The sequence below is a fragment of the Polyodon spathula genome, chromosome 5, assembly GCF_017654505.1.
Source record: "Polyodon spathula isolate WHYD16114869_AA chromosome 5, ASM1765450v1, whole genome shotgun sequence".
Lineage (NCBI taxonomy): Eukaryota > Metazoa > Chordata > Actinopteri > Acipenseriformes > Polyodontidae > Polyodon > Polyodon spathula.
This window is the reverse complement of record NC_054538.1, coordinates 874,181-946,269: the sequence shown is the minus strand read 5'-3', so window position 1 is coordinate 946,269 and position 72,089 is coordinate 874,181. Positions and strand designations below refer to the sequence as shown.

At 43.5% G+C, this 72,089-nt stretch overlaps 3 protein-coding genes across 3 annotated transcripts in view; 1 reads left to right on the top strand and 2 right to left on the bottom strand.

The window, feature by feature from the left end:
* Window positions 1-1,621, top strand: part of LOC121315381 (claudin-20-like) — a 2,807-nt gene extending 1,186 nt beyond the window's left edge. Inside the window, exon 1 of the mRNA XM_041249425.1 lies at window positions 1-1,621. This exon is cut by the window's left edge and continues 1,186 nt beyond it. The gene's annotated coding sequence lies outside the window, so the exon portion shown is untranslated.
* Window positions 1-9,952, bottom strand: part of tfb1m (transcription factor B1, mitochondrial) — a 15,482-nt gene extending 5,530 nt beyond the window's left edge. Inside the window, exons 1-7 of the mRNA XM_041249424.1 lie at window positions 9,900-9,952; window positions 9,207-9,212; window positions 7,756-7,893; window positions 7,027-7,178; window positions 6,297-6,405; window positions 5,790-5,941; window positions 2,257-2,376 (exon numbers count right to left, since the gene is read on the bottom strand). Of these exons, the coding sequence (XP_041105358.1) occupies window positions 2,257-2,376; window positions 5,790-5,941; window positions 6,297-6,405; window positions 7,027-7,178; window positions 7,756-7,888 (666 nt within the window). The 5' untranslated portion in view covers window positions 7,889-7,893; window positions 9,207-9,212; window positions 9,900-9,952. The remainder of the gene's footprint in view (window positions 1-2,256; window positions 2,377-5,789; window positions 5,942-6,296; window positions 6,406-7,026; window positions 7,179-7,755; window positions 7,894-9,206; window positions 9,213-9,899) is intronic.
* A 5,346-nt stretch (window positions 9,953-15,298) lies between these two features.
* On the bottom strand, window positions 15,299-27,682 carry LOC121315348 (NADPH oxidase 3-like). The gene is made up of 13 exons (XM_041249375.1): window positions 27,641-27,682; window positions 26,214-26,309; window positions 25,973-26,098; window positions 25,129-25,210; window positions 24,528-24,673; window positions 23,450-23,631; window positions 22,722-22,851; window positions 22,318-22,410; window positions 21,259-21,512; window positions 20,797-20,959; window positions 19,340-19,486; window positions 18,586-18,710; window positions 15,299-15,425 (listed from the first exon to the last, which is right to left on the bottom strand). Exons 1-13 carry the CDS (start codon window positions 27,680-27,682, stop codon window positions 15,299-15,301), a joined length of 1,713 nt encoding a protein of 570 aa, XP_041105309.1.
* Window positions 27,683-72,089: the final 44,407 nt, after the last annotated feature.

Genomic DNA, 72,089 nt, shown 5'->3' with positions numbered 1-72,089 from the left:
AAACATCCGACCAAAAAAACAAACAGCACAATCCTGTTTCTTCAACGCAAACAAGCTATGTGCGCTGTTCATGTATTCGACGCACGCCGCCTGTGCTTTTCACTGCCATGGTTACAGGACTCTTCTGGATTGCTGACCCCTCTATCGCGGTCGGAGGACTGCTGTCAGCCTCTCCACTACTCCCATTAACAGATAGCATCTGCCACTTGTACAGAAACGTCTGAAGAAATCAGAGTCTGAATGCAAAGCCTTTGACAAAGTGCACATGCTACACCTGGGCCTCCTGTTCTCAAGCCCTTTTAAATCAAGACCATTGCAGGCATGAGGACAAAGTCAATGTTTCTCTTAATGCTGGAACCTTCTGATAATACTGCTCTCTGCTCAGTTATCTTTCCTTATTCAATAATGTTTTACTTTTATGGACAGTAACCGTTCAAAACCTTTCAGACGATAATTAAAATGGCACGTTTTACAAGCACTTGTCTGCTGCTGAAAAAATGAAGAAAAAACTAAAATCTGTATTCTCTCACAATAAAAAAAACTAAGAAACAAGTATATAAGTAATTAGATTTTGGATATATACCAATGCCAGGGCAATGCGTGGATTTTGACAGGATGTATTACATTTTTATTTTTTGTCAAAATGTATAGAGGGTGAAGCAAAGGTTACTGGACATTTTATACAAAAACAGCTTAGCCAGTGGACCTGCGACTTTTACTACACATTGTGTGTATACTTAGGGTTACATATACTCGAATCTCACAAGCTGAACAGATGGAGCAGACCATATTGTATAACTCTATCATTTTGTTTTGGGATTCGCAAAGTTCTCTCGTGTGTCTGTATGCCTTTGCATTTACTGTGCATTCTGTCTAGGTGCCTGACAACTGTGTTTTATAATAGATCATTTAGGCATGTAAAATAACTGAACTTTGGTCATGCCAGTTTGACAACATGAAAACCTCACTGGTAACATCCGGGTGTAATAAGAGCTGGTTCTCTCATAATTAAAGAACTGCTTCAAGTTAAAGGACTGTGAGCAAATCCTATGTGTGTGCAATTAAATTCAGGGTGTTTTTACAAACCCTTTTAAAATGTCCTGTATAAACTGTGTTCATATCCAAGTTTGAAATGCACAATTCGAGTGTCAGTAGGATGGAAGCTCGAGGTATGACAGGGGTGAAGACTTCTTGTGAAGAGTGGGTATATACGAATGGCTTCTATAAGCAATGAAATGGATCATTATATTACGGTTAAGTGGTGCACCTAAAAATGAAAGCCTGGGCATGTGTACGTGTGTTAAGAAGTTGCAGGTGTACGTGTGTTAAGAAGTTGCAGGTGTACGTGTGTTAAGAAGTTGAATGTGTACGTGTGTTAAGAAGTTGCAGGTGTACGTGCGTTAAGAAGTTGAATGTGTACGTGTGTTAAGAAGTTGCAGGTGTATTGTATTTGTACATGTACATGTATTCTGAACCTCTATTTCAGGAGCTTGCTCAGACGCACCAGTAACTGTTGCCATTGCTTTTAAAGGAAACTTTTGTCTCAGTGTTTTGGGTTTTTTTTTCTGTTTAAAAATAAAGATTCACACTGTTTTCACATGGTTGGCTTAGACTTCATACATTTTGATATTTACCCTGCTACACTAGAGACTGGATATGAATGACATTAAACATGATTTAACAAGCCAGTGCATTTGAATGAGGAAAACACTTACTGTGCTGTGTCTGGGCATGGATAAATAATATTAACAGCAGCACACACTCCTGGTGTTCATCAGGACCTGACAACACAGCATCTTAGTAGCTGTGATAATGGTTCATCTCTAACTCATCCCCACTGATCTCAGACTCAGCAGTGGATCACTGTAGCTCCTTATTATCAGATATCACGTGCTTCTTTAAATCAGTCCATCATAGAAATCAGTAGAACTGGCACATTTGAAAACATGACTCCAGTTTGAAACAAATTACAAAATCAAACATCTTTCTCCCTGGTGTTTTGTATGCTTGCATGCTCGGGCTGGTTCTCATTTTTCTAGATTTGCTGTCAGTTTATATAATTCATCTCTGTCTCTCTGCTCCTAGCAGTCTTTCTAACAACAGTGAGTGCTCAGTGGCCTCCCAACACGGCTGTAAATATAAACGGTATCGGCAAAAACTAAAATCACCAAATAAATAAATAAATAAAAATAATATGTATGTCACATATGAACAGCTGGATAAGTTCCTCTATATTTTGTCAGAGCCCTTTCTTACCTCTGGTTTGGGGACAAAAGCCCGTCCAGGAATGGTGAAGCAGCTCCTCACGTTGCACAGGTACTGTGCCATGATGGACAGCCTACTCCTCTGTCTGCTGCCAGTACTTGCCGTGAGCCTCTGTGAAAAGAGAGTTCAAAACACAAAGCTGTTCAACGACCAACAAGAGCGCGTCCCAAAACACAAAGCTGCTCAACAAACAACAAGAGCACCTCCCAAAACACAAAGCTGCTCAACAAACAAGCGCACCTCCCAAAACACAAAGCTGCTCAACGACCAACAAGAGCGCCTCCCAAAACACAAAGCTGCTCAACGACCAACAAGAGCACCTCCCAAAACACAAAGCTGCTCAACGACCAACAAGAGCGCGCCCCAAAACGCAAAGCTGCTCAACGACCAACAAGAGCGCACCCCAAAACGCAAAGCTGCTCAACGACCAACAAGAGCGCGCCCCAAAACGCAAAGCTGCTCAACGACCAACAAGAGCGCGCCCCAAAACGCAAAGCTGCTCAACGACCAACAAGAGCGCGCCCCAAAACGCAAAGCTGCTCAACGACCAACAAGAGCACCTCCCAAAACACAAAGCTGCTCAACAACCAACAAGCGCACCTCCCAAAACACAAAGCTGCTCAACGACCAACAAGAGCGCACCTCCCAAAACACAAAGCTGCTCAACGACCAACAAGAGCGCACCTCCCAAAACACAAAGCTGCTCAACGACCAACAAGAGCACCTCCCAAAACACAAAGCTGCTCAACGACCAACAAGAGCACCTCCCAAAACACAAAGCTGCTCAACGACCAACAAGAGCACCTCCCAAAACACAAAGCTGCTCAACGACCAACAAGAGCACCTCCCAAAACACAAAGCTGCTCAACGACCAACAAGAGCACCTCCCAAAACACAAAGCTGCTCAACAAACCAACAAGAGCACCTCCCAAAACACAAAGCTGCTCAACAACCAACAAGAGCGCGCCCCAAAACACAAAGCTGCTCAACGACCAACAAGAGCACCCCCAAAACACAAAGCTGCTCAACGACCAACAAGAGGGCGCCCCAAAACGCAAAGCTGCTCAACGACCAACAAGAGCGCGCCCCAAAACGCAAAGCTGCTCAACGACCAACAAGAGCGCGCCCCAAAACGCAAAGCTGCTCAACGACCAACAAGAGCGCGCCCCAAAACGCAAAGCTGCTCAACGACCAACAAGAGCGCGCCCCAAAACGCAAAGCTGCTCAACGACCAACAAGAGCGCGCCCCAAAACGCAAAGCTGCTCAACGACCAACAAGAGCGCGCCCCAAAACGCAAAGCTGCTCAACGACCAACAAGAGCGCGCCCCAAAACGCAAAGCTGCTCAACGACCAACAAGAGCGCGCCCCAAAACGCAAAGCTGCTCAACGACCAACAAGATGCACCTCCCAAAACACAAAGCTGCTCAACGACCAACAACAAGCGCCACAAGTTTTTACAAAGGAAGACAGACAACATCCCAAAACACAAAGCTGCTCAAGTAAAGACTAAAGCTAAGGTTTACAATTTTACCAAATCATGCGCAAACTTGAGAGAGGGGTTGCACCGACAGACTGGAAAATTAACAACCAACCTCCCAGTGCCTCCCAAAACACAAAGCTGCTCAACAACAAACAAGAACACTTCCCACCGAGAGAAGGACTTCCTACCTTGGGGAGGAATGGCACACAGAAAAGAAGTTAAGCTTTGTAGTGCAGATCTGCACAAGAAGTAAAAAGAAACAGCGAGCTGCTTTCATATAATTGGCCTGTATTTAGTAGGTTGAAGTTATTTTGCTTCAGTGATTTGAATGTGGGCCTGACAGAGAGAGTGTGCAAATGCCCACTCGAATAGGATTAGAGGCAGATCTGGGGTCAAGTATAATTATAGCTATAACTACAGTACCACTGTTTGCTGAAATTGCAATTACAATGCTATTGCTGTTCAATTATAATTACACTAAACAGAACATAAACAACTACACACATTAACACATTTACTCAATTCTAAATAACCAAAGCAATGATCATGGGAACAAATACAGAAACACACAATTTCACTTATTTTTTTCAAACAAATAGTAATGTTAAAACTGTACAATACACTTGTCATTGTGTGGTCTATAAAAAAAAATATTGCCATCAATTGCTGAAAATATAACAATAATGATCCTATGACAAATAAATGCGTAATTGAACTAAAAGAATTGAATCTGTTCAGTCTTGTGGCGACCTAATTCAAGCATTCAAAATTCTAAAAGGTATTGACAGTGTCGACGCAAGGGACTTTTTCAGCCTGAAAAAAGAAACAAGGACCAGGGGTCACAAATGGAGTTTAGAAAAAGGGGCATTCAGAACAGAAAATAGGAGACACTTTTTTACACAGAGAATTGTGAGGGTCTGGAATCAACTCCCCAGTAATGTTGTTGAAGCTGACACCCTGGGATCCTTCAAGAAGCTGCTTGATGAGATTTTGGGATCAATAAGCTACTAACAACCAAACGAGCAAGATGGGCCGAATGGCCTCCTCTCGTTTGTAAACTTTCACTGTTCACAATTACAACTTACCATTGTAATTGCAATTAATTACACACTGCACAATTACAACTGTACCTGACCGCAGGTCTGATTATAGCCGAGCCACGAAACACTCAAAACACACATAACAAAACTAATACTGCAACTATAGCAGAGCCACGAAACACTCAAAACACACATAACAAAACCAATACTCAACTATAGCAGAGCCATGAAACAGTCAAAACACACATAACAAAACCAATACTCAACTATAGCCGAGCCACGAGCCACGAAACACTCAAAACACACATAACAAAACTAATACTGCAACTGTAGCAGAGCCACGAAACACTCAAAACATACATAACAAAACCAATACTCAACTATGCCAGAGCCATGAAACAGTCAAAACACACATAACAAAACTAATACTGCAACTATAGCAGAGCCATGAAACACTCAAAACACACATAACAAAACTAATACTGCAACTATAGCAGAGCCACGAAACACTCAAAACACACATAACAAAACCAATACTCATCTATAGCAGAGCCACGACACACTCAAACACACATAACAAAACCAATACTCATCTATAGCAGAGCCACGAAACAGTCAAAACACACATAACAAAACCAATACTCATCTATAGCAGAGCCACGAAACACTCAAAACACACATAACAAAACTAATACTGCAACTATAGCAGAGCCACAAAACACTATCACAAAACACACATAACAAAACTACAATACTTCTGGAAACTATTAGCAGAGCCACGAAACACTCACAAACGGAACACATAACAAACCTCTGCCACTAATAGCTGCAACTATAGCAGAGCCACAAAACAGAAAACACAGGCATTGCCAGCACGGAACCCTTTCTCAACTACACACCTCTGCCATTTCCTTCTGGAACAGCTGCATTACAACAGGGTGGCAGAGCCACAAAACAGAACGCACAGGCATTCCCAGTGCGGAACCCTTTCTCAACTACACACCTCTGCCACTTCCTTCTGGAACGTCAGGGTCAGCTGGGTCCGGCCGTAAACAAAGGGTCCGTCCTGATTAGCAACATTCTCCAGCCATTTAATGATCAGGGGAGTGGACACACTGAATGGCAGGTTTCCAATGATGTGCACATCGGGAGGCCCTTTTAATGTTAATGACAAGAAAAACAAGTTCAATTAAATGCAATTTCATTGAGTAACATACTTGGGGCTCACAGGGTTGTTTTAATTATTTTGAATTCTGCTTGGATGGATAAAACCTTGCAGACTAGCACAAGGACTGCCATAGTTTCCTTATAGCGGCTTCTAAGAAGCACCAAACAACAAAACCTATTTAGCTGGGTGCGATTATTCAACGCTAGAGCTGCACAGAACCACCCCAATGTTGTTTGTTTTGTTATTTGGTGCTCTTTAAAAGCCACTGTAAGGACAGCTTCCCTGCATTTGAATGCTAGGACTGATCTCTTAAAAGGGTTTAAAAGAGGGTTTCAAACTCACCATCGTCCCATTTCTTGGCAAGCTGCTGTGGAAAAGCCCGTTCCATCTTATAGGTCAGTATGTCACCGTGGATAATTTTTACTTTCTCTGGTGCAGCCTCAGCTAACAGCTATGTCAAGAAGATGCAAAATTCAGAAACCATCAGTTGATGGAGATAAACGTCAAGCAGCTCACAACAAATGTAAAAAGAATAAATTTGTACTAGAAACTTGAAAAAGTAGTTCACTACGACCTGCATCCACAGCATGTAAAAAGGCACAATTACTCAAACAACTAATTTTCTGAGCAAACTGAGCAATTATTCAGGGCCTGTTTTGCAAAGCATTTCTAGCACTTAGCAGGCTGCTTTTGCTGTTGGTTTTAGACACAAAGCAGACATCAGATCAGATGAATGCTATCTGATTCTGTCCCTTCAATGAATGTTCTATAGTAGAATTAGAATGGATTTAGAAAATGGGTCCAGGCAGCTTGTGTTCGTCTACATCGCAGACGTGGACAGATTTGAGAGTGTCTCTTCCAAAGGCATTAGAAACAGATTTCTGTTTGGTTCTACTTGCACAGTCAGCGCTCGTGGCTTCCAGATCTTACACAAACAATTGAAAGGTCAACCTATTGATGGAACCCTATAAAACTTTTTTTTTATTTTAACAGCTATCAAAAGATACAAGTATTCCAGACATGCAGTGCCACTGTGATATGAAGGTGTTTGTAATGGACAGAGAGAGCTTACCTGTAACCCTGGAAGAAAGCGAGTGTCTTTCTCCACCAGCAGGAGCTGTGCAGCCCCAGCATTGAGGATGGAGCGTGTCAGCCCTCCAGGGCCCGGGCCCACTTCACACACATAGCCATTCCGCACATTCCCGGCTTGCCGGACAATCTTGTCTGTTGCAGGTATAATCACATATTCAACTCAAATTGTATAGCTGAAGAAAGACACGGCGTGCTGTGCAATCTGAAGTGATTAAAGTCTTAAGATCATGAACTGAATTCCAGATGATTTTCAATTCTAATACCCATGTATCTCCTAGAAACCTCAACACTAAGTACTTATGAGTCACAGAAATCATCATCATTATGCACTGATAGACGTTTCAATGCCACATCTCCACCACCACGACTGTAGTGCTCGTTACAGTAAGCATCTAGAAACAGATTTTAATTAGAGATTCTCTGTAATAATGTTAACTTCATAAACCAAACTGAAAAACACTTAACATGATTATAATACAAGTACAGCTGACAGCTGGTATTTGAGAAGGTAGGTTGAACAATCCTATTTCGGTGCACAAGCACTAGAACTTGTGGAATAATGTATTGACTGTTTGTTGTCACATAGACACTACAGTGGTCTGATTAATGAATACCATACACCTGACCAAGCAGTTCATGATTAAAACCAGTTCAACAAAGCAGCCCAAAGGCTGCGCACTGCAGCCATCAAAGGAACCCAACATCTTGCCTGTTAGTCTTAAATCCAGGAGGAAATTCTGCGAGAGCTGTTTCTGTGCTCGGAGATTGTACAGCTTGATAACTTCCCCAATGGTCGGGAGAGGGGGTAATCGAAAAGAAGCCATTTTACCAGATACCCCCATTCTTCAGCAGTGAATTAAAAAAGAAGAAGCACTTCTTTGTGTGTGTATAAATATATATATATATATATATTATATATATATATATATATATATATATATATATATATATATATCGCATCCAAACATACAAGTGCAGCAATCCTGGTGTTACATAATACAGAACAGCATTACAATTGGTATTTATCATAGTGCTTTAGGTAGGTTTGCTCTTTACTGTGTCTATTTTTCAGGGGTTCACAATATAGCGTAGTTACTACAGCGTAGTAAATCACACTGTTTTTAGACCATGGCTATCGCAGACACTGTTATGATGTACATTCGGTTACGCTGGACACAGCGTTTGACCCCCAATAATAAATACCCAATTAAGTGTGACGCTGGGTCACTGTGGCATGATCCAAAGAGACGGCTGTTATACAGACACCAGACAATGCAGAAACAATCAGAACAGATACAAGCAGCTGCTCAAGTTGAGTGTATGATTAAAAAAAGAATAAACTCTACAGCCATCGATCAGGTGGAAAAGGGCGAGAAGCTTTCAGAAATACTGATGCATTCCAGTGGTTCGAAACGCAAGATGTGGAAAATTCTCAATTTGAAATCTTTAATTGCTTTTGGAATTTCTGTTAAGTGTGTGAAGTAAATGCAAGGTAATGTATAGTATCATAACATGCCAATGCAGCACTATGATCTAATGTAGGTTAACTCTGTACTAAGTAGGCTGCAGTAAAAAAAAATGTAAAAAAGGCACTAAACTGTTTTGTGCCATAGGCAAAATATAAAAGAAAATATGCCGATTTTATATTTTCTTTTACACGACCTGTATCTAAAAATGACATACATGTCCATTACATGTATATATAATGTCAAATATATAATATATATATATATATAATATATATATATATATATTCAAGTGTTACTAAATATGTTAGTTACTTCTGTGATATTTACACACACACTAACAAATAAATTTGTCTGTGGAGAAATAAAGTCTGGACAGACAGAGACTGTTCAGACCAAGTCACTATCTCAGTGCTGACATATATTAAATGGTCTGTGGAGCAATGACACCTATGGTCATATAGACAGTCCCAGACCGAGTCAGGACAAGAAGAAGCATTTCCTCTTTTTTTTTTTTTTTTTTTTTTTTTTATTTTTTTATTTTTATTTGGCATCGCCAATTATTTCTTATTTTTCTCCCCAATAAAGAATAAAAATGGGTTAAACTTTACGGGTTAATGAAAATAAACATAAGGGTTTAAAGGGTAAGGATCACTTGCCATTAAGATTGTGTAGTGACTAGTTTTGACGTTAGTCGTCATAAGACAAGTTTATATATATATAATATATTATATATAATATATATATAATAGATATATATGAACACAGTGTGTCTCAGGGATGTTAATAAGACTCCTATTGCACAGCAGTTCCACTCACACCAGGTTTTCAAACAAGCTTGATCAGCCCCAGTTTATTCGCAACGTGCTCAGGTGTGTCCTATTAAACTTCATAGTAAAACCTGGAATGGATTAAATTGCTATGCAATGGGAGCCTTATTGTCATCCTGGGAGTGGCTTTGCAAATATTGTTTAATTGTATAACATATACGGTTATCTTAGTTTGAAGTAACCGGGAATAAAATAACACTAATTAATATACAGACACACTTTTTCCGCAGCAGTAAATAAGGTTTAAATACAGGATCAGTACTACAGCTCTGTGTCTGACTAATTGCGTTTCAAAAGCCCAGTGCACTAACTTCAGAGATGCTACTGTTACCTGTTACAATATTCCCTGACCCCTTACGATTCCCACGGTGTGTCTGAGTACATCACAACCTGGGACGCGTTTTCAAACGTTATTCCAGTCGAGTTTAATATTAAACCTTTTGATATAAGGAACGAACGTGTTTGAAATCAAAATAATAATACTACACGCAACGATTTCATTTCTACAGCTGAGACGCAGCTGAAAACGTTCAATAACACAAACACATTTAACTCACCAGCGTGCAGTTTAAACCCTGCTGCGGAAGCGGATGTCCTTACTGAAGGCAAATGTATCCAATGAGAGCGCAAGCGTCTGGAAACGCAACCAATCGCGCAATTGGACATAATGGCTTTCCGTTTGACCTTCAAGAGAGCGCTGCATCAGTGCGCGGTGATGTCATAACACAACACGAACGCTAGAGGGTGACATAGTGAAATGCTCACCTTCGCAGTTGATAACAATCGACCTTTTTATTTGTGCGCACAATGAAAAACGTAATGTGTCAACTGGATTTAATGTGTGTGTATAATTTCGTATAACCCAGTTACGTTAAAACACACGTGGTATACTGGCGTGTGTATTGAAGCAGTACATTAACGAGAATGTGCATCCAGAATGTTCCGACTGATCTTTAGTTTTGCTTTTATTGTTTTTAATGCAATTCATTGTCTCATTATAATGGTATGTGCCCAGTTGTACTGTATATACCCAGTTGCTAATTCAAATTACTCTCCTTATAATTCTAATATCATGCAAAGTAATTGTAAATCCGAAAAAGTTGCATCTTAATTTTCAAATTACCCAAAAATATATAATGTATATAAAGTATAATGCACAATATATGTTTCATGATTACTAAAGTTGTATACATACCCATTGATATATGCCATGTTTATATATTTTCTTTATTACATAGAAATAGATGGTAATATAAATAAACACATGAAATAATAACTATGCCTACTTAAAGCTCACATTGCATTGTAATATAACAGCAGTAGTAGCTGTAGAGTATGTATTCAATCTAACTGCATTTTCATAACTAACACAGAATAAACAGCCATAACTGGGAACTTTCCCCCATTCCTCATGATTAAAAAATCAGTTCAATATATATATATATATATATATATATATATATATATATATATATATATATATATATATATATATATATTATATATAAAGTATATATACTGTCAGGTGGAGCTCTGTAAAGTGAGTGCACTGTCAGGTGGAGCTCTGTAAAGTGAGTGCACTGTCAGGTGGAGCTCTGTAAAGTGAGTGCACTGTCAGGTGGAGCTCTGTAAAGTGAGTGCACTGTCAGGTGGAGCTCTGTAAAGTGAGTGCACTGTCAGGTGGAGCTCTGTAAAGTGAGTGCACTGTCAGGTGGAGCTCTGTAAAATGAGTGCACTGTCAGGTGGAGCTCTGTAAAGTGAGTGCACTGTCAGGTGAAGCTCTGTAAAGTGAGTGCACTGTCAGGTGGAGCTCTGTAAAGTGAATGGACTGTCAGGTTCACCACTCAAAGCTGACCCCATCCTTTTAGAAATAAAGTCTGTGTGATTTGTGTTTCATGCTCAAAACCATTCTCTTCATGACTCTATTAAGAGAGACAGCACCTTCAACATCCTCTTCATGACTCTATTAAGAGAGACAGCACCTTCAACATCCTCTTCATGACTCTATTAAGAGAGACAGCACCTTCAACATCCTCTTCATGACTCTATTAAGAGATACAGCACCTTCAACATCCTCTTCATGACTCTATTAAGAGAGACAGCACCTTCAACATCCTCTTCATGACTCTATTAAGAGAGACAGCACCTTCAACATCCTCTTCATGACTCTATTAAGAGAGACAGCACCTTCAACATCCTCTTCATGACTCTATTAAGAGAGACAGCACCTTCAACATCCTCTTCATGACTCTATTAAGAGAGACAGCACCTTCAACATCCTCTTCATGACTCTATTAAGAGAGACAGCACCTTCAACATCCTCTTCATGACTCTATTAAGAGAGACAGCACCTTCAACATCCTCTTCATGACTCTATTAAGAGAGACAGCACCTTCAACATCCTCTTCATGACTCTATTAAGAGAGACAGCACCTTTAACATCCTCTTCATGACTCTATTAAGAGAGACAGCACCTTCAACATCCTCTTCATGACTCTATTAAGAGAGACAGCACCTTCAACATCCTCTTCATGACTCTATTAAGAGAGACAGCACCTTCAACATCCTCTTCATGACTCTATTAAGAGAGATAGCACCTTCAACATCCTCTTCATGACTCTATTAAGAGAGACAGCACCTTCAACATCCTTTTCATGACTCTGCTCAGGGTGTATTAAGAGAGGTATCACCTTCATGAATCCTATCTGCTCAGGGTGTATTAAGAGAGATAGCACCTTCATGAATCCTATCTGCTCAGGGTGTATTAAGAGAGACATCACCTTCATGAATCCTATCTGCTCAGGGTGTATTAAGAGAGACAGCACCTTCATGAATCCTATCTGCTCAGGGTGTATTAAGAGAGGCACCAACTTCATGAATCCTATCTGCTCAGGGTGTATTAAGAGAGACATCACCTTCATGAATCCTATCTGCTCAGGGTGTATTAAGAGAGACATCACCTTCATGAATCCTATCTGCTCAGGGTGTATTAAGAGAGACAGCACCTTCATGAATCCTATCTGCTCAGGGTGTATTAAGAGAGACAGCACCTTCATGAATCCTATCTGCTCAGGGTGTATTAAGAGAGACATCACCTTCATGAATCCTATCTGCTCAGGGTGTATTAAGAGAGACATCACCTTCATGAATCCTATCTGCTCAGGGTGTATTAAGAGAGACACCACCTTCATGAATCCTATCTGCTCAGGGTGTATTAAAAGAGACATCACCTTCATGAATCCTATCTGCTCAGGGTGTATTAAGAGAGACAGCACCTTCATGAATCCTATCTGCTCAGGGTGTATTAAGAGAGACAGCACCTTCATGAATCCTATCTGCTCAGGGTGTATTAAGAGACAGCACCTTCATGAATCCTATCTGCTCAGGGTGTATTAAGAGAGACAGCACCTTCATGAATCCTATCTGCTCAGGGTGTATTAAGAGAGACAGCACCTTCATGAATCCTATCTGCTCAGGGTGTATTAAGAGAGACATCACCTTCATGAATCCTATCTGCTCAGGGTGTATTAAGAGAGACATCCATCTGCCTTCATGAATCCTATCTGCTCAGGGTGTATTAAGAGAGACATCACCTTCATGAATCCTATCTGCTCAGGGTGTATTAAGAGAGACAGCACCTTCATGAATCCTATCTGCTCAGGGTGTATTAAGAGAGACAGCACCTTCATGAATCCTATCTGCTCAGGGTGTATTAAGAGAGACATCACCTTCATGAATCCTATCTGCTCAGGGTGTATTAAGAGAGACAGCACCTTCATGAATCCTATCTGCTCAGGGTGTATTAAGAGAGCACCAACTTCATGAATCCTATCTGCTCAGGGTGTATTCACCTTCATGAATCCTATCTGCTCAGGGTGTATTAAGAGAGACATCACCTTCATGAATCCTATCTGCTCAGGGTGTATTAAGAGAGACATCACCTTCATGAATCCTATCTGCTCAGGGTGTATTAAGAGAGACATCACCTTCATGAATCCTATCTGCTCAGGGTGTATTAAGAGAGACATCACCTTCATGAATCCTATCTGCTCAGGGTGTATTAAGAGAGACATCACCTTCATGAATCCTATCTGCTCAGGGTGTATTAAGAGAGACATCACCTTCATGAATCCTATCTGCTCAGGGTGTATTAAGAGAGACATCACCTTCATGAATCCTATCTGCTCAGGGTGTATTAAGAGAGACATCACCTTCATGAATCCTATCTGCTCAGGGTGTATTAAGAGAGACAGCACCTTCATGAATCCTATCTGCTCAGGGTGTATTAAGAGAGAATCCTATCTGCTCACCACCTTCATGAATCCTATCTGCTCAGGGTGTATTAAGAGAGACATCACCTTCATGAATCCTATCTGCTCAGGGTGTATTAAGAGAGACATCACCTTCATGAATCCTATCTGCTCAGGGTGTATTAAGAGAGGCACCAACTTCATGAATCCTATCTGCTCAGGGTGTATTAAGAGAGACATCACCTTCATGAATCCTATCTGCTCAGGGTGTATTAAGAGAGACATCACCTTCATGAATCCTATCTGCTCAGGGTGTATTAAGAGAGACAGCACCTTCATGAATCCTATCTGCTCAGGGTGTATTAAGAGAGACAGCACCTTTCCAAATCTTCTCCCAAGTAATTTAGACAGTACTTTATTATGCAAGTTGAGCACAGTAACCGGCCTTTCATTTTTGCAGTATTTGTGAAATGACAGTGATTATAACCTCACTGAAGGAGTCTGAGAGAACTCCAGTAATAAAAGCTTCCTTAAATACTTCAAGTAAAACTGATCCAACAGCGTCTTTCAGGCTTCTGTACAAGTGGACTAAGACACCATGGTGATCTGGTGCCTTATCTAATGGCACATAGTCTACAGATTTGTATACCTGTGCAATTTCAATAGAACTTTTAAGCTTTTTGTGCAAATCCTTCTATTCTTGTCATTTTATAAATATTGCTTATCATGAGTAACTTTAAACTATTATAGTAAACATAGTAACTGTTCTGAAGAGACTATAACACATTTTAACAACAGGTCTGACAATGTATTTTCTGTTATAAGTCATGCATACCTGCACATACATTCTAATTGAAAGTGAAGTACACAAGCAGCCCCCACTGTGTTCTAGATGTTCTCCTTGTTGTAGTGGAAGTGAACCCCTCTTGGGTTCTAGATGTTCTCCTTGTTGTAGTGGAAGTGAACACCTCTTGTGTTCTAAGTGGAAGTGAACCTCTTGTGTTCTAAATGTTCTCTTGTTGTAGTGGAAGTGAATGTCTCTTGTTGTAGTGGAAGTGAACACCTCTTGTGTTCTAAATGTTCTTGTTGTAGTGGAAGTGAACACCTCTTGTGAACTTGTTGTAGTGGAAGTGAACCTCTTGTCTAGATGTTCTCCTTGTTGTAGTGGAAGTGTTCTCCTTGTTGTAGTGGAAGTGAACACCTCTTGTGTTCTAGATGTTCTCCTTGTTGTAGTGGAAGTGGACACCTCTTGTGTTCTAGATGTTCTCCTTGTTGTAGTGGAAGTGAACACCTCTTGTGTTCTAGATGTTCTCCTTGTTGTAGTGGAAGTGAACACCTCTTGTGTTCTAGATGTTCTCCTTGTTGTAGTGGAAGTGAACCCCTCTTGTGTTCTAGATGTTCTCCTTGTTGTAGTGGAAGTGAACCCCTCTTGTGTTCTAGATGTTCTCCTTGTTGTAGTGGAAGTGAACACCTCTTGTGTTCTAGATGTTCTCCTTGTTGTAGTGGAAGTGAACACCTCTTGTGTTCTAGATGTTCTCCTTGTTGTAGTGGAAGTGAACCCCTCTTGTGTTCTAGATGTTCTCCTTGTTGTAGTGGAAGTGAACCCCTCTTGTGTTCTAGATGTTCTCCTTGTTGTAGTGGAAGTGAACCCCTCTTGTGTTCTAGATGTTCTCCTTGTTGTAGTGGAAGTGAACCCCTCTTGTGTTCTAGATGTTCTCCTTGTTGTAGTGGAAGTGAACCCCTCTTGGGTCCGCAGATGAGTAGGAGTTGCACATCTTGTGCAGAACTTTAGAAAGCGATTTGGGTCCACAGAAGAATACCCCGATTCTGCTGCTGTAAGAAGAATCATAACTGTTACTCATAAATTTGTGTTCTTTATAATATAGTGTGAAATCAGGTTAAACGATGAAGCACGTCTGGAAGTCTATAGGCTACAGATTTATATACATCTTTCCGCTTAGTGCCACATCTATTGGAGTCTCTCTTGGTTTTAAACAGAGTCTTTCTACTGAAAGGCTTTGACATAGCTTGGTGAATGATAGTTAAATACACCTTATCTGAAAGACCACTCATACACCCTCTCTAGGGACACTGCAAAGCACAGAACAGTGAAGAACACTCACACACCCTCCCTAGAGACACTGCACAGAACAGTCTAGAACACTCATACACCCTCTCTACAGACACTGCACAGCACAGAACAGTGGAAAACACTCACACACTCTCTGGAGACACTGCACAGAACAGAGCAGTAGAGAACACTCACACACCCTACACTGCACAACACAGAACAGTGAAGAACACTCACACACCCTCCCTAGAGACACTGCACAGAACAGTCTAGAACACTCATACACCCTCTCTACAGACACTGCACAGCACAGAGCAGTGGAAAACACTCACACACTCTCTGGAGACACTGCACAGAACAGAGCAGTAGAGAACACTCGCACACCCTACACTGCACAACACAGAACAGTGAAGAACACTCACACACCCTCCCTAGAGACACTGCACAGAACAGTCTAGAACACTCATACACCCTCTCTACAGACACTGCACAGCACAGAGCAGTGGAGAATACTTGCACACCTTACACTGCACAGCACAGAACAGTGGAGAACACTTGCACACCCTCTCTAGAGACACTGCACAGCACAGAGCAGTGGAGAACACTTGCACACTCTCTAGAGACACTGCACAGTACAGAACAGTGAAGAACACTTGTACACCCTCTCTAGCAACACTGCACAGAACAGAATAGTGGAGAACACTCACACACCCTCATTAGAGACACTGCACAGCAGGACTGCTCACAGTAAGGGAAACTTAATACAAATGAAGAGCTGAACTCAACCAGCGAGGCAGTGAAAAGAGTATTAAACCCATGAATGCATCTCAGCCCATCAGTTACAGACTGCTGATTTGAAGGTTGCTGAAAGTGGGGACAGAGGGCAAAGATTTTCCAGTAGTAATGCACAGAATGGGTGCTGGATGGGAGGCAACCCATGGCAACAGAGACCTTTACTGTAAAGAAGCACGACTTTACTGAATGAATTGCAATGCAGCTCCAGTTCTAAAGGATATAAACCAGAAGACGACTTGAAGGACCTTCTTGGTACAGGCCTGAAATATCAGAGTTATCTTGACTAATGAATTCTGTTTATTTTTCAGAACCACTTTGTACAGCATTTTATTTCTCAGTAATTGGAAGATTAAAGCACCTATGTGGCCTCACTAGAGTTCTCAAACATGTACAGTACCAGCTGATACAGCACAGTGTAACCAATAACATGTCCCCCTGCAACGCTGTCTCTAGTGAATGTAAGACTCACTAGAGTTCTCAAACATGTACAGTACCAGCTGATACAGCACAGTGTAACCAATAACATGTCCCCCTGCAACGCTGTCTCTAGTGAATGTAAGACTCACTAGAGTTCTCAAACATGTACAGTACCAGCTGATACAGCACAGTGTAACCAATAACATGTCCCCCTGCAACGCTGTCTCTAGTGAATGTAAGATTCACTAGAGTTCTCAAACATGTACAGTACCAGCTGATACAGCACAGTGTAACCAATAACATGTCCCCCTGCAACGCTGTCTCTAGTGAATGTAAGACTCACTAGAGTTCTCAAACATGTACAGTACCAGCTGATACAGCACAGTGTAACCAATAACATGTCCCCCTGCAACGCTGTCTCTAGTGAATGTAAGACTCACTAGAGTTGTCAAACATGTACAGTACCAGCTGATACAGCACAGTGTAACCAATAACATGTCTCCCTGCAACGCTGTCTCTAGTGAATGTAAGACTCACTAGAGTTCTCAAACATGTACAGTACCAGCTGATACAGCACAGTGTAACCAATAACATGTCTCCCTGCAACGCTGTCTCTAGTGAATGTAAGACTCACTAGAGTTCTCAAACATGTACAGTACCAGCTGATACAACACAGTGTAACCATTAACATGTCCCCCTGCAACGCTGTCTCCAGTGAATGTAAGACTGTGTTCTTGTGTTTTTTTTTCTTATTGATATACTTCTTATATTCACTAGGGGCAGAGTGTTGCATTTTATTGCAGTTGTGACTTTGCTCAATCCCATTCAAATATGGGCACTGTACATGTACAATATAGTCATTTTAAGGTATGAAAGCACCTGCAGCAGAGGTTTGAATTTCATAGGGCCCGATTTCCACTGGTTATAGACTTCAAACACATGCCATTAACCTGCCTGCCAGCAGAGATAACCAGGGCTTGGAGGAGCAGCCAAGGATGAAACACGCTAAAGGATTCCTTTATTAAATCAGGACTTCTGTCCTCAACAACCCTCCTAATATGATCTCAGCACAATGCCTGGACTGTGCACCATCTCAACACCTGGGACACCTGTACTGTGGAGCTGCTGAGTTCCTGGTGAAAGCATCCAATCAGTAGCTCTCCAGCTGCAGGATTGTTTATCTTTCAGTGCCTCGAGTAGCGACCATTTAGATAGCTGTGGAGACCTTTTTTTCTTTTTAGGCGGCTGGAAGTATTCATTCAGGTGCCTACTGGTGCTGGAAAGTGTGTCATATAGATATTGAACCTGCCTACAGTTTTGTTACTCACAGTATTGTTTAGAGCATGTGTCTTTCTGGATCCATGCAACATGTGGTTAATGTAGACCGTGGTCAGTCAGGTGACTGCTGCACTTGCCTGAGTGGCTGTTCATTGAGGGTGCTGCAGATTTTATAAATATTTTTTTGTCTTATGCTGCATAACTACGGAACCCCTAAAGGGACACGGTGTGAATTAAAAACAAAGATTAGAATACTGTGCGCACGACTGATTATCTAGTGAACATAATATAATGATATTAATACTTGGAACAATGACCGATATTAAGAGGCTGCTCTTGTTGCAGAAATCTGAAGAGGATATTAAAAGCCAAGCCTGCAGCTCACGTGCACACAGCCCTAGGTTCATTCCCAGAACCACTACACCAGCTTACCCAGGATGATTATCAGCGATGCGCTTGAACTCAACATCCCAGTTTGGCCTGCCATAGAAGGTCTTTTGTTGGAGCCCAGTGATAACATCTCTCTTCTCACTGTGGTGCAGGGCTATGTGAGAAGCCTGTAGGGGCAGCAGATACATACAGATTTTAAAATGGGGGCTGTGTTCGTCAAAGGCTGTTAGTAGTGTGTTTTTTGTAGTATATGTGTATGTTCAAACTCTGCATTTCTAAAGGGCACATAAGGAACTTTTTATTTTATTGTGTTACATGTGTTGCTACAACTGTTTTCGTAAGGTGTGCGTATTATTTGACTTTTTTTTTACATTTTCACCACTTTTTTAAAGAGAATGTCAGCATTTAGAACAAGGCACCAGATATTGCTGGTTGATTTCCAACTGCACCTTAAACACTGTTCCACCGCGCCAGGTCTATCGGGGTGAAACGAAGGGGAAAGCTGTTGTTCTAGAGCAGGGGAGCCCAATCCTGGTCCTGCAGAGCCGGTGTCCCTACTGGTCCTGGAGAGCCGGTGTCCCTCCTGGTTTTTGTTCCAACTGTACATAAATTGCTTAATTGGACCAATTAAGCTTCTAATAAGTGCTTGATTGGTCCAATTAACTAATTTAGGGGACAGCTGGAACAAAAACCAAGAGGACACCGGCCCTCCAGGACCAGTATTGGGCATTGCTGTTCTAGAGCTTTATTAAAAACCTTTCTTTTGTTTCTTTTGTGCACCTGAAGTCTTCTTTACCTGGGTCTCGTCCCAGCGAGTGAGGAAGATATGGTAACTCAGAAGCTGGCTTTTGCCTCTTTCAACCATCAGTACCTCCAAAGAGTGAAGCAGATCAGCAAACCACTCAAATGCTGACGTGTCACGGCAAATCCAGAAGAAATAAACCTTAAAGTTAAAAACAAGCCCCACTTTTTAAAATGCCATATCTTTATAAAGACACTGTTATTGTTCAATGCGGCTTAGCCTGCCCCCTTCCACCTCCTTTTTTTTGGAAGGGTAAGTACTGTAGCTTCAAACATAAAATTTATTTTCTTTTTAAAAGTTTCCATTGACATGTTATGATGTTTTCAAACTGTTTTCTGTTCCTCCAATACTGCGTTAATCTAATTGTTCTCTGTGTAGATCATCATTTTGCTTTGAGCTTGTCTGGGGAATCCTAAGGGCCGGCATTGAAAAGTCTTCAGCAGTCAATTCAAATTGTGTGACAAGATTACTTTTAAACTCAGCCAGTCTCACCGACTCTTCAGCTAGCCAAAAGTTTTGCATCACCCTATAGAATTATATAGGATATATATATATATATATATATATATATATATATATATATATATATATAATATAATATTCTATATATAAATATGAAAGGCAGAAACTTTGTTAACACTTTCACAGTAGTGATCTAGAGAGGGAAAAGAGAGTGGGAAGAAGGGAGGGATTTTATTTAATATACAGGGAGTGAGGGGGGTACTGTTTAATATATATTGGGAGGGAGCGGAGTACTATTTAATATAGAGGGAGGGAGGGGGGTACTGTATAATATACAGGGAGGGAGGGGGTATTGTTTCATGTAGAGGGAGTGAGTGAGTTATTCAATATAGAGGGAGGAGGGATGCTGTGTAATATTAAAATAGATGTTTTCTCTGTATATATTTTAGTCGGTTATGCCATGTATGTGCTTTGGCAATGCAATTCTTTTTTATTGTCATGCCAACAAAGCCAATTTGAATTTGAATTTGAATTTGAGAGATAGGTAGTAAATACAGAATGACATTTGAAGCTACAGACTCTAAGTCTCGTTATTACTTAGCAAAGAATAATCTGGGGCTAGTTTTTTATTCCACACAGCCCCACCCCCTACACCTGGTAAATGTTCAAACAGTAAAGATTCCTAATAGTGACCACAATCTATGTTAATGAAATCTGTTGATGTTAACTACATGTGTATGGCAGGTTGTATTGGATTGTGTATTTCTCAAATCTACTTGTGGACCTTGTTATTCTGAAAGTGTGCCTCTAAACTCGGAAGTCAGCCTTACTCTGTTACTGAATCATCAAACACCTTGGGATACAAACTCAGAATGCATTGGGATTTTAAGTGTGTTTCAAATGACAGGTTCCCAAAGTGGGATGACAGCACATCTCACTGGAATGAGGGGGCTCACTGGGGTTAGATATGAAGCAGTTTAAATCCTCACCTTCTGAAGCTTCTTTTGTATGCGATCGTCATTGAATTGATACCAAATGGATTTCAGAACAGAAGCAAAAGGGGTGACACCTATCCCAGCCGCAATGCACACACTGACTCCATAGCGGAATACATCTGAACTGGGAGACCCAAATGGTCCATCAACTGCAATTCTGAGAACAGAACAGTCACGATGCAATTTATAGCAAGGAAGACACATTTCATATGTTCAAAATGCACACAATGAACCCTACAGTTTCAGCTCTTAGGAAATACAGTGCAACAACACATTGTCTTTCTGAATAGCTAAAGTTGAAGGAAAAGAGAAGTGATACTTTTTCATACTTTTTAAATGCTGCAGTAAGGAGAGCAGTTTCATATTTAAAATGTAATTCTGGGGTAAGCTGCAGCAAGGAGCAGTTAAATATTGTCCTGAGCAGTGTTTTGCGAGATTTTGTACCCTTCTGTTTACCTTGGTAACTCTGTAGACATCTTCCCCCCTTTCCCTTCAATAGCGCAGGTCTTCTGCAGGGCACCAGTCCAATCCCCCACTACACGAACATGCACACTGAAGTGGTCGTCCTCAGGAGCCGATGTCAGTGTGAATGGGTGCCACTCTAAATGGGAAATGTCTGGACACTGCAGGAAGATGTACTGGCCTGGTTCCATCTTAAACCCTTGCTTTGTCATCTGGAGTTCCAGGACATTCGATGGGTGTGCCACCACCTGGACAATACACAAAGAGGCTCCTCATTATTCATAGATATTTTACTATTGATAGTACTTTAGATGAATTTTGAACTAAAAATGTGGTTTTATTTATTATTATTATTATATTATTATTATTATTATTATTATTATTATTATTATTAATTATTAATAATATATTAATTTATTTACATAAAGGAATCGTATCCAGGAATACTTTTATTTATTAGCAGACGTCCTTATCCAGGGCGACTTACAATTGTTACAAAATATCATATTGTAAAATAACACATTACAAGTTATCACATTATAAAATATCACATTACAGACTATCATAATGCAGATAAGAGCAGTTATGAAAGTACAATAGGATCAAATTCAAGTAAGAGTAAAATAAAGAATATAGTAAGATATAAGTAAGGGCAAAATAAAGAATACAGTAAGATATAAGTAAGAGCAAAATAAAGAATACAGTAAGGTATAAGTAAGAGCGAGTTTGACTCAGAGCAGTTATAACTGATAGTAACTATTTGCTTGTATGAGTAAAGTCCAGTAGAGTATGTAGTCAGTATGATATGGATGAGAATGATTTCAAATAAGAGCAAATACTGAAAACATGGGTACGGTTACCTATAAGAGTAAAATCAGATACAAGATACAGTAAGTAGTTATAGTCAGGAGTCAGTGCTCTTGTGAATAACATGTATTGCTCTGATTGGATCAGACTGGCAAAGGATTTATGATACAGACTCTCAACCACGTCTTTCCCAATTGGCCCTCACCACCATGCTACAGCATTTATATTTATAATAGTATTGTTCACCTTTGTAATAATAACTGCCTGCAGGAATCGATAGAAACGAATGATTCTTTCACATAGGTAGAGGAACAAGGGACCTATAACCCACTTCCACGTCTAAAAGAAAAAAAAACAATGGTTATACATGATAAGAGGCAGGAATGAGGTGATTAAGAGTTTAAGACTCAGGCATTTTGTCCTTGTTACAATATATCCCTTTACAGTAGTTGGTTTATTGGTGCAGTACATTTTATTTGATGTCTTAAGCTCATTTTCATGTGTGGCATCATCTAAAATTGAAACAAAGTGAACTTTCATCACTTTGTCAATTAATCAAAGCCACCTAATAATAAGATGGATTTACTCGGCCCTTCATTGAAATGCATGAAACACATATTGCTCATTGTGTAGCAATACAGTAATCTTACCGACGGGCTGTTACCAGCAAACTGTGGTGGCGGGCATTCTGAGAAGTGTCCCCATTCACTGAGGTGGTCCTTGCAGTAAGACACGTTGTGATTGGATAGACTCTCGACAGTCTGTCCTCGGACAATTTGACTGAAATAAAAACAAGAAATAAACACTAGTTGTATAAATGCACACTGAACTAAGACAAGTCTATCATTCTTAAATCTAGAAATAGCATATATGACTTTCTAGAAGTATGAGACTACTATGAATTTCTAGAAGTATGAGACTGCTATGAATTTCTAGAAGTATGAGACTTCTATGAATTTGTAGCTATGAAAGGCTGCTATGAATTTCTAGATGTGTGAGACTGCTATGAATTTCTAGATGTTTTAGACTGATATGAATTTCTAGATGTATGAGACTGCTATGAATTTCTAGATGTTTTAGACTGCTATGAATTTGTAGCTGTGAAAGACTGCTATGAATTTCTAGATGTATGAGACTGCTATGAATTTCTAGATGTTTTAGACTGCTATGAATTTCTAGATGTGTGAGACTGCTGGTGTGTAGAACCTGGAAACTGAGCGTTACTGGAATGACAAGGTTACTGATTAAGCACTTTGTGATTGTGTTCCACTATAAAAGGCACTATATAAAAGAAAAATTGATTGATTGATTGATTGATTGACAGCTGGTATCTGCCACCTTTAAAATATCCCTCATGGATTGTGTTGCATTTGCTTACCCTGCACCATGGAAAACCAGGCCAATGAAAAAAACAACAAAAAGATGATGAGTTAACCAAAAAAGCTCATGAAAGGATTGTCTGATAAACTGAGTCGAGGATGTGAGCATCAGGACCAGCCCAACGGTGATGAGGACTCCAGTGGCTCCAGAAATACTCATGAAAACCTCCTTTGTGGTGCTCTGTAAGAAAACAATAGGACACAATATAGGAGCTGATTCAAGCATTAGTGTCTGGAGTCCATCCTTATCTTATTGATGCAAGACACACTCGAGTATTAGTGTCTGGAGTCCATCCTTATCTTATTGATGCAAGACACACCGAGTATTAGTGTCTGGAGTCCATCCTTATCTTATTGATGCAAGACACATCCGAGTATTAGTGTCTGGAGTCCATCCTTATTTTATTGATGCAAGACACACTGAGTATTAGTGTCTAGAGTCCATCCTTATTTTACTGACGCAAGACACACCCGAGTATTAGTGTCTGGAGTCTACCCTTATCTTATTGATGCAAGATACAGTTACAATATTTAATAAACATCAGACTTATCTGATTAATCTTTTAATCAATCAAAATATTACAACAGTAATGTAGCATGATTTCTAGTGCATCTAATGCCCAAATCTCCATAAAAGGTTGCATTGATGGCTATTTTAACATTTAAATTCATTACAAATAATGTTGTGTGCTAATAAAATGATTTTTTGTTAATTCTTGTAAATCCTTGAGACACATAGATGATATGATTCATATCAGGCTTTATTCATTTATATGTAACTTCATTCTCTTTTTTTATAATTGCATGATCTAGATCTGATTTACAAAAACTTACACAAAACGTGCAATCTTGCCATATAAATACATCAGTAAGAAAAACAACAGAGCAAACCTGGTATTTCTTCCATTGACTGGGAGCCCTGCATGGGGCAGGTGTACCAGCTGAAGGCATGCTTGGGTTATGTTAAGGTCAGTGAAAAGAAGAATAAATGAACTGTAGATAACTGTGAAATCTCATACCCGTTCCAATTAGCTCTTTAATACCCAGCTGAGTGGCACTGTGGTTCTAACAGCCTACCGTGTCATAAGTCCGAATTGGGTTCAAGTAGCTCTCGTTGGAGTTCTCTCCCAGGCTGGACAGTTTCTTCAGCAGCTCCTCCGCTTCCAGCGACTGGCTTTCATGATACCTTTCAATATTGAACAGGTGTGCTCCAATATGTGCGGCTGCAATGAGAGGGAAACAGATTGTTTTACAGGGTTTTTTAAAGATTGTTTTTTTTCTTTATTTTCTTTTTGGTCTGAAAGAGGTGTTAACCAGTGCATTCAAATAAAGTTTCTCATCCTGTTTATAACTTTGCTACTGGTCCTCTTTTATAGTGCTGAGAATCTTTTACTTCTGCAGTTATAGGATTTGCAAATATTTTGAAATGCAACACTAGGCCTCATGGTCACGTTGCATCAACCTCTTATTGTTAGCAGTAACCCTGTTACTAACGATGGGAGGTTGATGCAATTCAAAGCGATTTCCCAGTGCTGTAAAATCAACCCCTTGACTAGAAATTGTACTGTTGTTACACCTACACCCCTCTCTTAGATAAATAACCTACAGTACATTATCAGCTGCTTTTCAAACATAGTGACAGAGGACTGCCAACTGCTTACTGAGGGGAGAGTCTTACCTGTTAGCACAACAGTCAGGTAGGCAACCATGCGATGGAATGTGATGTTTTTGTCCAGTTGCCTTCTCATAGCTTGATGACACTATGAAGAAGAATTTGAAAAGAATGAGGTGGCGAAATGAAAATCCATGTTTGATACAACATGAGCCTCTCACACTTCTGCACACAGAGCCCTGTCAAAGAGCAAGCATCGTGATACTGGTTGTGAGTGGGAATGCAATCATTATTTCCAAGCAGAAAAACCTGAACACAAGTGGCTGGTATCTCAACCCAGACTAGCACTAGTCCTGGATGACCAATGTTACTTTAGGTAAGGAGGTCCGAGACTAATGCCAACCCTAACCCTAACCCTAACCCTAACCCCTAACCCTAACCCTAACCCTAACCCTAACCCTAACCCTAACCCTAACCCCTAACCCTAACCCTAACCCTAACCCCTAACCCTAACCCTAACCCTAACCCTAACCCTAACCCCTAACCCTAACCCTAAACCCTAACCCTAACCCTAACCCTAAAACCCTAACCCTAACCCCTAACCCTAACCCTAACCCTAACCCTAAACCCTAACCCTAAACCCTAACCCTAACCCTAACCCTAACTAACCTAAAACCAACAAGAGAGAATAAGGGAATAAAATGGGGCAAGAAGATAAAAGAACAAAACAAAAAAGAAAAAAAGAGACTGATAAAAAACCCTAACCCTAACCTAAACCCTAACCCTAACCCTAAACCCTAACCCTAACCCCTAACCCTAACCCCTAACCCTAACCCTAACCCTAACCCTAACCCTAACCCTAACCCCTAACCCTAACCCCTAACCCCTAACCCTAACCCCTAACCCTAACACAGCTGTTACTTACAGCACAGGAGCCTCGGAGGAAGGACAGGAGGTTTCGACTGACAGGCAGGAGAATCAGCATGCAGTTGAAATTCAGACACATCGCCGATGCCCTTGCACAAGCCAGTGCTGGCTAATTGTTGAAAAGAAGTAAAAAAATATATTTTAGCAATGTATGTCTTCTGAACTACTGTAGAGTATTAGAAACATTAAAAAAATGTGTGGTCTAGAAAGAGGAATTTACTTACGCCCAGAATGACACGGGTATAGTAGTAAGAATGGTCCGTGTTGTACAAGAGAAAGGTATGCAGAAAGAGAAATATATTGAATCCCAGCCACACCCCCTGGAATGACAAGCAAACAAACAAAAAAAACTAAACCCAAAGTGTTAGTCTAATGAAGTAATTGCATCATTCTTTTCTGTTAAGAACTTGAATTCACACTGCAGATCTCACATGTGACGTTTTGAAGGAGATCCAGGCTGTTTCCCCTGGAGGGTGACGTCATCTGCATCCCTGTCTGCTAGGGTGAAATTACCTTACATACAACTTGAGACATTTGTTCAATCCAGTACCGTACAAATATTTAAATGAAAATACATGACTTTCAAAGCTGCAAGCCACATAACCAACTAAAGTTCAGGACAGAAATTATTTACAGTAACCCTATTTTCTCCTCTTTCTGTTAAACAAATGTGAATTGAAGAGAAACACTAATTGGACAGACAAGCTGTGAGTACAGTATAAAGTGTACAGTTTGCTGGTGCCTATTTTGGCAAGCGGAGAATAACCACCAGAAAAACTCATTACAAGCCCTAGAGCAGGGCTTCTCAAACTCGATCCTGGGGACCCCCTGTGTCTGCTGGTTTGCATTCCAACCGAGCTCTCAATTACTTAACTAGACCCTTAATTGAACTGATAGTTTGCTTAATTATACCTTTTTACTTGTTTTCAGCTCTTAAACATGCAGTTCAAGTTACTTATAAAATATTACAGCTAACTTGAAATATGCAAAACTGTTCAAGAGCTGAAAACAAGTAAAAAGATCTAATTAAGCCACAGGGGGTCCCCAGGACCGAGTGTGAGAGGTCCTGCTCTAGAGCATTGATCTGTGTACGGATCAGAACAAAGAGTGTGTTGCCCAGGCTGTACTTTATCAAATACAACCCGGGTGCACACACTGACTGAATGCCTTAGGGTGTTTCCTAAATGCCTTCAGATATTACGAATGATGCATGCATTTGTAAATGTACATTTTTTGTAGAAACATCATAAAAAAAAATTAAAAGGAAGAAAAAAGAATTCAAAATGTTATCTGGATCAAATTACTCGTCAAAAAAAAAAGATGCACACTGTTTATTATCAAAGTTCAGGGCGTTTCAGACAGTATGTCCTTCAACGGGATGCATTGCTGCAGGTGTTGGTTTTCAAATTTCATGAAAATCATGCCATCATGTTTTCGTAAGGTCAGAATGTTCATACGAGAGGTTTCGTGGTGCCCAGGTACTGATTCAACACATGTATTAACATATCTGCTTTGTTTTATTTATTTATTACGTATTCATATTAACCAAAAATTCCTTCCGATTTAAACATGTTTAAATGTAACTATGCACCTGTTTTACAAACTCCTTCATTACATGTAAGACAGCTAAATTAAATTACATTCAACTTACCACAATGAAAAGAGACGGGCCTTCATTCACAACCCAGTCCATGCTGTTCTCATGCAGTTAGTTCTGCCAGCTCACTGCCTCCTTGTCTGAATGTGCAGGTGCTCTGTTCTGGTGGGAGTGTCTGGTCAAGCCTGCTCTTTTAAGTGTGTGAATGAGCTGCTAAAGGGGTTATGCCTTTCCTGTTTTAATCATTGATTAATAAAACATGTCTGTTTAGTCAGATTTGTATGTTTTCGGTTTTATAATTATTTTTTGTATATTTATTAAAATTGTACATTGCAGTGTAATCCTGAAAAGAAAACCAAGAACATTAACATATATTTACAGATAAAATGTGCTCTTATTGCCTGGTTGCTAGGGATCGTGGGAGTCACATGCCGGTCATTTATTTATGCCTCAGACGAAACTGGGGCTGAAATGGAGTTCCAATAGCTACGGAAGGCAGCCTGCATATAGCTCGTTGGAGACTGTGGGATGGAAAGTGTAGACCCAAATTAGCCTTCACTCTGCAGAGCTGTGTGCCACTGCGCCTTCACTCTGCAGAGCTGTGTGGTACTGCGCTTTCACTCTGCAGAGCTGTGTGGCACTGCGCCTTCACTCTGCAGAGCTGTGTGGCACTGCGCCTTCACTCTGCAGAGCTGTGTGGCACTGCGTCTTCACTCTGCAGAGCTGTGTGGCACTGCGTCTTCACTCTGCAGAGCTGTGTGGCACTGCGCCTTCACTCTGCAGAGCTGTGTGGCACTGCGCCTTCACTCTGCAGAGCTGTGTGGCACTGCGCCTTCACTCTGCAGAGCTGTGTGGCACTGCGCCTTCACTCTGCAGAGCTGTGTGGCACTGCGCCTTCACTCTGCAGAGCTGTGTGGCACTGCGCCTTCACTCTGCAGAGCTGTGTGGCACTGCGCCTTCACTCTGCAGAGCTGTGTGGCACTGCGCCTTCACTCTGCAGAGCTGTGTGGCACTGCGCCTTCACTCTGCAGAGCTGTGTGGCACTGCGCCTTCACTCTGCAGAGCTGTGTGGCACTGCGCCTTCACTCTGCAGAGCTGTGTGGCACTGCGCCTTCACTCTGCAGAGCTGTGTGGCACTGCGCCTTCACTCTGCAGAGCTGTGTGGCACTGCGCCTTCACTCTGCAGAGCTGTGTGGCACTGCGCCTTCACTCTGCAGAGCTGTGTGGCACTGAGCCTTCACTCTGCAGAGCTGTGTGGCACTGCGCCTTCACTCTGCAGAGCTGTGTGGCACTGCGCCTTCACTCTGCAGAGCTGTGTGGCACTGCGCCTTCACTCTGCAGAGCTGTGTGGCACTGCGCCTTCACTCTGCAGAGCTGTGTGGCACTGCCTTCACTCTGCAGAGCTGTGTGGCACTGCGCCTTCACTCTGCAGAGCTGTGTGGCACTGCGCCTTCACTCTGCAGAGCTGTGTGGCACTGCGCCTTCACTCTGCAGAGCTGTGTGGCACTGCGCCTTCACTCTGCAGAGCTGTGTGGCACTGCGCCTTCACTCTGCAGAGCTGTGTGGCACTGCGCCTTCACTCTGCAGAGCTGTGTGGCACTGCGCCTTCACTCTGCAGAGCTGTGTGGCACTGCGCCTTCACTCTGCAGAGCTGTGTGGCACTGCGCCTTCACTCTGCAGAGCTGTGTGGCACTGCGCCTTCACTCTGCAGAGCTGTGTGGCACTGCGCCTTCACTCTGCAGAGCTGTGGCACTGGCAGCTGTGCGCCTTCACTCTGCAGAGCTGTGTGGCACTGAGCCTTCACTCTGCAGAGCTGTGTGGCACTGAGCCTTCACTCTGCAGAGCTGTGTGGCACTGCGCCTTCACTCTGCAGAGCTGTGTGGCACTGCGCCTTCACTCTGCAGAGCTGTGTGGCACTGCGCCTTCACTCTGCAGAGCTGTGTGGCACTGCGCCTTCACTCTGCAGAGCTGTGTGGCACTGCGCCTTCACTCTGCAGAGCTGTGTGGCACTGCGCCTTCACTCTGCAGAGCTGTGTGGCACTGCGCCTTCACTCTGCAGAGCTGTGTGGCACTGCGCCTTCACTCTGCAGAGCTGTGTGCGCACTGAGCCTTCACTCTGCAGAGCTGTGTGGCACTGAGCCTTCACTCTGCAGAGCTGTGTGGCACTGCGCCTTCACTCTGCAGAGCTGTGTGGCACTGCGCCTTCACTCTGCAGAGCTGTGTGGCACTGCGCCTTCACTCTGCAGAGCTGTGTGGCACTGCGCCTTCACTCTGCAGAGCTGTGTGGCACTGCGCCTTCACTCTGCAGAGCTGTGTGGCACTGCGCCTTCACTCTGCAGAGCTGTGTGGCACTGCGCCTTCACTCTGCAGAGCTGTGTGGCCTTCACTCTGAGCTGTGTGGCCTTCACTCTGCAGAGCTGGTTTTCACTGCGCCTTCACTCTGCAGAGCTGTGTGGCACTGCGCCTTCACTCTGCAGAGCTGTGTGGCACTGCGCCTTCACTCTGCAGAGCTGTGTGGCACTGCGCCTTCACTCTGCAGAGCTGTGTGGCACTGAGCCTTCACTCTGCAGAGCTGTGTGGCACTGCGCCTTCACTCTGCAGAGCTGTGTGGCACTGCGCCTTCACTCTGCAGAGCTGTGTGGCACTGCGCCTTCACTCTGCAGAGCTGTGTGGCACTGAGCCTTCACTCTGCAGAGCTGTGTGGCACTGCGCCTTCACTCTGCAGAGCTGTGTGGCACTGCGCCTTCACTCTGCAGCGCTGTGTGGCACTGCGCCTTCACTCTGCAGAGCTGTGTGGCACTGCGCCTTCACTCTGCAGAGCTGTGTGGCACTGCGCCTTCACTCTGCAGAGCTGTGTGGCACTGCGCCTTCACTCTGCAGAGCTGTGTGGCACTGCGCCTTCACTCTGCAGAGCTGTGTGGCACTGCGCCTTCACTCTGCAGAGCTGTGTGGCACTGCGCCTTCACTCTGCAGAGCTGTGTGGCACTGCGCCTTCACTCTGCAGAGCTGTGTGGCACTGCGCCTTCACTCTGCAGAGCTGTGTGGCACTGCGCCTTCACTCTGCAGAGCTGTGTGGCACTGCGCCTTCACTCTGCAGAGCTGTGTGGCACTGCGCCTTCACTCTGCAGAGCTGTGTGGCACTGCGCCTTCACTCTGCAGAGCTGTGTGGCACTGCGCCTTCACTCTGCAGAGCTGTGTGGCACTGCGCCTTCACTCTGCAGAGCTGTGTGGCACTGCGCCTTCACTCTGCAGAGCTGTGTGGCACTGCGCCTTCACTCTGCAGAGCTGTGTGGCACTGCGCCTTCACTCTGCAGAGCTGTGTGGCACTGCGCCTTCACTCTGCAGAGCTGTGTGGCACTGCGCCTTCACTCTGCAGAGCTGTGTGGCACTGCGCCTTCACTCTGCAGAGCTGTGTGGCACTGCGCCTTCACTCTGCAGCGCTGCGCCTTCACTCTGCAGAGCTGTGTGGCACTGCGCCTTCACTCTGCAGAGCTGTGTGGCACTGCGCCTTCACTCTGCAGAGCTGTGTGGCACTGCGCCTTCACTCTGCAGAGCTGTGTGGCACTGCGCCTTCACTCTGCAGAGCTGTGTGGCACTGCGCCTTCACTCTGCAGAGCTGTGTGGCACTGCGCCTTCACTCTGCAGAGCTGTGTGGCACTGCGCCTTCACTCTGCAGAGCTGTGTGGCACTGCGCCTTCACTCTGCAGAGCTGTGTGGCACTGCGCCTTCACTCTGCAGAGCTGTGTGGCACTGCGCCTTCACTCTGCAGAGCTGTGTGGCACTGCGCCTTCACTCTGCAGAGCTGTGTGGCACTGCGCCTTCACTCTGCAGAGCTGTGTGGCACTGCGCCTTCACTCTGCAGAGCTGTGTGGCAGACTGCGCCTTCACTCTGCAGAGCTGTGTGGCACTGCGCCTTCACTCTGCAGAGCTGTGTGGCACTGCGCCTTCACTCTGCAGAGCTGTGTGGCACTGCGCCTTCACTCTGCAGAGCTGTGTGGCACTGCGCCTTCACTCTGCAGAGCTGTGTGGCACTGCGCCTTCACTCTGCAGAGCTGTGTGGCACTGCGCCTTCACTCTGCAGAGCTGTGTGGCACTGCGCCTTCACTCTGCAGAGCTGTGTGGCACTGAGCCTTCACTCTGCAGAGCTGTGTGGCACTGCGCCTTCACTCTGCAGAGCTGTGTGGCACTGCGCCTTCACTCTGCAGAGCTGTGTGGCACTGCGCCTTCGCCTTCACTCTGCAGAGCTGTGTGGCACTGCGCCTTCACTCTGCAGAGCTGTGTGGCACTGCGCCTTCACTCTGCAGAGCTGTGTGGCACTGCGCCTTCACTCTGCAGAGCTGTGTGCCTTCACTCTGCAGAGCTGTGTGGCTGCTGGCACTGCGCCTTCACTCTGCAGAGCTGTGTGGCACTGCGCCTTCACTCTGCAGAGCTGTGTGGCACTGCGCCTTCACTCTGCAGAGCTGTGTGGCACTGCGCCTTCACTCTGCAGAGCTGTGTGGCACTGCGCCTTCACTCTGCAGAGCTGTGTGGCACTGCGCCTTCACTCTGCAGAGCTGTGTGGCACTGCACTGCCTTCACTCTGCAGAGCTGTGTGGCACTGCGCCTTCACTCTGCAGAGCTGTGTGGCACTGCGCCTTCACTCTGCAGAGCTGTGTGGCACTGAGCCTTCACTCTGCAGAGCTGTGTGGCACTGCGCCTTCACTCTGCAGAGCTGTGTGGCACTGAGCTGTGCCTTCACTCTGCAGAGCTGTGTGGCACTGCGCCTTCACTCTGCAGAGCTGTGTGGCACTGCGCCTTCACTCTGCAGAGCTGTGTGGCACTGCGCCTTCACTCTGCAGAGCTGTGTGGCACTGCGCCTTCACTCTGCAGAGCTGTGTGGCACTGCGCCTTCACTCTGCAGAGCTGTGTGGCACTGCGCCTTCACTCTGCAGAGCTGTGTGGCACTGCGCCTTCACTCTGCAGAGCTGTGTGGCACTGCGCCTTCACTCTGCAGAGCTGTGTGGCACTGCGCCTTCACTCTGCAGAGCTGTGTGGCACTGCGCCTTCACTCTGCAGAGCTGTGTGGCACTGCGCCTTCACTCTGCAGAGCTGTGTGGCACTGCGCCTTCACTCTGCAGAGCTGTGTGGCACTGCGCCTTCACTCTGCAGAGCTGTGTGGCACTGCGCCTTCACTCTGCAGAGCTGTGTGGCACTGCGCCTTCACTCTGCAGAGCTGTGTGGCACTGCGCCTTCACTCTGCAGAGCTGTGTGGCACTGCGCCTTCACTCTGCAGAGCTGTGTGGCACTGCGCCTTCACTCTGCAGAGCTGTGTGGCACTGCGCCTTCACTCTGCAGAGCTGTGTGGCACTGCGCCTTCACTCTGCAGAGCTGTGTGGCACTGCGCCTTCACTCTGCAGAGCTGTGTGGCACTGCGCCTTCACTCTGCAGAGCTGTGTGGCACTGCGCCTTCACTCTGCAGAGCTGTGTGGCACTGCGCCTTCACTCTGCAGAGCTGTGTGGCACTGCGCCTTCACTCTGCAGAGCTGTGTGGCACTGCGCCTTCACTCTGCAGAGCTGTGTGGCACTGCGCCTTCACTCTGCAGAGCTGTGTGGCACTGCCTTCAGCCTTCACTCTGCAGAGCTGTGTGGCACTGCGCCTTCACTCTGCAGAGCTGTGTGGCACTGCGCCTTCACTCTGCAGAGCTGTGTGGCACTGCGCCTTCACTCTGCAGAGCTGTGTGGCACTGCGCCTTCACTCTGCAGAGCTGTGTGGCACTGAGCCTTCACTCTGCAGAGCTGTGTGGCACTGCGCCTTCACTCTGCAGAGCTGTGTGGCACTGCGCCTTCACTCTGCAGAGCTGTGTGGCACTGCGCCTTCACTCTGCAGAGCTGTGTGGCACTGCGCCTTCACTCTGCAGAGCTGTGTGGCACTGCGCCTTCACTCTGCAGAGCTGTGTGGCACTGCGCCTTCACTCTGCAGAGCTGTGTGGCACTGCGCCTTCACTCTGCAGAGCTGTGTGGCACTGCGCCTTCACTCTGCAGAGCTGTGTGGCACTGCGCCTTCACTCTGCAGAGCTGTGTGGCACTGCGCCTTCACTCTGCAGAGCTGTGTGGCACTGCGCCTTCACTCTGCAGAGCTGTGTGGCACTGCGCCTTCACTCTGCAGAGCTGTGTGGCACTGCGCCTTCACTCTGCAGAGCTGTGTGGCACTGCGCCTTCACTCTGCAGAGCTGTGTGGCACTGCGCCTTCACTCTGCAGAGCTGTGTGGCACTGCGCCTTCACTCTGCAGAGCTGTGTGGCACTGCGCCTTCACTCTGCAGAGCTGTGTGGCACTGCGCCTTCACTCTGCAGAGCTGTGTGGCACTGCGCCTTCACTCTGCAGAGCTGTGTGGCACTGCGCCTTCACTCTGCAGAGCTGTGTGGCACTGCGCCTTCACTCTGCAGAGCTGTGTGGCACTGCGCCTTCACTCTGCAGAGCTGTGTGGCACTGCGCCTTCACTCTGCAGAGCTGTGTGGCACTGCGCCTTCACTCTGCAGAGCTGTGTGGCACTGCGCCTTCACTCTGCAGAGCTGTGTGGCACTGCGCCTTCACTCTGCAGAGCTGTGTGGCACTGAGCCTTCACTCTGCAGAGCTGTGTGGCACTGCGCCTTCACTCTGCAGAGCTGTGTGGCACTGCGCCTTCACTCTGCAGAGCTGTGTGGCACTGCGCCTTCACTCTGCAGAGCTGTGTGGCACTGCGCCTTCACTCTGCAGAGCTGTGTGGCACTGCGCCTTCACTCTGCAGAGCTGTGTGGCACTGCGCCTTCACTCTGCAGAGCTGTGTGGCACTGCGCCTTCACTCTGCAGAGCTGTGTGGCACTGCACTCTGCAGAGCTGTGTGGCACTGAGCCTTCACTCTGCAGAGCTGTGTGGCACTTCACTCTGCAGAGCTGTGTGGCACTGCGCCTTCACTCTGCAGAGCTGTGTGGCACTGCCTTCAGCTGTGTGGCACTGCGTCTTCACTCTGCAGAGCTGTGTGGCACTGAGCCTTCACTCTGCAGAGCTGTGTGGCACTGAGCCTTCACTCTGCAGAGCTGTGTGGCACTGCGCCTTCACTCTGCAGAGCTGTGTGGCACTGCGCCTTCACTCTGCAGAGCTGTGTGGCACTGCGCCTTCACTCTGCAGAGCTGTGTGGCACTGCGCCTTCACTCTGCAGAGCTGTGTGGCACTGCGCCTTCACTCTGCAGAGCTGTGTGGCACTGCGCCTTCACTCTGCAGAGCTGTGTGGCTGTGTGGCACTGCGTCTTCACTCTGCAGAGCTGTGTGGCACTGCGCCTTCACTCTGCAGAGCTGTGTGGCACTGCTGTCTTCACTCTGCAGAGCTGTGTGGCACTGCGCCTTCACTCTGCAGAGCTGTGTGGCACTCCGCCTTCACTCTGCAGAGCTGTGTGGCACTGCGCCTTCACTCTGCAGAGCTGTGTGGCACTGAGTTTTCACTCTGCAGAGCTGTGTGGCACTGCGCCTTCACTCTGCGTTTTCACTCAGAGCTGTGTGACACTGTACCTGAACAAATCTCATACTATCTATAGTATTACTTACTGTTGTGATGGCTATGAGTGTACGTCTTATTGTACAGTTACAGTATTCAGCAAATATTTGATAGCCTTGGAATCTTGAATTTGAAGCTATAGTTTAATTGCATGTACCCTTATGAAATGCAAGACATAAAGATAAATAAACCCCATTTTAAAAGGTCTTAGTTTAGGACTCTTAACAATCTCTCCAGGCTATTCTATGTGTCAGTCTGGGCTGGTTCTCTTCCACTCTGCCCCTACAGATTGAGATTAGAAGCATGTATCGTATCTGACAACAGATGTCTCAAATGTAAAGTTGTTGACAGAGATAGTTCAGAGGTATAATAAACAGTAAATGAAATATGCATTGCCCCTGAGATATTTTAAATGAAATAGGACAAGAAAAGTAATTTCTTCAAAGTGTTCTCTTCATGTTTATGTCCCTCAGAAAAAGCTTTACATCTCCCAGCAGACAGACAGAGGTCAGGCATTATACATGTGTTTCACAGGCAGAGGTCAAGCATTGTACATGTGTTTCACAGGCAGAGGTCAAGCATTGTGCATGTGTTTCACAGGCAGAGGTCAAGCATTGTACATGTGTTTCACAGCAGAGGTCAGGCATTGTACATGTGTTTCACAGGCAGAGGTCAGGCATTGTACATGTGTTTCACAGGCAGAGGTCAGGCATTGTACATGTGTTTCACAGGCAGAGGTCAGGCATTGTACATGTGTTTCACAGGCAGAGGTCAGGCATTGTACATGTGTTTCACAGGCAGAGGTCAAGCATTGTACATGTGTTTCACAGGCAGAGGTCAAATATTGTACATGTATTTCACAGGCAGCGGTCAGGCATTGTACATGTGTTTCACAGGCAGAGGTCAGGCATTGTACATGTGTTTCACAGGCAGAGGTCAAATATTGTACATGTATTTCACAGGCAGCGGTCAGGCATTGTACATGTGTTTCACAGGCAGAGGTCAAATATTGTACATGTGTTTCACAGGCAGAGGTCAGGCATTGTTTCATTCTTATCTAGTGATGTAGGCCATTCATGGATTCCGCACTGGAGATAAGCACAAACATAATAAAGGAATCATTGTTTTCATGAAGCATTTATCTAGGGTAGCTGTTTAAACGCTATGGTAAACTTCCTTAAATATGTCTACTCATATACTACAAACATTGTGAAAAGGTTTTCCTTTTTTTTACTCTTAAAACTCTGACCATCTAGAACCCTTAAGAGTTGTTTTTGTGGAGTGTAAATACATGGGATCTGCTAAAACTGATCAGAAATTTCCTGAAAGATTGCCTGAGGCGATTTTGAAAATGCCTACATTTTACAAAGCTCTCTGAGGAAATGTCACTTATGCCACCTGGTGGTTAAATACTGTTAAATCTTTATTATTTATTATTATTTATTATTATTATTATTATTATTATTATTATTATTATTATTATTATTATTATCATCACTCCAGTGAGATTATAAACTCAGCCAACCTGAAGTAACAATTAATAAAACTATATAATACAAAATTTAATAACTGCTAGTGTTTACTGCAACAAAAAGCTCTCTGTCGTGCTTACTGTGTCAGCAAGCCCAGAACCTACATTTTCTGTTCAATTCATAAATCAACTTCAATTATGCCTGTAAAGTCAACTGCATCCCACAATAACTGCATCCCCCAATAACTGCATCCCCCAATAACTGCATCCCACAATAACTGCATCCCACAATAACTGCATCCCCCAATAACTGCATCCCACAATAACTGCATCCCACAATAACTGCATCCCACAATAACTGCATCCCCCAATAACTGCATCCCACAATAACTGCATCCCACAATAACTGCATCCCACAATAACTGCATCCCCCAATAACTGCATCCCACAATAACTGCATCCCACAATAACTGCATCCCACAATAACTGCATCCCACAATAACTGCATCCCACAATAACTGCATCCCACAATAACTGCATCCCACAATAACTGCATCCCACAATAACTGCATCCCACAATAACTGCATCCCCCAATAACTGCATGCATCCCACAATAACTGCATCCCACAATAACTGCATCCCACAATAACTGCATCCCCACAATAACTGCATCCCCCAATAACTGCATCCCACAATAACTGCATCCCACAATAACTGCATCCCACAATAACTGCATCCCACAATAACTGCATCCCCCAATAACTGCATCCCCACAATAACTGCATCCCCACAATAACTGCATCCCCCAATAACTGCATCCCCACAATAACTGCATCCCACAATAACTGCATCCCACAATAACTGCTTCCCACAATAACTGCATCCCACAATAACTGCATCCCACAATAACTGCATCCCACAATAACTGCATCCCACAATAACTGCATCCCACAATAACTGCATCCCACAATAACTGCATCCCACAATAACTGCATCCCACAATAACTGCATCCCACAATAACTGCATCCCACAATAACTGCATCCCCCAATAACTGCATCCCCCAATAACTGCATCCCACAATAACTGCATCCCCACAATAACTGCATCCCCACAATAACTGCTGCCACAAATGCTGCAGAAGCCCCTCCGTGAGTGCCCTCATTTGTATATATTTTTTCTGGTGCAATAGTTTAAATGTAGAAGCATTTATTCAGGAAAGAATAAAGGTCACATATCATAGCTGTTTGAGCAATTAGGATATTCTTTCATCTTGGTAGAATTGGTGAGCTCTGTCGGCACACAAGCATGCAAGCAACAATAAATTTAAAGGCACCCACAACTCAACAGGTAAATTATTCCCATATGGACTTTTTTATGCTGATTACTGCTAATTAACAAAATAAGCAGCACTAATGCCACCACTATAGTTTTATGAATATACTGTAGCTATAAAGCTTTTATAAATATAGCACAAGTAAAATAACAGCAAGCGTCTTACGAATCCAGTGGATTACATCCTTGCGCACAGGTTGAAATTATCTGATTAGGCTCCATGTGGCCACAATGCATGTTACTATAATGTGTTATCTTGATGCCCTGCACAGAAGAGTTGTAGTCCGTTATCTCATTTAGATGAGACAGAAATTACTGTCCTTGCAATATTCTCAATTCAATGTTTAGAATAGGGTGGGCCACTGAAGCCTAGGTACTACCTCAACCTTACGAAACAGAGACGCCACCGTGAAGTCATGATCCCCGACTCAACCTCATGAAACAGAGATGCCACCGCGCAGTCATGATCCCCTGACTCAACCTCAAGAAACAGAGACGCCACCGCGCAGTCATGATCCCCTGACTCAACCTCATGAAACAGAGACGCCACCGCGCAGTCATGATCCCCTGACTCAACCTCACGAAACAGAGACGCCACCGCGCAGTCATGATCCCCTAACTCAACCTCACGAAACAGAGATGCCACCGCGCAGTCATGATCCCCTGACTCAACCTCATGAAACAGAGACGCCACCGCGCAGTCATGATCCCCTGACTCAACCTCATGAAACAGAGACGCCACCGCGCAGTCATGATCCCCTGACTCAACCTCATGAAACAGAGACGCCACAGCGCAGTCATGATCCCCTGACTCAACCTCACAAAACAGAGACGACAGTCATGATCCCCTGACTCAACCTCATGAAACAGAGACGCCACCGCGCAGTCATGATCCCCTGACTCAACCTCATGAAACAGAGACGCCACCGCGCAGTCATGATCCCCTGACTCAACCTCATGAAACAGAGACGCCACCGCGCAGTCATGATCCCCTGACTCAACCTCATGAAACAGAGACGCCACCGCGCAGTCATGATCCCGACTCAACCTCATGAAACAGAGACGCCACCGCGCAGTCATGATCCCCTGACTCAACCTCACGAAACAGAGACGCCATCGCGCAGTCATGATCCCCTGACTCAACCTCATGAAACAGAGACGCCACCGCGCAGTCATGATCCCCTGACTCAACTCAACCGCGCAGTCATGATCCCCTGACTCAACCTCAGAGACGCCACCGCGCAGTCATGATCCCCTGACTCAACCTCATGAAACAGAGACGCCACCGCGCAGTCATGATCCCCTGACTCAACCTCATGAAACAGAGACGCCACCGCGCAGTCATGATCCCCTGACTCAACCTCATGAAACAGAGACGCCACCGCGCAGTCATGATCCCCTGACTCAACCTCACAGAAACAGAGACGCCACCGCGCAGTCATGATCCCCCGACTCAACCTCACGAAACAGAGACGCCACCGCGCAGTCATGATCCCCTGACTCAACCTCACGAAACATGCGCCATCGCACAGTCATGATCCCCTGACTCAAACTCACAAAACAGACGCCATCACACAATCATGATCCCCGACTCAACCTCATGAAACAGAGACGCCAAGCGCAGCATGAGTCATGCCATCCCAGTCATGACTCAAACTCACAAAACAGACGCCACCACACTCAACCTCACCTCATGAAACAGAGACGCCACAGCGCAGTCATGATCCCCTGACTCAACCTCATGAAACAGAGACGCCACCGCGCAGTCATGATCCCCGACTCAACCTCATGAAACAGAGACGCCACCGCGCAGTCATGATCCCCTGACTCAACCTCATGAAACAGAGACGCCACCGCGCAGTCATGATCCCCTGACTCAACCTCACGAAACAGAGACGCCACCGCGCAGTCATGATCCCCTGACTCAACCTCACAAAACAGATGCCATCGCGCGCAGTCATGATCCACCTGACTCCTGAAACATGAAATGCCACCGCGCAGTCATGATCCCCGACTCAACCTCATGAAACAGAGACGCCACCGCGCAGTCATGATCCCCTGACTCAACCTCATGAAACAGAGACGCCACCGCGCAGTCATGATCCCCTGACTCAACCTCACGAAACAGAGACGCCACCGCGCAGTCATGATCCCCTGACTCAACCTCATGAAACAGAGACGCCACCGCGCAGTCATGATCCCAAGTCAATCTCATGAAACAGAGACGCCATTATGCAGTCATGATCCCCAACTCAACCTCATCCCCTGACTGATCCCCGACTCAACCTCATGAAACAGAGACGCCACAGCGCAGTCAACCTCACGAAACATGCGCCATCGCACAGTCATGATCCCCTGACTCAAACTCACAAAACAGACGCCATCACACAATCATGATCCCCGACTCAACCTCATGAAACAGAGACGCCACCGCGCAGTCATGATCCCCTGACTCAACCTCATGAAACAGAGACGCCACCGCGCAGTCATGATCCCCTGACTCAACCTCATGAAACAGAGACGCCACCGCGCAGTCATGATCCCCTGACTCAACCTCACAAACAGAGACGCCACCGCGCAGTCATGATCCCCAGAGACGACTCAACCTCACGAAACAGAGAACGCCACCGCGCAGTCATGATCCCCTGACTCAACCTCACGAAACATGACGCACACAGTCATGATCCCCTGACTCAACCTCATGAAACAGAGACGCCGCAGTCATGATCCCCTGACTCAACCTCATGACGCCACCGCGCAGTCATGATCCCCTGACTCAACCTCACGAAACAGAGACGCCACCGCGCAGTCATGATCCCCTGACTCAACCTCACGAAACAGAGAAACAGATGCCATCGCGCAGTCATGATCCCCTAACTCAACCTCATGAAACAGAGACGCCACCGTGCAGTCATGATCCCCTGACTCAACCTCATGAAACAGAGACGCCACCGCGCAGTCATGATCCCCTGACTCAACCTCACAAAACAGACGCCATCGCGCAGTCATGATCCCCTGACTCAACCTCATGAAACAGAGACGCCACCGCGCAGTCATGATCCCCTGACTCAACCTCACGAAACAGAGACGCCACAGCGCAGTCATGATCCCCTGACTCAACCTCACGAAACAGAGACGCCACGCGCGTCAGTCATGACCTCCCCGACTCAACCTCACGAAACAGAGACGCCACCGCGCAGTCATGATCCCCTGACTCAACCTCACGAAACAGAGACGCCACCGCGCAGTCATGATCCCCTGACTCAACCTCACGAAACAGAGACGCCACCGCGCAGTCATGATCCCCTGACTCAACTTCACGAAACAGAGACGCCATCGCGCAGTCATGATCCCCTAACTCAACCTCACGAAACAGAGACACCAAGCGAAGGAGGGGAAAAAAAGGCAAGGAGAAACATTTTTATACACAAGGTTAACAAACTGACGGACACAGAGTCTTCACCCTTTTCTTTCAGGTAAGAACTCACTGACAACAAGGGTGTTTATGTCGTCACTAGTTATCACTTTAATTCAACAATGTGCATGGATATGTACTGTGTGAACAAATATTCAGATGATGTAACGTAAGTTATTCGAACATTTCATTTTATTTACATTTTAAGTTTAATAGGAAAACCACAGAAATAATTCAGAAACAACATGTTTACTGAATATTACATCATTTAATTTTGCCTGCTGTCTTTTTAGCAAAAGTCTTAATACTATTCTATTATTCCGCTTCAATGCATTTTTTTGCTTAAACTTAAACTTATTTTCTGAATATTACACGTCCTAATACCAGAATTGAACAATTTCTGCTGATTGGAGGTTTTCCCCTATTACTCTATTGATTTGATCAATGCAGATCCACTAGGAAAAAAATGTTCTTTTTGTTGTTTTCTTTTTATCTTTATTTTTTTAAACTATTAACACATTTGTGACAGTGGGTGAGGTTCATATTTATTTATTGTGAGAGGCTCCAATGTCAAGGGTAGGAATATTAAGGGAAGGATTAATTAATTTATTTAGGGTAGCAAAAATAAATCTAGGATTATTTTTATTTGTTTCAATTAAATTACAATACTATGATGATCTAGTGTGGTGGGAAAATTACATCTCATGCAATTTATGTACTAACCTCTGAGTTATTTGTTCATGTGTTTGTTTAGCCTATGTGACTTGAAAAGGGATTATACCAATGCAATAAGAAGTTTGAAGTTTATTTTAGCATTAAGTTTAAGAACTGGGAAATAAAAACTTCTTATAGTCTAGACATTTCTCTTCCTCTTTCAGCCTTCACCACACATCCTGTAAGTGACGAGGGTTTAAGGTAGACTGAAAATGCTCATATATAGTCATGCTTTAAAGTAACTGCAAGAAAGCCTACGTGACAAGACAAAGATTGTCATGGTGCCAGGAGGAACAAGACATGCTCGCTAAAGCCATGTTATGATATTAGTTTTATGATGTGTTGTTGTTGTATCATTTGATGGGCCACTTTAATGTTGCTACTGCTATGATTGTTTAGGGCTTCCATACTCAGGTTTAAATGCTATTACGGGTTATAAGATTTAGGTATAATATAATAATAATGTGTTATTATCGGTAGCTGTTTGTGAACACACTTCCTCTTTCTTGCTGAAGGACAGGTGGCCCTTATAAGGGATGGAAAGGTACTGACTACTAGCTAGAAACAGGAAGTTCTATTTCTTTAGCAACCGCAAGCTGCTTCCGTGGCACTTCACAGAAATGTCACTGACTTACTTTTATATTAGGGGGCTTGCAATTTAAATAAGTTGTTATGATTGGTCTCATCTTAATCTTCCAAGTTGTTGCTATCCGTTAATATTGAGTTAAGCTTCTGTGATTGGCTTGCAATAACTGTAGGTTAAAAGGTATATATTATGTTTACTGGCGCTGGGAAGCCAGAACACCGGCGTGTGCTGAGTGTTCTCGGATTTACAAACTATTAAACTTATTTACTCAATTTTGTTTGTTCTACTGAGTCTCTGTCTTACAGGAGTTTGAGGTATAAACTTGCACCACACTAGTCAACTCCAGGTCCTTCTTATGCTTAACCGGGTGGTCCTTCCTTGCGATGTAATGAACGTCCAGTTTAGAGTCCCGCCAGCTCCGTTCTATTTTCCGGCCCTCATATTTCATCTTACGAGTTCTATCATTGAACCACTCTCTGAGTTTTGATTGGCGCTACAGCATCTAAAACACCAGTCAAGGTGGTTTTATAGGTCTTAACCAGCTCACAGAGTGGTAATGAGATCAATACATCAGAAAGCTTAACAACAGATGAAGAATTAATTACCCAGGATTTATGTACGCTCCACAGTCTTTGTAGATACTGGCAGATTCACCTCAAAAAGAATGGCAAGATGATCAGAGATAGTAAGATCTAGGGTTACGATGTTCTTAACAGCTAAACCACAAGAAATTACCAGATCTAAAGTATGGCCATGATTATGCGTAGGACCTTTGACATGCAGGATATAATCTAAGGAATCCGGTAGCCTCAAAAATTCCAAGGAGTTAGAATCAGAATCAATGTCAACATGAGAGTTAAAATCCCCCCAATAAAAGAATCCTATCATATTTGACTCAATATAAACAGCAGATCTCCAAATTCAGTCAGAAATATTGATTTAGTTGACTTATTTGACTTATTACAACATGAACAGGTAATGGACTGTTTAATGTCAAGGTTAACACTTCAAAAGATGAATAACCTTCAACAATTTCCTGTTGGATTTTAAGTTCACTACAGAAAACATTAGCAAGTCCACCTCCCCGCCCAGTAGAGCGAGCTTTCTGGAAAAAAATATAGTTAGGTGGAGACACCTCAATCAGGGAAACATTGTCACTCGGTCCAAGCCAAAGTTAAAGAGAGAATATCAATGTTGTAATCCTGAGTAAAATCACTAATTAACTGAGCCATATTAGACAGAGGCCAGATATTAAATAAACCTAGGTGTAAATTGGTCCAATCAAGAGCGTGTGATTGAGCAGGGATAATAGGAATTTGACGAAGGTTACTGTAGCACACGCCTCTGTGTTACTCAGCGGGTAGCGGGAATGGCGGGATACTTTAACCTGGGTTTAACATGCCTCTTTAGATTCCCTCCCTTCCCCTAAAAGCGTCTGCTGAATGGCTAAATCATAAAAATAATAACCATGTCACGTTATTCCTCTACAGAGTTATACTTGCATTCTGTTTCCATGAACTAATCTTACTGTATTATTTGTTATAATATCAGAAATGTTGCTGGCATTTTAATCTTTTTATACAAATGTTATGCCAGCAGATGTCAGCCCAAGAGAGGGAAAAACATACCTTAGTACATGGTTGACTAGTACAGTCAAATCATCTTTTAATAACCACAACAGATTATTGTGACAGATCTTTATGACGCAGAATGAAATTGTGGTTTAGAGAGTAGCTGTAATCATCGTCCCCTGTCAGTGTTTGCATGTATACTGTGTTGTTAGCAAGAATAACTGTTACAGTGAATCGAGATTCTAGTTTCTTTTTACAGATCTGCATGCTGTCACAATAATGACCTGTTTTGCATTTCCAATAGCTAAATAGGTCTCAAATGTGCAGTTTTGACAGAACCACATGTTATATCTGTATTTTTATTTTAAAATAGCAATAGCAACTCTAATTGAAAGCATGACTTGCAAACAGAGATTTCTTTAGCTAAGTGTAGTACCGTAAAATAACAATACAAGTTTACTGTACCTTGTGTTTCTATCAGAACAGAACAATTATGGAATTATTGCGTTTGCTACAATCACTTAAAGGGACATTTAAACAAGAACTCTAGAGACACTGGGATCTTTATTTACAGATGATTTAATAGGACTTCATATCCAAGGCATTTTACATGTTTTAAACCGCATGTTAACATGAGACAAAACTATCATTAAATAGTGAATAGTGTGGTCCATTGGTTAAAGTCCAGGGCTTTTTCTGGGAGATGAGATGCTTCAGCGTCACTTCAACCCAGTTCCGGCAGCCGAACCTGGGGTGAGCCCATTCCTTCTTCCCCCCTCCAGACTGCTTCTCCTTCTCGTGCTTGGTTTGCTTGTCTGTTGCTTCGAACTGAACTCCTGCCCGCCGTTTAGCCAGGCTATTTATAGTTTAAAAACTGCTAATTAAAATGATCCACAAGTGGGAATGTTACTTTTTGGGGGTTTTTTTTACATGCTTTATGCATGGTTAATTCAAGGAAAGTTGCATTTTTGCATCACTATATGTGCATTATAGAGGGAGTTATTTTATTTTGTATTTTAACCAGATGTGTGTTGTTATGTGTCCCAAGGCGCCCCCCACCCCCTCCCCCATTTATAATGCTCTTCAGTTATAATGCTTGTATTGTGAGACCCACGTTATAACGAGGGAGCACTGTATATCATCAGTGATGCTTTCAGGTGTAAGATTCTACAAGCCTGTTGCATAGTTTAATGTCAGATCTGACCTTTGCTGTAGTAGCTAACCAAAGAGATCTAAGAGAACAAGATTTTTTATCAATCATAAACACATGTCCTAGTAAATATGAGGTTTAAATCTTGTTGACATTGCATTATTAGTACAGGTATGAAAACAATGTGAATGGAAGAGTGGTTTAAGATAGGGTGGACCAAGGGAAAGTGGAATTCAGACAATTAAATATTTTGAGTCGTATAATACTAGTTAAAAAAAGCAACTTGCAAGTAATTGTTGTGAGTTGTTTTTATATTGTTATAATGATATAATATGTATTTCTTTCAGTGAATGTCCCTTTGCTTTTCTTTTGCTTTTGGGCTTGCTTTTACGTGAGCCTTTATCCTAAAACATTTGGGATTTATCACCTGTATGTATTTCTCAGTCCTCATGTACTTTGCTTTGGCCCTGTGAATATCCCCAGACAAACTGAATGAAAAGATTTTGGGCTTGCTAAACAATTCTAATGCAGTGCTTCTTTTTGATATGGGGTTCCACTGTACAGGGTACAGGTTTTGTAGTGCAAAAACTACAGCACAACATTTCAGTGTTAGGAATCATACACAGTATGACAACAGACCTGAATTAGTTGTTTAGTCTCTTTCTATCACAGATACAATACCACTGTTTTGTAAATGTGTGTAATACTGCAGTTTCTACAAAACCTGGATTTTTTTTCTCATCTTTCTTATTCTCATTTAATATAATTGTCATCTTATTATTATTATTTATTTATTTTTTAGTAGATGCCTTTGTCCAGGGCGACTTACAAATGTTACAAAATATCACAGACAAAGTATCGTATTATAAAATATCACATTACAGAATATCATAATACAGGTAAGAACAGTTATGAAAGTGCAATAGGATCAAATTCAAGTAAGAGCAAAATAAAGAATACAGTAAGATATAAGTAAGAGCGAGTTTGACTCAGAGCAGTTCTAACTGATAGTAACTATTTGCTTGTATGAGTAAAGTCCAGTAGAGTATGTAGTCAGTATGATATGGATGAGAATGATTTCAAATAAGAGCAAATACTGAAAACATGGGTACGGTTACCTATAAGAGTGAAATCAGATAAAGCTACAGTAAGTAGTTATAGTCAGGAGTTGGATATGGCAAGGTTTGGAGCAGTTCACTGCAAGTGCAAACTGATGCAAGTACTGGTACAAATGGGTTCATGTAGTTTTGTTACAGTGTCACCCAAAGCACCTCTACCCACAAGTGCTCTTGTGAATAACATGCATTGCTCTGATTGGATCAGACTGGCAAAGGATTTATGATACATGGTACATGATACATTAAGAGCAAGTTTGGCTCATAAAGCAGTTATAACTTACAGTAAGCATAGTATTTGCTCTGCATTTGACCATAAAACTCTATAGACCTGTTATATCCAGCATTGAGATGTAAATGATGTGGCAGGTGATCTATGTCAAGCCCAATTATCATTTAGACATCTCAAATCAATTTATAGAGATCTCTAAATATTTGAAGATATCGTTAAATCATTTCCAGACATCTCAAATACATTTAAAGATATCTCAAAAGGATTTCCAGATATCTTTAAATTGAGCTTTAAATGAGATATCTCTCTATCTCTAAATAACTTCCTGTTCATTTAGAGATAGCTCTAAATAACTTCCTGTTCATTTAGAGATCTCTTTAAATGAACAGGAAGTTATTTCAAGATATCTTGACATGATTCAGAGATACCTTTAAATGAACCAGAAGTTATTTCGACAGTTTGGCGTACCATGCTAGCAAAACATTATTTAAAGAGAGCTGTACATCAATTTGAGATATATTTATTATCTTATCTTTTTTTTTTTTTTTTACCAAAATGCAATTTTATAGTACTTGAATTGGAATGCTCCCAAATAAGTAATTTTGGTTTATGAGGCACTGGAAACGACATCAAAAAAAAAAAAATAATCCTGTTAGATCCTGCAAAAATGTCAGAATTCCACTGCAGTGTTATTAAACAAAAAAGAAAAAGCAATTGTCATAGGTATAAACAATGTAATTTACATAACAGTTAAACGTGACTGCAGTCTACTAATTACACTTCATCACAATTACTCATTATACTTGTGAGCAGGGGTGATGTCAGACAAGAAACACAACAAGGAAATGGCGGGGCAAACTGAGAGGTTATAGCGCTCAGCGTTTTATTAAATAATAAACACAAGATTCAAACAAACACAAAACAAAAGGGCACGTTGGCCAAACAAACGGAACTAAACAAGTATCGCCCCTCACCCCTCGAGCTTTGAGTGAGTCTTTTATATCTGTGGCTGGAGACTTAATTGCATATTAAACAGTGACCTTATTAAAGCTCCGGCCACATTCTCACGAGTTTTACCTGATTGGGGGGGATTCAAGGCCATCCCCACCTGCTACACTTTAAGAGACTGGCTTTTTCACCGGTCTCAAACAGTAAACGATGACGGACGGCTTTTTCACCGGTCTCAAACAGTAAACGATGACGGACGGCTTTTTCACCGGTCTCAAACAGTAAACGATGACCGACGGCTTTTTCACCGGTCTCAAACAGTAAACGATGACCGACGGCTTTTTCACCGGTCTCAAACAGTAAACGATGACGGACGGCTTTTTCACCGGTCTCAAACAGTAAACGATGACGGACGGCTTTTTCACCGGTCTCAAACAGTAAACGATGACGGACGGCTTTTTCACCGGTCTCAAACAGTAAACGATGACCGACGGCTTTTTCACCGGTCTCAAACAGTAAACGATGACCGACGGCTTTTTCACCGGTCTCAAACAGTAAACGATGACCGACGGCTTTTTCACCGGTCTCAAACAGTAAACGATGACCGACGGCTTTTTCACCGGTCTCAAACAGTAAACGATGACCGACGGCTTTTTCACCGGTCTCAAACAGTAAACGATGACGGACGGCTTTTTCACCGGTCTCAAACAGTAAACGATGACCGACGGCTTTTTCACCGGTCTCAAACAGTAAACGATGACGGACGGCTTTTTCACCGGTCTCAAACAGTAAACGATGACCGACGGCTTTTTCACCGGTCTCAAACAGTAAACGATGACGGACGGCTTTTTCACCGGTCTCAAACAGTAAACGATGACGGACGGCTTTTTCACCGGTCTCAAACAGTAAACGATGACCGACGGCTTTTTCACCGGTCTCAAACAGTAAACGATGACCGACGGCTTTTTCACCGGTCTCAAACAGTAAACGATGACCGACGGCTTTTTCACCGGTGTCAAACAGTAAACGATGACCGACGGCTTTTTCACCGGTCTCAAACAGTAAACGATGACCGACGGCTTTTTCACCGGTGTCAAACAGTAAACGATGACCGACGGCTTTTTCACCGGTCTCAAACAGTAAACGATGACCGACGGCTTTTTCACCGGTCTCAAACAGTAAACGATGACCGACGGCTTTTTCACCGGTCTCAAACAGTAAACGATGACCGACGGCTTTTTCACCGGTGTCAAACAGTAAACGATGACCGACGGCTTTTTCACCGGTCTCAAACAGTAAACGATGACCGACGGCTTTTTCAGCGGTCTCTAAAATTAAACAATGACGGACGGCTTTTTCACCGGTCTCAAATAGTAAACAATAAGGCTTTTTCACCGGTGTCAAACAGTAAACAATGAGGGACAGCTTTTGTCCGCCCGCACAAAACACAATATATACCGTATAACTTCAATTTGGCGCCGCCCTCCTATTTTAAAGACGCCCTCGTATTGACGTGTCAAACAGTCATATATCACGGCTTTTTCATCAAACAGTAAACGATGACGACGGCTTTTTCACCGGTCTCAAACAGTAAACGATGACGGACGGCTTTTTCACCGGTCTCAAACAGTAAACGATGACCGACGGCTTTTTCACCGGTGTCAAACAGTTTTTTTCTCCACCTACTAAAAAAAAACACACACAGTAAACAAATAAACGCACAACACTGACTATGTACATGTAATGCCCACGAAGAGACGGGAGCCTCAATCTAGTACGCATATTACAAACTAATGCACACACACATAGTAAGCACGTTTTATTTTATGGTAGTACAGTTCTGAAAGAAAATCCAAGATAAACTCAGTACAGAACAACAGTCATTCTGAACTTCTTACAGGTGGTTTTGTTGTTTTGTTTTTAGTTCAATTGTAATTCCCGTACAAATAAAAAGAATGTGCTTACTATCTATGAGAAGATTTATTTTCGGTTTCTCTTGCAGAGAAATTACAAACAAACAAGCTACAGTGAGCAAAAAAACTGAGTAGGATATATTGTAGTTTTTACAGAAATCAAGTGCCACACCAGCATTGTCCCGCCCCTATACAACGAATACACACTCCTGATTCGCTGGTACAGTACTCCCCTGACCTTCTAATAGGCTCTGGGATACTGTCACCGATAAATGTACTGTAGTCAAAGTAGGTGAGCCACACACGTAGGTAGACCATGATATTACAGAAAATAAGCAACCGGAGTACTTCGAAAATGTCATAAATTATGTAATTAAATATTGCAGCTTTTGAAAATCAAAAGTATTATTAATCTATTACTACTACTACTACTATGACGACCCTGTGCTTTTGAAGAACCTCCTGCTGCAGTTCTGGCTGCATTTCTCCCCCATCCTCCTCATTTTCGGGCACCCTGTTCATGGCTCCAGCAAAAAGAGAGACCTCCTCGTCAATCTGCTCCTGGCTCTTGCTAAACTGGCCATTTACAAGACCAGGAAGCGGAAGATGAGCGGGGAAGGTCTCTTTGACTGCGGGGCCATGTTCAGGGCCCTCCTCCGGTCTAGGGTTAATTTAGAGCACGCCCACGCGGAGTCTGCTGGCGACAGGGCATCGTTTGTCGACCAGTGGACTCTAGGGGGCGTGCTCTGTACCACCTCCCCTTTTGTTTTGAATATTTAATTTGCAGTCTTTTTGACCGGTTTTCGTTGAATTAGTTAAAAGCCCATTCCTTTTAGCATCCTCAAATTGAGGATGTTAATGTGAATCTTTGTCAAATGACGACTGGAGATGTCCTCTACATTGGACGGTCCCATTTAATGGGTTATAAATAGGACTACTATGACGACCCTGTGCTTTTGAAGAACCTTTTGCTGCAGTTCTGGCTGCATTTCTCCCCCACCCTCCTCATCTTCGGGCACCCTGTTCATGGCTCCAACAAAAAGAGAGACCTCCTCGTGAATCTGCTCCTGGCTCTTGCTAGACTGGCCATTTAGAAGACCAGGAAGCGGAAGATGAGCGGGGAAGGTCTCTTTGACTGCGGAGCCATGTTCAGGGCCCTCATCCGATCTAGGGTTAATTTAGAGCACGCCCACGTGGAGTCTGCTGGCGACATGGCATCATTTGTCGACCAGTGGACTCTAGGGGGCGTGCTCTGTACCACCTCCCCTTTTGTTTTGAATATTTAATTTGCAGTCTTTTTGACCGGTTTTTGTTGAATTAGTTAAATGCCTAACTATTTAGCATCCTCTATTAAGAGGATGCTAATTTGTATTTTTTCTCCAGCCGTCGTAAATGACGGCTGGAGGTGACGATTGCCTATTTAGGCATTTAAATAGGACTATGACGACCCTGTGCTTTTGAAGAACCTTTTGCTGCAGTTCTGGCTGCATTTCTCCCCCACCCTTCTCATTTTTGGGCACCCTGTTCGTGGCTCCAGCAAAAAGAGAGACCTCCTCATCAATCTGCTCCTGGCTCTTGCTAAACTGGCCATTTACAAGACCAGGAAGCGGAAGATGAGCGGGGAAGGTCTCTTTGACTGCGGGGCCATGTTCAGGGCCCTCCTCTGGTCTAGGGTTAATTTAGTGCACGCCCACGCGGAGTCTGCTGGCGACATGGCATCATTTGTTGACCAGTGGACTCTAGGGGGCATGCTCTGTACCACCTCCCCGTTTTCTTTAAATATTTAATTTACAGTCCTTTTACTGGTTTTTTCGTTAAAATTAGTTAGCACCAATCTTTGTCAGCACCCCTTTCTGTGTAAGAGGTGCTGATTTGAATTTCTGTCCGCCTGCCATTGGGCAGCCGGGTCACCTGTTTGCCACTGGGTGGGAGGTGTAGTCCCCCTATTGGTGCTAAATAGAACTACTACTACTACTAATAATAATAATAATAATAATAATAATAATAAATAATAAATTATAAAAATAGCGCACAGTATATACATAGGGGCGGGTCTCCCCTCACAATAATACATTAGATTCTGAAAGTAATCTTGACTAGATAACCTCTAACGCCATGCTTATAGATCCTCTACTGGGTGCAACATTGGAATGTATGCTGCATTTTGGAAGGAGTATCACTGTTTTACAACTTGTAAATTAAACTACTACACTGGTAATAATGTGAATAATCTGGAGCATATTTATTGCTCCTGGCAATCGTTAATGGTTTTTACAAGAACCGCATGATGTGTTCCCTCTGAGCCCATCGGTCACCAAAATGAAATCTACACACATTTCTTTAGCTCAGAGCTGTGAATTTTTTTTTTTAATAAAATAAGCAGTTATTCTTACTCTTTTTTTTTTCTTTGCAAAAAAATTGCTGATCAAATATGGTCATAAAAATGTAATACATTGAATCTTTAAATCCAAACATTGTTCTGTATGTATATTATTTTGATGTGACACTTATGATTTCAAAACATATAAAAAAAAGTTAAAAATAAATGAATCTTATTTTAAGGAAGATTATAAAAGACCAGCAACTAAAATATTTAAAAAATACTCAAAAATCTTGGTGGTAGTTACAAATGCAGATAGCAATTTACCAATCCACAAGGTGACCACGTGAGATGCCACAACGCACCCTGGATCCTGATCTGATGAGATCTGAGAAGCTCAGCCAGGAAGAGCTTGCTCATAGAAAATTTTTTATTTCTGGCCATACATTGAATTATTTACACCTTCAAGACTGCTGATTGAACTGCGCATCAGTCAATTAGCAAATCAAAAACGTGCATCATTCCAGTTTAGCTGGGAGTCCTTCTCTGCTTTTTTTCGTTTTAGATTTTCACCATGACAGTGACAAATGACTCCTCCGCTGGCTGAGATTGGAAATTAAAAGCATTTAGAGTTGCTCATGCATTTATGCTAATGAGAAAATTCTGATATGATTTGCATGCAAAAGAGGCCAATCTGAAAGCTCATCAGTTTTTTTTTTCCAGCTTCTGCATTTTGATGCACCAGCATTTATTTTAGTAAAGCCAGTAAAAAAATAGCTTTACTAAAATTGCTTTTAATTTTGAGACTGCAAATTGTATTCATTTGAATCTTCTTTGTTTGTCAAAGCCATGTTATAGCACTACAGCTCAGCTTCATTTTAAATGCAGCTAGAAAATGACCCGAGCTGAGTTCAGGGAAGTGTAGTCTGACAGCCTACGTTACATATAGACACCAAATTAATTCCACCCATACAGAAGAAAATTAATCATCAGAGATGGCTACAGACATCCTGCCTTTGCGTTCTTCCTGTAGTTAGTCTTAAGCAACGCTGTGTCATAAACCCAGTGCTTTTATCTTTGAAACATACCGGTCTGTATTTTTTGTGTGGTTATGTGTATATAGTAGAAATCTAGCACTATGAGTGTGAGACAATACAGTTGTCACTTAAGTATATAATATAAGTATTTAGTATATAAGTATACAAACGAGAGGTTTGTATACCATCTTGCTTGTTTGGTTGTTAGTATTATTGATCCCAAAATCTCATCAAGCAGCTTGTTGAAGGATCCCAGGGTGTCAGCTTCAACAACATTACTGGGGAGTTGATTCCAGACCCTCACAATTCTCTGTGTACAAAAGTGCCTCCTATTTTCTGTTCTGAATGCCCCTTTGTCTAATCTCCATTTGTGACCCCTAGTCCTTGTTTCTTTTTTCAGGTCAAAAAAGTCCCTTGGGTCGACACTGTCAATACCTTTTAGAATTTTGAATGCTTGAATTAGGTCGCCACGTAGTCTTCTTTGTTCAAGACTGAACAGATTCAATTCTTTTAGCCTGTCCGCATATGACATGCCTTTTAAGCCCGGAATAATTCTGGTCGCTCTTCTTTGCACTCTTTCTAGAGCAGCAGTATCTTTTTTATAGCGAGGTGACCAGAACTCAACACAATATTCAAGATGAGGTCTTACTAGTGCATTTAACATTACTTCCCTTGATTTAAATTCAACACTTTTCACAATGTATCCAAGCATCTTGTTAGCCTTTTTTATAGCTTCCCCACATTGTCTAGATGAAGACATTTCTGAGTCAACAAAAACTCCTAGGTCTTTTTCATAGATTCCTTCTCCAATTTCAGTATCTCCCATATGATATTTATAATGCACATTTTTATTTCCTGCGTGCAGTACCTTACACTTTTCTCTATTAAATGTCATTGGCCATGTGTCTGCCCAGTTCTGAATCTTGTCTAGATCATTTTGAATGACCTTTGCTGCTGCAACAGTGTTTGCCACTCCTCCTACTTTTGTGTCATCTGCAAATTTAACAAGTTTGCTTACTATACCAGAATCTAAATCATTAATGTAGATTAGGAATAGCAGAGGACCTAATACTGATCCCTGTGGTACACCGCTGGTTACCACACTCCATTCTGAGGTTTTTCCTCTAATCAGTACTTTCTGTTTTCTACATGTTAACCACTCCCTAATCCATGTACATGTGTTTCCTTGAATCCCAACTGCGCTCAGTTTGAGAATTAATCTTTTGTGCGGGACTTTGTCAGAAGCTTTCTGGAAATCTAAATAAACCATGTCATATGCTTTGCAATTATTCATTATCAATGTTGCATCCTCAAAAAAATCAAGCAAGTTAGTTAGACACGATCTCCCTTTCCTAAAACCATGTTGACTGTCTCCCAGGACCCTGTTACCATATAGGTAATTTTCCATTTTGGATCTTATTATAGTTTCCATAAGTTTGCATATAATAGAAGTCAGGCTTACTGGTCTGTAGTTACCTGGTTCAGTTTTGTTTCCCTTTTTGTGGATCGGTATTACGTTTGCAATTTTCCAGTCTGTCGGTACCACCCCTGTGTCAAGAGACTGCTGCATGATCTTGGTTAGCGGTTTGTAAATTACTTCTTTCATTTCTTTGAGTACTACTGGGAGGATCTCATCCGGCCCAGGGGATTTGTTTATTTTAAGAGCTCCTAGTCCCTTTAACACTTCTGCCTCAGTTATGCTAAAGTTATTTAAAACTGGATAGGAACTGGATGACATGTGGGGCATGTTGTCAGTATCTTCCTTTGTAAAAACTTGTGAAAAGTAATCATTTAATATATTTGCTATTTTTTTTTTCTTCATCTACGATTTTGTCATTTGTATCTCTTAAACATTTAATCTCCTCTTTGAATGTTCGCTTGCTGTTGTAATATTGGAAAAAACATTTTGGAATTGGTTTTAGCTCCCTTAGCAATGTTCATTTCTATTTCTCTCTTTGCCTTTCTAACTTCCTTTTTGACTTGTGTTTGCAGTTCTGCGTACTCTTTCTGCGTACTTTCTTTTTGGTCCTTTTTTAATGTTCTGTAAAGTGCCTTTTTTCGCTGAATATTTTTTTTAATTGATCTATTAAACCATTTTGGCAATTTAGTTTTACATTTAGATTTGTCTACTTTAGGGATATAATTGTTTTGCGCCTCTAGTACTACATTTTTGAAGAACAACCATCCTTCTGCTGTGGGTGTTTTCTCTATTTTACTCCAATCTACTTCTGTCAGTCTCTGTTTCATACCTTCATAGTTTGCTTTTCTAAAATTGTAAACCTTAGCTTTAGTCTTTACTTTTGGGGTTTTAAAAAGCACTTTAAATGAGCCCATGTTGTGGTCTGAGTTTGCCAGTGGTTCTCTGACCTCTGTTTTAGTTATTCTATCTTCGTTATTTGAAAAGACTAAATCAAGGCATGCCTCCCCTCTAGTGGGTGCATGTGTATGTAGTAACTGAATCCACAAATCAGGTTCTATTAAATTCAACCCTTGCAGTAGAATACCAAGCACATACACTACGATAGAAACCCTATTACAGGTTCACCTTGGGGAAACTAGAATGAAGCAAATTACATTTAAATGGGGTTAACGCCACAAGCACACGTATAATACAATTATAGCTCTATTTGTGTGTATATATATTGTAAGATAGCAGGGAGGGGGTCGGGATTCCTCCCTGCTAAAACATGTGAGAATGCACTGTGGGTGAATGGGCTAGGGGTTTTTCTAATGGGTTAATTGTTTTTATTGTTTAGATAATCCCCTGCACCTGGTGCTAATTGTAAATTGGAGCCAGGTGCAGGGTATTTAAACAATAAAAACAATTAACCCATTAGAAAAACCCTTAGCCCATTCACCCACAGTGCATTCTCACATGTTTTAGCAGGGAGGAATCCCAACCCCCTCCCTGCTATCAATATATATATATATATATATATATATATATATATATATATATATATATATATATGATATATATTATCCCTTTCTATATATAATGAGATATATTGGCCTTTTAAGTGTTGTTTCTGTTTACAAAGATATGAGCTGTGGCCTTTTAAGTGTGTTGTTTTGTTTGGCTAATTTTGACATTTTAAATATATAATAAAACTACAAATGCCTTCAGCTGAAAAGGCTTTCCTTGCAAATGTCTTCTTGTATATTTTGTTATTGGTTCCTCCAGTTGCAGCAGGCTTCCAAGGCTGCCACAGTAAAATATTTTTGTAAAGGTGTAAAACTGAACAACAGCAACAACTAGCTGCACCTTATTTTATTTGTGGTGTTGTTGTGTGCTACGTTTCACTGCTAACTGTGTAACCTGACACTGGTCAACAATACATGAAAGTATAACCTAGGCAAGCAAGGAGGTTTTGCTATGTTACCTCACACCAGTGAGCAGCTTGCAACATTGGACCTGACACTTCCATTTGCAAACACTTTATACTTTCTATTTCCAAAGGAAAGCCTTTTAGCCCTAGACAAATGAGACTCGTCATTAACAACCTCCCAGACAGCTCCTGCTGCTCCTCTCCTGGTGGTGGAGGCGGTGGAAGCAGAGGCAGCTCCTGCTGCTCCCTCTTGGGGTGGAGGAGGGAGTGGCAAGCAGCCTCCCCCCTGGCGGCAAAGGTGGGAGTAGCCGGTAGTCTCGCCTGGTTCTGGAGGTGGTAGTAGCGGGTAGTCTCGCCTGGTTCTGGAGGTGGGAGTAGCAGGTAGTCTCGCCTGGTTCTGGAGGTGGGAGTAGCAGGTAGTCTCGCCTGGTTCTGGAGGTGGGAGTAGCGGGTAGTCTCGCCTGGTTCTGGAGGTGGGAGCAGCAGGCAGTCTCCCTTTTGCAGTGGAGGTGGAAACAGCTCCCTCTTGGGCTTTGGGTGCTCGGCCCCCCCTTCTTGGGTGCTGGATGCTTGTGCTCCCCCCTGTCTTGGTGCTGGACGCTCATGCTTCCACCATCTGGGCGCTGGATGCAGCACCCACCCCTCCCCCCTGTCTGGGCACTGGGCGTACAGACTCCCCCATTCTGGGCGCTGCTAGCTCAGGCTCCTCCTGTCTGGGCGCTGGTAGCTGGGGCATTGGTAGCTCAGTCTTTCTCCCACTTGGGCGCTAGTTCCCCTCTTTGTATTGAGTGGAGCATATGGCCAACGTGTGCCCACGTTCGAGTTTCAATTAAATAATAATGTTCACATGTGTGTCCTTCAGCCATGCTTACATGGAAACACAATCTGCTGCATTTCCTGCTGCTTCAACAGAGATTATGCTTATTAAGCACCTCACCTCACAAAAGGTTAAAGATCCTTTTAAGAAGGCAGATAGACTTTTTAGTCTCATTTGACATTAATTGTATCATTAATCTTGTCAAATTGAGTTACACAGGAGTCAGACCCTTATTAGAGATTCAAGAATATTCCAAACTGCATTAAAAAAGAAATGTCTTGTAAAGTGCTTCTTTTGTGTGAAAATAAAGACAATTTTAACAAAAAAGTAAGCTTGTATCAACTAAATATACTTAATGGCATATTAGTCATTATCGCAATTGTTTCATGCTAGTATTAATTTTAACACAGTAGCCAGTATGGTTTAAAAGGCAAAGGCCTTTCAAAACAATTGAGTGCCTTAAAGATCTATGTATATCTATATATGTATATATGGAATTCCTATCATGCAGCACCCTATACAATATTCTCTCTCTCTCTCTCTCTCTCTCTCTCTCTCTCTCTCTCTGTCTATATATTTCAATTACCATATTTACCAGCCACTGGTAAAGGAAAAATATCAGAAACAGGTTGACTGTCTCCATTTTTACTGTTGCAAAGAAAGAAAGAAATACTTTCTAGTGATTTATTTATATGTTGTTGTATGATGTATGAAGTGATTCATGTAATACACTTGTTTGCGCTGTAACTACAGTCTGACTTACAGACCTTTCTAACCAGTGAGTCCAGCACTCTTACTCTGGAACCATAACTATGCAATATTACAATTCCAAATACATGCATTCGGTATGCCTTGTGCTCTCCATAGCCTACATTGTACTCCAATGTTAAGGAAATGTTAGTTTACTTCAACATGGTACAATGACGTTTGACTGTCAATGATTTCTTTGCATTCTGCTTGTTTGAGCACGTTATTTGTAGCTTGTTTGCTTGTTTATTTTCCCTAAGGATTTTTTTTGTTTGTTTCTATTGGGGCACAAGCTTTCATCATTGTTAAAAGCAACCAAACATTTGCATTTAGAAAACTGGATCACCTTTTTTTCTTTGTAAAAAATAATTTTGGCACAAACATAAAACTCTTTCAAAGCAGCTGCTCTTTCAGAGAAGCCACAGTGGGTTGCTCTGAATAAGTCAGCACCACAGTGGTTGGACTCTCCACAGGAGCTTACTCGATATCTTGTTCGTTTCATTAAGGATTTCAGTGTTGTCTCTTTTGCCAAATTGGGGCTTACTGGAAATTACTATTTTTGTGGTTCAGTCATTTTGATTTAATAAGTCATCACTAGATACAGCTGTTAGCAGTTACCAGGGAGCCCAAATCAACAGCATCTTATTGTCATGCTGTAGATTTAAGCCTTTGCAGTAGTTTAGAATTGATTTGTGAAGGTCTTTTAGTAAAATAAAACTTTTTTTTTTTTTAAACAGGTGACAAACAAGTTTTATGATCAATCAACAATGTATTCTTTTATTCAATAGTTTTTTTTTATTATTATAAATCCTATGTCTCTCTTTAATCCTTAGAGTTGACTCGCTAAAGTGCAATCCTCCACATTTACGATGATTCTTCTTCGAGATTTGTTTGCATCCTTTGGGACCCAGAAACTCTGATAGTCGTTTTACAACGTGAACATTTCCTTTTCCTTCCATACCCATATTTGTGTTATTCAGGAGTACCAAGGGGATAGGCTCTGCTGATTATCTTATTATTTCTAATGTTGAAATAGCATGGAAACCCAATCAACTGGTTTAAAGCCAGGCATGTGTATTGTTAAATGCTGTAACTGGTAAAATGAGCTATTGCAGCTTGTCCAAACACATTTCTTATAGTTGGAGCCAGGCATTCCTGCCATTTGCAGCAGCTTCATGATGTGCATTATCAGGATGTTCATTAAAACCTCCTTGGACAGTGGTGTTGTATAAATCACGTCAGGAACATTTCACACTTTGATTGGGCTGTAGAGCATCAGCAGAAGGGCCCAGGCATCTGAACCTATCCCTCACAATACCTCGAGTTTTCAGTTAGTGGAACACCTACAGGATCATTAACCAGGGCTGCAAAATTTTTCTCCAAAGGAAAAAGCCCAGAGCTGAGAGAAAACCTTGCGAGAACACAAAGCCTTTTTATTTTTAAAATGCCCTTCAGCTATTGAAAATAAGGCACATTTACAACATTGTCTCAGGCTGTCCTTGCATTAAAAAAATAAATAAAAATAATAATAATAAAGCTGTTGTGTCGACATACCCCATAACTTGGTCCAAAGCTGTTACCAGTGCTGGGGTATTGAACCTTATTGTACCAGGACAATAACCTTTGGTGCAGATAGCACATTCTTACCCAAGTATTGAACCAGGTTTGTGCAGTAGCAATGGGGTATTGAACCAGGTTTGTAGCAATGGGGTATTGAACCAGGTTTGTGCAGTAGTGTATTGAACCAGTAGCAATGGGGTATTGAACCAGGTTTGTAGCAATGGGGTATTGAACCAGGTTTGTGTGCAGTAGCAATGGGGTATTGAACCAGGTTTGTAGCAATGGGGTATTGAACCAGGTTTGTGCAGTAGCAATGGGGTATTGAACCAGGTTTGTAGCAATGGGGTAGGTTTGTAGCAATGGGGTATTGAAATAGGGGTATTGAACCAGGTTTGTGTGCAGTAGCAATGGGGTATTGAACCAGGTTTGTAGCAATGGGGTATTGAACCAGGTTTGTAGCAATGGGGTATTGAACCAGGTTTGTAGCAATGGGGTATTGAACCAGGTTTGTAGCAATGGGGTATTGAACCAGGTTTGTAGCAATGGGGTATTGAACCAGGTTTGTGTGCAGTAGCAATGGGGTATTGAACCAGGTTTGTAGCAATAGGGTATTTAACTTGGTCCAAACACACTGCATGAACCCAGGTTTTGTATGCGAACATGGGTCAACTTGGTCCCAGTTGTTGTGTGCAGTTAGCATGAACCAGGTTTGTGTGCAGCAGCAATGGGGTATTGAACCAGGTTTGTGTCCAGTAGCAATGGGGTATTGAACCAGGTTTTTGTAGCAATGGGGTATTGAACCAGGTTTTGTGCAGTAGCAATGGGGTATTGAACCAGGTTTGTGTGCAGTAGCAATGGGGTATTGAACCAGGTTTTGCAGTAGCAATGGGGTATTGAACCAGGTTTGTGTGCAGTAGCAATGGGGTATTGAACCAGGTTTGTAGCAATAGGGTATTGAACCAGGTTTGTGTGCAGTAGCAATGGGGTATTGAACCAGGTTTTGTGCAGTAGCAATGGGGTATTGAACCAGGTTTGTAGCACTGCCATAGCAATGGGGCGGACCCCCAGTTGTGCAGTAGCACAGGGTATTGAACCAGGTTTGTTGTGCAAATAGCAATGGGTCATTGTACCCATGTTTTGTAGCAAACATTGTATCCCATAACGGGGTTTTGTGTGCAGTAGCAATGGGTATTGAACCAGGTTTGTAGCAATGGGGTATTGAACCAGGTTTGTGTGCAGTAGCAATGGGGTATTGAACCAGGTTAGTAGCAATGGGGTATTGAACCAGTTTGTGTGCAAAAGTAGCATGGGGTATTGACCAGGTTTGTGTCGTTATCCCAAAACTTGAGCCACCATGGGGTATTGAACTGTGTTGCAGTAGCAATGGTATTGAACCAGGTTTGTGTGCAGTAGCAGTATTGAACCAGGTTTGTGTGCAGTGAACCAGGTTTGTGTGCAGTAGCAATGGGGTATTGAACCAGGTTTGTGTGCAGTAGCAATGGGGTATTGAACCAGGTTTGTGTGCAGTAGCAATGGGGTATTGAACCAGGTTTGTAGCAATGGGGTATTGAACCAGGTTTGTGTGCAGTAGCAATGGGGTATTGAACCAGGTTTGTGATTATTTTTATATCACAAGCCTCTAATACTAGATGTGGATTGAATAGAGTCTGTGGGCTCTATTTTTCCTAGAGCATATATCTATTAGCAGGAAATTAGATTGCATACATTTTTAATACTTGAGTCGTGACATTTGTAAATGGAAAACACTGCTATTTGAATCTATGCACTCAACTAGCAGAGAAGTACAGTAGTTTTCAAAGATCAGGTGCCATGCCTCTCGGGCATATTCAAGTTGTCCACAGTTATCAACAACGTTCCCCTTTCATCTTATTATTATTCTGCTGTTAAAGGTGATGTTTTTTTACATTATAGTCCTATTTACTGTGGAGAGATTTTTTAGCAAAGAGATTGAGTTGGAGCATTGGTGTGGTGGGACAGATTGACTTAGCTTTAGGAGTGCCCAGTGGTGTGGTGCTAAATAATGAAGCGGGTAAGCTGTCTGTTTTGGTGTGCCAGGCAGTTGCATGGTCGGCCCCAAGGCTGTACAGAGACACCCTTGTTAGATTAGGAGCATGTCCTTCTGGTGGTTGTGCAGGATTGTGGGTTGAAGGTTAATCCGAAGAGATTCTGCACGTCATTAAATGTGTCCAAATCGCTTTAGTGTAGTAAACTGGAAAGTGCCTCGGCTTTACCCCATGGTATAGCCAGGATTTGCTTATCACAGGATAGTAAATGCTTTATTCCTTAAATGAGAAGTGCACTACCGAGTTGAAGTATTTTATAAAAAAAATACTTGGCACTATTCACAAAGCTTTAGCTCATGAGTTATTTAAAGAATGTTTTCAGTGTCTGCTTATAATATAAAATATTGATATTTACATTTATAAAACTATGCTAGACTATTGTTAGCTTCTGTGACATCAATAGAGACCAGTTTGATGAATCCCAAACATTATTTAATGAATCTCTCCTATGAGACAGCTTGCTGATTGAAGGCGGGGTCAGGGCGATGAACTGGTGAAGTGCATTTCAGACCATTTGTGTGAGAAGCTGTGAGAAATAAAGGTGCCAACACAAGGAGAATATAAACTGATTATTTAAGAGGGCAAGAGGGCTGTGCTAATGCAATGAATCCATTGTGCAATGTAATTGATTGCTCTGGATGCAGACACAACAGTCAAGTGGAAGAGACCAGAAGAAGCCTGTTTATACTGTCCTCAGGTTTGCATATTTGAATGTTCTGTTACTGGTTGTTCAGTTTTGAGATGCAGGAGTTCAGAGATAACCCTCATTTCGAATGGAAAGAGTTGTGGACTTGGGAACAGGCTAGATGTATTCACTGGAGAAGAACCTGCTGGAGTGACTGTTTAAAGAAACAGACTCAAAGCGCTGTCCACATTCCAGTATTGCTAACAGGAGGTATATGCATGTGAAAGCATTACTGGACTCATGACATCCCATAATAGTCAGTCTCCTGTCCTGTGGGGAAAAGTTGGAAAGTATTTGTGAAAACATTTTTTTTAATGCAATAATGTAGTGCCAAGATGTTCAGCAAGCTAAAACAATACTTGTGAATGCATATCAGTACATGGTGCAAATATCATCAAAAGTGACATCAGTAAATGATGTAGTCTTTCTCATTGTCAAACATTTCTCCCCACTATTTCCTGGCTGGCGTTTAGGTATATTGCAGGAATTGTACTGGCATGGAAAGAGTCCCTATGCTTTTAATGAGTTTACAATAAAGAGCAATTGTGCATCAGTCCTTAATAGCAGTGAAGACACTGCACTAGATGCAAATAGAGAGCATTGCAATGTAATTGCTGATATGTGACAATTACAACTTGAAACAAATCATTTCTTATCACTGAGGTCAAACAAGGTTTAATGAGGAGAAATACAATAATTGTCAAGCTGCTGTTTGGTTCATTGCCAGCCTAACTTCAAGTCTGTCTCAATGATTATGTTCAGTAAATGCTAGAGGCCAACAAGTTATGTTGGCTGGGTGTTGTTTTGGAAGATATACTTAGAGTCTGAAGTGCAGAATCACTGGCCAAGCACAGAAATAAATGACTAGTCTACCCTTAAATATTAAAAACATGCACCATCTCTCCTGCTTGAGTTGTTTAACAAAGAGTAATTCAGTTTTTTTAAAATTTGTTTAAATTATGTTCAACCCTCTTCGGACTGCTTTGACACGTCCCCCCCCCCCCCCCACCCCCCCCGCAGCTCAGACAAACCCCTGCAGGCCAGACACGCCCCTACAGTTCAGACACGACCCCTGCAGCTCAGACACACCCCTGCAGCTCAGACACGCCCCTGCAGTTCAGACACACCCTCTGCAGCTCAGACACGCCCCAAGCAGCTCAGACACACCCCTGCAGCTCAGACACGACCCCTGCAGCTCAGACACGACCCCCACAGCTCAGACACGCCCCTGCAGGTCAGACACGCCCCTGCAGCTCAGACATGCCCCAAGCAGCTCAGACACACCCCTGCAGCTCAGACACGACCCCTGCAGAACAGACACGCCTCTGCAGCTCAGACACGACCCCCACAGCTCAGACACATCCCCTGCAGGTCAGACACGCCCCTGCAGTTCAGACACGACCCCTGCAGAACAGACACGCCCCTGCAGCTCAGACACGCCCCTGCAGTTCAGACACGACCCCCGCAGCTCAGACACACCCTGTGCCAGACACGCCCCAAGCAGCTCAGACACACCCCTGCAGCTCAGACACGACCCCTGCAGAACAGACACGCCCCTGCAGCTCAGACACGACCCCCACAGCTCAGACACATCCCCTGCAGGTCAGACACGCCCCTGCAGCTCAGACACGACCCCCACAGCTCAGACACATCCCCTGCAGGTCAGACACGCCCCTGCAGTTCAGACACGACCCCCACAGCTCAGACACATCCCCTGCAGGTCAGACACTTCCCCTGCAGGTCAGACACGCCCCTGCAGTTCAGACACGACCCCCACAGCTCAGACACATCCCCTGCAGGTCAGACACGCCCCTGCAGGTCAGACACGCCCCTGCAGCACACACCCTGTGCCAGTCCATTACCAAGCATGCTCATACCAGACACGACCCCCACAGCTCAGACACGCCCCTGCAGGTCAGACACGCCCTGTGCCAGACATGACCCAAGCAGCTCAGACACGACCCCTGCAGAACAGACACGCCCCTGCAGCTCAGACACGACCCCCACAGCTCAGACACATCCCCTGCAGGTCAGACACGCCCCTGCAGTTCAGACACGACCCCTGCAGAACAGACACGCCCCTGCAGCTCAGACACGCCCCTGCAGCTCAGACACGCCCTGTGCCAGACATGCCCCCTGCAGCTCAGACACGACCCCTGCAGAACAGACACGCCCCTGCAGCTCAGACACGCCCCTGCAGTTCAGACACGCCCCTGCAGGTCAGACACGCCCCTGCAGCTCAGACACTTCCCCTGCAGCTCAGACACGACCCCTGCAGCTCAGACACGGCCCCCACAGCTCAGACACATCCCCTGCAGGTCAGACACGCCCCTGCAGTTCAGACACGACCCCTGCAGAACAGACACGCCCCTGCAGCTCAGACACGCCCCTGCAGCTCAGACACATCCCCTGTGCCAGACACGCCCCTGCAGCTCAGACACACCCCTGCAGAACAGACACGCCCCTGCAGCTCAGACACGACCCCCACAGCTCAGACACATCCCCTGCAGGTCAGACACGCCCCTGCAGTTCAGACACGACCCCTGCAGAACAGACACGCCCCTGCAGCTCAGACATATCCCCTGCAGGTCAGACATGCCCCTGCAGTTCAGACACGACCCCTGCAGAACAGACACGCCCCTGCAGCTCAGACACACCCCTGCAGCTCAGACACGACCCCCACAGCTCAGACACTTCCCCTGCAGGTCAGACACGCCCCTGCAGTTCAGACACGACCCCTGCAGAACAGACACGCCCCTGCAGCTCAGACACGCCCCTGCAGTTCAGACACGCCCCTGCAGGTCAGACACGCCCTGTGCCAGACATGCCCCCTGCAGCTCAGACACGACCCCTGCAGCTCAGACACGACCCCCACAGCTCAGACACTTCCCCTGCAGGTCAGACACGCCCCTGCAGTTCAGACACGACCCCTGCAGAACAGACACGCCCCTGCAGAACAGACACGCTTGTAACTTCAAGCATCCTATATTCTGCAGTGTCATTGGTTATCTCTAAAGGACATGAAACCCCACAGTCTACACCCAAGCACACGTATAATCTCGTTTCCATCCTAGTGCAGCCTCTTCTAATGAACTGAGCAACTCCGAGCCAGAGAAACAGGATGATTGATCAATCACCACCCTTGAATTAATCTACACTGCTCTTGAATCACATTCTCCTACTTAAGAGTTCCAGTATCTCCAGAGCCAGAGTCAGAGCCAGCAGGGTGAGAGAATGCATTGCCTGTAGTCTTTGTCAGAACAGAAAAAAGCCCTCGCATGTGTATATCTGCCCCAGTCCCTGAAGGTACCTGTAAGTATAATTGTGGGTATGTGGTCCCCTTCTCCTGAAGATTCTTAAACTACCTCACTGCAAACTACCCATCCACAAGGGAGCAAAATATTGGCTTCTGTAAATCTCAATTCTGAAAATGTGGTCCATTAACACTCAGGACAGGAAAAAAAAAAAACTCTGGGAATCCGTGGCTAAACGGACCACCCTTCCTCCAGGTCTTATTATGGTCACAGAAAGGGTTATACAGTATTGTTCATGACAGCATCCAGTCTATTATTGAAGGATCTGATAGTCTCCGCTTCAACAACGCTGTACAGAAGTCTGTTCCAGTGGTTCAGCACCCTTTCTGTGAGAAAGCTTCTTCTCCCCTCGGCTCTGAATATGGCCTTCAGCTTCCACCTGTTCTGTTCTCTGTGACCTGTGAAAAATAATTCTCAGCAACTTAAGGGTTTGAAACAAAGGATATAATGCAAGACTATGCAAAACATTTTTCAATAATAGAATAAAGTATTAATATATACAAAAAACACAAACCCATCCTTAAACACCTAGAAATGTAAAACAAAAAAAAAAATAGGTTTCGACAAGTAAAATGTCTTGTTATCAACACACACACACACACACACACACACACACACACACACACACACACAAAAGTCTTCTCATTGCTAAGCTTCCTTTCAGTCCTATTGCTTTCATATGCAGTAATATAGCTGTTCACAGACTCGTACCCATCATACCCCTGTGAATATGTAGGGAGTAGAGCTGCTATTCTTTGTTTATAAGGCAGGGTGTGAAAATACATTTGATAGACCTATGATCTGCACCACTGTGAAAGTGTTTTTTTTTGTTTGTTTGTGTTTATGTGCAGCAGCAATTATATTGTCAAGATGCGGAGCCTGACAGTCGCTGCTCCAGGGCAGGCCTGTTCACTTCCTGTAGATGCTGCTTAATCCAGTGAAGGTGATGAAACCTGAAGGGAGCTGAGAACAGGTGGGATCATGACTGACACAATGACGGCCTGTATAGACATGCAACCCACGAACAAAACAGTGCACTTAGCTAACAGGCTCCCGCTGCTGCTTTCACAAGCACCATCAACGCTGCCTGTCAGCTTGGTATTCAGAGCTAGAACGGGCCCAGCTGTAGCTGCTGTCAAAGCTCTGTTTCCAGAGAATGTTTCACTAATCAGCCCAGACTACTGGAGATAGCTAGCCCTGAAAAAGCAATGCAGCAGTACAGTAAGTTCAACAGTAACCCAGGTCAGACAAGGCTGATATACCTCAGATCTGCCCAAATCTTTGTGTGTGCCATTGAGATAATAATCTTTATATCGCTCCTTTCATAGTGGACCACCATCACAAAGCACTTTACAAGATACAAGACTAGGGGGTGTTAACTATACATCAGCTGCAGGGTCACTTAAAACAACATCTCACCCAAAAGACAGAGTACAAGGAGGTTAAGTGACTTGCTCAAGGTCACACAACAAGTCAGTGGCTAAGGTGAGATTTGAACCAGGGACCTTCTGGTTATAAGCCTGTTTCTTTAACCACTGGACCACACAGGCTCTTTACAGACACACCTGTTCTGTTGCTTTGTTGTAAGTTTATTAGCCATTATTTCTAGACTACAAGAGTATCATACAAAGGAGGCTGAATACCAGCATTATAAATTCAAAGCTACATTATTACATAAGCAGTTTTACCTATTGTGCAGAGACATGCCTCAGGTTTAAAAAGCAGCAGGAAATGAACAACCTTGCATTATTAGTTCTTTAAGTGCTTGAAACGTTAACCTAAATAACAAGATTCTTTTTTTGACAGGCTTATAAAATCACCACAGAGCAAGGAGTGGGCAACATGCTGATGTGCCGTAACCCTAACAGCATGTGGCACAGGAATCAACAGGTGCGAATAACCCCACTCACTCTCCATCGACTGTGTGCCAGCATGCTGGTGAATGCACTTCTAATAGAAGAATGTCCTGCATTGGCTCAGCATGGAAGCTGTTTCTTCAGTTACAGTAGATACTGTACATGTATGCTGCTGAATGAAAGCATGCCTACATTGAGAATGTGGCATGAATCACAGCCACATTCTACCCCTACATTCTACAATACAGCCGGTATTCTACCCCTGAACACTGATTGGTTAATCCCATCATGGACCTGATTTACCTTTAATGTATTACTGTCAGTCTGCATGTCACACTTACATCCTCTGCAAATATCGGGGGGACCACTCATCCAGATGTCATGAAACTTGGCATGAACATGATTTAGTTTTAGTTATTGGCAATACCATGTTTCAGGGTTATATAAAGGGGTCTGTCTGTCCCGTCTATACATCCTCCATCTGTGCGTCACACATGCATTTTTGCTTATATCTGGATAATGTCTTCAAGAATTGTAAGAAAACTTGGTAATTCTTATTCTATACCAGGGGAGGACAAACTTTCTGACATTACGAGCACATACCAACATTTCCATCCGATCGAGATCCGCAATACCACAATCCACAATCAGAGCAATAATCCATCCGATCGAGATCCGCAATACCACAATCCACAATCAGAGCAATAATCCATCCGATCGAGATCCGCAATACCACAATCCACAATCAGAGCAATAATCCATCCGATCGAGATCCGCAATACCACAATCCACAATCAGAGCAATAATCCATCCGATCGAGATCCGCAATACCACAATCCACAATCAGAGCAATAATCCATCCGATCGAGATCCGCAATACCACAATCCACAATCAGAGCAATAATCCATCCGATCGAGATCCGCAATACCACAATCCACAATCAGAGCAATAATCCATCCGATCGAGATCCGCAATACCACAATCCACAATCAGAGCAATAATCCATCCGATCGAGATCCGCAATACCACAATCCACAATCAGAGCAATAATCCATCCGATCGAGATCCGCAATACCACAATCCACAATCAGAGCAATAATCCATCCGATCGAGATCCGCAATACCACAATCCACAATCAGAGCAATAATCCATCCGATCGAGATCCGCAATACCACAATCCACAATCAGAGCAATAATCCATCCGATCGAGATCCGCAATACCACAATCCACAATCAGAGCAATAATCCATCCGATCGAGATCCGCAATACCACAATCCACAATCAGAGCAATAATCCATCCGATCGAGATCCGCAATACCACAATCCACAATCAGAGCAATAATCCATCCGATCGAGATCCGCAATACCACAATCCACAATCAGAGCAATAATCCATCCGATCGAGATCCGCAATACCACAATCCACAATCAGAGCAATAATCCATCCGATCGAGATCCGCAATACCACAATCCACAATCAGAGCAATAATCCATCCGATCGAGATCCGCAATACCACAATCCACAATCAGAGCAATAATCCATCCGATCGAGATCCGCAATACCACAATCCACAATCAGAGCAATAATCCATCCGATCGAGATCCGCAATACCACAATCCACAATCAGAGCAATAATCCCTCCGATCGAGATCCGCAATACCACAATCCACAATCAGAGCAATAATCCATCCGATCGAGATCCGCAATACCACAATCCACAATCAGAGCAATAATCCATCCGATCGAGATCCGCAATACCACAATCCACAATCAGAGCAATAATCCATCCGATCGAGATCCGCAATACCACAATCCACAATCAGAGCAATAATCCATACGATCGAGATCCGCAATACCACAATCCACAATCAGAGCAATAATCCATCCGATCGAGATCCGCAATACCACAATCCACAATCAGAGCAATAATCCATCCGATCGAGATCCGCAATACCACAATCCACAATCAGAGCAATAATCCATCCGATCGAGATCCGCAATACCACAATCCACAATCAGAGCAATAATCCATCCGATCGAGATCCGCAATACCACAATCCACAATCAGAGCAATAATCCATCCGATCGAGATCCGCAATACCACAATCCACAATCAGAGCAATAATCCATCCGATCGAGATCCGCAATACCACAATCCACAATCAGAGCAATAATCCATACGATCGAGATCCGCAATACCACAATCCACAATCAGAGCAATAATCCATACGATTGAGATCCGCAATACCACAATCTACAATCAGAGCAATAATCAAGAAGGACCACAGAAGACGTTCAACAGAAACACTTGAAAGAAGTGGACATCCAAAGAAAATTACGGGTACAGCAGGTAGGAGAATCATCCGAGCAGCTACAAAAATACCTAAGATTAACAGCCAAGGATTTAAAGAAAGATTTAGAATCATCAGGTATAACAGTGCATGAAAGAACTGTACAAAAGCATCTGACCACAGAAGAGCTGTGTGCACACAGACCTCACTGACTTCTGGTGACGCAGTGTCTCCTGCTGTTCAGCTTGCTCTTGTGGGACAATGTCCTGAAGTTGAGGTGGAGGTGGAAGGGAAGCAGGTACCTTGCTTACTAGATACCAACTCACAGGTCACTGTAGTTAGTCAAGCCTTTGTCAAAAAAATGGTTACGACCCCAGCCTCTCCAAATAGGTAAGAAATTGTTAGTGCTGAATGCTGCCAATGGTCTAGAGTTGCTTTATATCGGTTATATCATTCTAGACTTTAAAATCAGGATGATAGGGTTGTGGTTGTCCATGATCGTTATATGGGCTCAACACATGGGATTCTGGGCATGAATATTACCAAGTGTTGGGAAGCAGTGTTCACCCAGCCTGGTTACAAGGTATCTGTTTTAACACCACCTTGCCCCCCAGGAATCGGAAGCCATGGAACAAGGCTGTCTCTGAATGCCAATGGGTGGCTCAGCAATGCACCAGCAGTCAGCTCCTCGGAATTGCGAAGCTGGACCAAACCCTGTCCGTTTGGGTTCGCACTCAGAGTGAAATGATCTCCTGGGCTAGAATAAAACAAATCAGTAACCAGTCAAGAGTGTAATGCCATAGTGCAAGGTCTGGGCAAGGTCTACCAAGTTGAGACCCAGGAGGTCAGAGAAGAACTGGAAGTAGGGTTATCTACTGAATAGACCAGGGTGATTGGAGTAGCAGTAAGACATGTGCAGATTAGACCAGCCAGTGAAGTACCAGCTGTAGGCCTATAAGATCCAGGGTTAGGAACGCGTGACTGCACTATTGACACAATGGGGAGATGTGTTTGCCAGCCACAAATCGGATTATAGGAGGACTGGCGTTGTGATGCATGAATACCCCACCGTTACTGCCCCCCTATCTGGGAACACTTCCACCTGATTCCCCCATTGATGACAACCCTGACTGCCGTGATGTTAGCTGGGGGTGGTCTGAGAAAGCGCTAGTCCCTGGGCGGCTCCTGTAGTCCTCGTCAAAGAGAAAGACGGGTCCTAGCGCTTTTGTGTGGACTACAGGAAGCTCAATCAATTGACTCACAAGGATGCGTAACCCTTAGCATGTATTGAGGAGTCGCTCATCTGCCTAAACAGACCCAGTGGTATTCTAAGTTAGATCTGGCCAGTGGCTATTGACAGGTAGAAGTGGATCTGCGAGACAGGAAGAAGACTGCCTTCACAACCCCCGACACGCTGTATGAATTTGAACATATGCCTTTTGTATTTTGCAATGCCCTACGCTTGATGCAACGATGTTTGGGGCCCCAGATGGCAGAGTTGTTATTGATTTATCTGGATCATGTGATAGTGTATTCATCTTAATTCGATTCTCATTTACAGCATCTGGAGAATGTGGTCCGACAACTCTTTTATGGTGTGCGTGTGGTTGTGTATTATGGGTTGGGGTTGGGTATCGTGTATCGAAAACAACAAAATATATAAAATCTTTTGTTTTAATGATGTGCCCATTTCCGATCCAGATCCGATCCCACTTTTTCTTCTTGTTAGAGTACAACCGGCCTCTGCCGCAATGGTTAGTCCAGTATATTATTTGGTGGATGGTTCAGATCTGTACATACTGAAAGATGAAACGAAGAAACCAAACAATAGCGCGTTTTTTTCAGAAGAAGCCTACACTAGGTAAGAATGTTTAGTGATTTTATATTACTTCTTTTATTAATATTGTTTTGCTGTTGACAGTCCTGTGTAATGTTTAGCTGCGATACGTTCCAGTAAATCAATGCTTTACTTACACAGTGGCAACGCCTCCCCCCTTCCCTGATATAACGATGCATAGCTGTTACTTTTTAGTACTTTTCATATCTTGTATTTCTGTGCGATGGCCCTGAGTTAAAAGAACTGGAGATAATTCTATCCATAAATTCACTGTTTGGCGAGAGCAGTTTTAAAATATATGTATATACATATTTTCCTATTTTTTTCTTTAGAGAAAAGAAAATCCAAGGAAGTACTGTTTTTAATACTGATGTGCTGTAGAAAATGTGTTTGCTTTATTTATATGGGTTTATTTATTTCTCATCATTTTAACTACACACTGATGCTCTGTCTAAGTATTGCCCTACCTGGCGTACGTTCTGTCTACTGGCTAATGCATGGGGCCATGTGTATTTAGAGCACAGGCCGATTTGCTGCAGCACTGGGACAGCTGTGACTTTTGCCCTACTTAGCAGTATGCTAGCCTGCCCTGGAACTGAAGCTGGCAGTGAGCCAGCCCTCCGTTTGGGACTCTGGGGGTTTCACTTGGTCTAGTCTGTGTGC

Bases quoted from the DNA above. Each gene is read 5' to 3' on its own strand.
- LOC121315348 (XM_041249375.1), bottom strand. From the start codon at position 27,682: ATGGACTGGGTTGTGAATGAAGGCCCGTCTCTTTTCATTGTG. The intron at 22,411-22,721 runs GTAAGATTACTG...TTTTTCTTTTAG, and splicing joins TTGCTGGTAACAGCCCGTCG to ACGTGGAAGTGGGTTATAGG. The intron at 15,426-18,585 runs GTAAGCTGGTGT...TTCTTCTTACAG, and splicing joins ATCGCTGATAATCATCCTGG to CAGCAGAATCGGGGTATTCT.